Source organism: Natator depressus, chromosome 4, assembly GCF_965152275.1.
Source record: "Natator depressus isolate rNatDep1 chromosome 4, rNatDep2.hap1, whole genome shotgun sequence".
Taxonomy (NCBI): domain Eukaryota; kingdom Metazoa; phylum Chordata; order Testudines; family Cheloniidae; genus Natator; species Natator depressus.
Window position 1 is genome coordinate 138,761,968 of NC_134237.1, and position 70,906 is coordinate 138,832,873.

Below are 70,906 nucleotides of genomic sequence, written 5' to 3' on the forward strand. Positions count from 1 at the left end.
ATTGGGAGCTCGTGTTCAGCTGATTATTCCTGTCTGAATGCTGCTGGGGTTGTGTGGTAGCATTAATTATGTGTTAGGGCTCCTAGAGCCTGGATTGGGGTCTTTTTAATTAGTATTTCAATTGAAACAAATACAATACATAAAATAAAATGGGGATAATACTTATCTACCTCTGGGGTAAGGGGGTTGTGAGCTTTAATTAATGTATTACGTGAGAGATCATTGCAAGGCATATTGAGATGCTATCCTAGGATGAAAGGCACCACATAAGGCAAAATACAATTATAGCAATAACAATAATTAATCACATAATGTAGCGAGCCTAGGCCAGCTCTTATCAGGAGCCCTGTGAAATCAAACCCGGGTGCTTTATGAAATGGTCAGGAGCAACCCAAAACAATGCCCCCAACAAATCAATGCACGTTTCAAACATCCCAGGGATTAGTATAAAGAGTGAGTCAAATTTCATACTCCAATGGATTTATCTGATGAGGAAGGCCTGGTGCTTTATTAGAAAATACTTTGCCAGATGGTAAATCCCTGGCCTCCAGTTTCCCTTCTGACCTAATGTGAGCTATTCGCATTGCCTTTAGACCGTGTTAGGGAAGGGTTTGGTGTAAGACGCTTTGCTCCAGCATGAAAGGGAAAGGAGAGAGTGAAGACAAATGGAGAAATAAAGATGGCTGCAGCTTGTCCCTGCAGCCGCAGTCACAGGCTTTGCTTTCCAGGTGCGATCTAGCAGTTGAGGCTCAAAAATAGCCGTGAGGAGACAAAGGTTCTGTTCCCGTCTCTGCCGGTGACCTTCGGGCAGAGCTTGAGCCTCTGTTTCTCTTTGTCTGTCCGAGGCCATGTCGACATGCAGTAGTTAGGGTCTAGGACTGGAAGGGCCATTAAGTGCAGTCTCTGCTGTCACAGCCTTCCCCGTCATAGCATCCTGTTCATAAACTTAGCACGCTCTGTCTTCAAACGAGCTCAGTTGTTTTCCCGCCCCCCTGGACCTATTTGCGAGGCTGGTCCAGAACCTCCCTTCTCTGAAGGCTAGAAACCTTCTTCTCATTTCCAGACTCAGTTTATTCCTGGCTGGTTTCTCCCCATAGGCGGCAGGTATAACAGGCCAGGGGAGACTAAGCCTCCCCTGGTGCAGACCCGCCGCTGGATGCCTGGGCCGTGGCCCTGCCTGTTCTTCACCTCTTCCCCTTCCCCGAGGCCCCCACTGCCTGCCACTGTCTGTTGAGTCCCTCCTCTCCTTCCTTCCACCCCGCCGCTCCTGAGGTCCCTGCTGCTCGCTGCATCCCCCCTCCTCACTCGCCCCCCAAGGGCGGAGGGGATGGAGGAGAGGAGGGACGCAGAGAGCGGGAGCAGCGGAGGCCTCGCGGGGGGAGCAGGGTGAAGGAGAGGAGGGACATGGGAAGTGGCGGGGGGGTGAGCGGGGAGGGGGCTGAATGGGGAAGGGGAAGGGATGGGGCCTGGGGCAGAGCGGGGGTGGAGTGTGGGCGGGGCCGCAGGCAGAAGAGGTGGGACAGGGAGCTAGCCTCCCCCCGGGTAAGCTTCACCCACCATCCATGCTTCTCCCCATTTGGTGCTGGGCCACCATTGCCCTGCAGCTTCGCTAGCTCTTCTCCCTCCCTGAGGTATTTACGAGACCAGGCAGAGCCCCTCTCATGCTGCAAACGAGCCAGGCTCTGCCTAGCCCCCTCTCGTACGCTCGGGTCTGCACGTCAAGCTGGCTGCAGAGGCTCGACTGCTCTAGGCCCAGCCTCCGGCCAGGCTGGTAGGAAGCAGGGCACACCCCCCGCACTGGCTGTGAGTGCGGTACTTTGATTTCATCCAGCGAGCATCAAGTGTACACTCCTCGGGTATCATCACCGCCTAACCATGGAGTCACAGCCATTCCCCTGGGGTGCTCCGATCTGTCTCACTGCCCGGTGAGCCTGCCTTTGTGATCGATGGTCCCTCACAACAATATCCAGGTTACTCCCAGTCCCAAAGGCCCAGTCATTTAACCCAGGTCAATTGCAACTTAGACCTCACACCAAAGACGATGCTTGTAGTCAGTCCTACAATAGAATATATACAGATTTATTAAAAAGGAAAGGAGAGAGTTATTTACATGGTTAAAGCAGGTAAACAGAGACACCAGAAATGAGTTCCAGTCTTACATTTCAAAAAGTCATAGACACTTCAATGATAAGCAAGATCTTTATGCCCTGTAGGGCTAACCCAGGCTAAGCACTGGGGATCTTTTGCTTATGCTTAGTAATTCTTGCCCCTCAGAATCCAAGCAGCACAGAGACACAGTTCCTTCTTGCTGGGGGGAGGGGGGTGTTAATCCCTTCCCTGCTTCTGCTTCATTGATTTACACAGGCTGAGGACTGAGTCCCGTCACTGATCTTTTCCCAAGTCTCAGAGTAACAGCCGTGTTAGTCTGTATTCGCAAAAAGAAAAGGAGGACTTGTGGCACCTTAGAGACTAACCAATTTGAGCATAAGCTTTTGTGAGCTACAACTCACGAAAGCTTATGCTCAAATAAATTGGTTAGTCTCTAAGGTGCCACAAGTACTCCTTTTCTTTTTCCCAAGTCTGTTTTCCTTTTCCTTGTGGTCCTGGTTTATCCTTGGGCCACCTGGTTTGAGCCAGGGGATGCTGGTTCCCGAGGACACTGGGCTTCGTGGAGCCATGGGGAGGAGGACAGAAGACCCGACCCAAGACGCAGAGCCCGTTCTTCCTCTGCAGAGCAGGATGGCGAGTTGCCAACAGCTCTGGGGACAACATGGCATTAGGCAGCACTTTGCATGACAATAGAGCAGGCGATGGAGGGGGGAAAACAGGGTCCCGGAGGGCAGTGATAGGAGTGTCTGTGTGGCAGCACCCGACTGGCACGTGACAGAGCTGTGGAATTATGCTTCGTGTCTCCATGGTGCCGCGTGACACTTCCCGACAGAGATTGCTGCCACCTCGCCCAGACACGTGGGCCCGGAGTTCTATGCTTTCATGACACTAAGTGGTATGTCTGGGAACTGAGTGAATGCAGCACGGTAAACAGTATTCTCATGCCATCGTGTCTGCGCGCGCCGGAGTTGCCGTGGAGATGCCATGTGGCTTTGGTCTGGCTCTGGCCCACCCCCTCCAAAGAAGGATGGGTCAGCTGGCGGGGCAGGTAGCCAGGTGACACACACACCTACACCAGTTCCGGGGTTTATGCAGCCACACCGCGCTTGTAGGGTAGTCCGCAATTCCTCCCATGGACCAGGACATAGGGAGACCCCTTGTGGTGACACGAAGCAGAACAGGCTGCAAGCTAGGGAGCCAGAGAGAGCGGCAGGGTATGTCTGCATCCAAGCGCCTCAAGAAAGAATTCCTCTTGGATTCGTTATGGCCCAGTCCTGTCCCTTCTCTGCCAGGTTCTGCTCTCAGCAACGCCAGCATACACCCAGAGTCACGGCTCTGCTTTCAAGGGGCAGCCTTGGCCACAGTGCAAGGAGCCAGCCAAAGCCTGGCTAGCACGAGTGGCAGAATAACACCCACACCCCCTAATACAGAGCCCCAGAAGGAGTCTCCATCCCTCTGCATGAGGACTGCAGGAAAGCCCTTGGCATTTAGCTTCTGCTCAGTGACACTGCACATGCTATGTCTCTCCCAAAGTCACCAGGCCTGCCCTGCCATCAGTGGGGCCTGGGATGGGGGGGAATCCATCCTGCCACAGCCCCTGAGGGGCTCAGAGACCAAGTAGATACCGCCTCTACTGTGGTGACTTGGGGAACCAGCAACAGCTGGGAGAAGAGTCTAGAGGCCAGGCAGAAGGGCATGGCTAGATATCTGAGGGAGGAAGAAAGGTGGGAAAGGGCTCAGGGGATCTCCAGGGACAAAGCCCGGGAAGGAGATGTGCTGGGAAAGGAGCTGGGAAGCGGATGAAGGTAGGAAGTGGCCCAGGGAAGTGGCAGCCAGTCTGAGCACGCAGATCTTATCTGCATGATCATCCCTAGCTGGAGGGCCTGGGTCCCCCTCTTGTCACCAGGGAAAGGGATGTAAGAGCACATGATGCACGGAGGCCAAAGACTATTGTGTCCAGGGTGGGGTCAAAGACCTGGCATAAGGCCATTAGACTTTGTTTGTTGGAGCCTTGACTACCTGGGAAAGAATGGGGACTGTAAGTCACCTGGCCAGGAGGCTGAGTTGTGAGAAGGGGCAAATCACTGCTGGCTTGAGGGGGCTGTCAGCAGTGGGTGCCAGAGTCAAAGGAACTATGGCACCATGCTTAGCCATGGTGTATGGTATTCCAAGGAGCGAACTTCTTGAAGTCACATGAATAAGCATAGCAAGCCCCAGTGCAGAATTTCAGGAGGTTTGAAACTGAAACCTTTAGCACCACAGTAGACACAGCACCCACCTGCACTATAAGAGTAACCCCATGTGACAGGGTCAGGCTGGATGGCTACAGGAGAGTGATAGAAGACAGATATATTAGCCCCAGGTTAAGCAGGTCCCTTTTCCCTGGGTAAGATAACAGGGACTATTCCAGAACACTCAGGAACTTTCTAGAACTAATTAAGGCAGGCAGGCTAATTAGGATACCTGTAGCCAATTGGGAAGCTGCTAGAAATTAATTAAGGCTAATCAGGACACCTGGTTTAAAAAGGCTCTCATTCCAGTTAGTGAGGTGTGCTTTGCAAAACTGACTCTGTATGACAGCAGTGACCTTTTCTGTGATCTGTCTTGTTTTCAGGTCACCAAGAAGGGTTTTGCTCCTGGTGGACCCTTCCCCTGCAGTGAGGGGGCAACTCAAGGCCAACAGCGTGGGGCTGACACAGGGCACTCTGGGAAGCAAAGCGTGGCTGGTCATGGTGAACCCATGGCAGGCAGGGGCCTTGACTGTGAAAAGTGAACGAGCGGCGTTATGCTCTTTCAACTGTGACTTTTCCCCCCTGGTTACCACGAGCTAGACCATTAAATCCACACTTGGCCCTTTTAATAAGTGACTTGATTTGTCAGGGGAGCCAAGGTCCAGTTGGAAGCTGCTGGGTGCTCAGCACCTTGGAATGATCATGCCATTTAGCAAAGTAACTAAGTAAGGTTCTCAGTGCCTAAGGTTGTGAAGACGCCAGCTGTAGTTGTCTCCCTTCTCTGATCTTCCTGGTGCTCTGCAGTGATGTGGCATGCCATGCTCACATTCTCCAGCTGGGGACCTTCACCTTTGTGAAGGAGTCTCTGCCCATGGCATGCCAGGAATACGATCACTACCATGGAAGATCCTCTCACATGAGCCTAGGGGTGGCCTGGATGCCTCCTTTAACACAGCAGACAGCGGTAAGTGACTGTTTTTCACAGATATGGATGGAAATTCTTCCCCTTAGCAAAAACCGTGATCACTTTAACCCTTGCACCTCAGATGGGTTTGCATGTCTAATCCCATTTATGGGTCGAGATGCTGAACCAATGTGAACCAAGGCCAGGTCATTATTCTTGCGCGAATCCCAGCCATGTGGAATTGTCTGGGAATTTCTGGGACAGAGAAATGTGGATGGCTGTTAGTCTTCGAGAAAAGAGCCTCTTTGTGTGAATTAGTGTCTGGAATATCAAAGGGATAAGTGCATTAGAAATAAAATCGATTATAAAGACAGAAGGGAGCACTATGATCATGTAGTACTTCTGCATAACACAGAGAGATTAACATACTTTTCTTTTAGAACATTCCTCCCAGTAGGATAAGTCATGATACATTATTTCAGGACAGTAAATAAGCAGGAGAAAATATCAACCATCTAGATCAGGACAAGATGTAAGGCCCATGCAAGCAAAACAAACCCAGGGAGAAATGTCAATCTGGTTTTGAAAAGATCCCAACGGCCTTACATAAAATACAGCCCCTTTCTCCCACACAGCGCGGTGCACGTTCAAACCCGCCTGGGGTGAGTTCCTGCCGGCTCCGAGTGGATGATGCAGCCTCCCAGCGCCACCTATTGTTCATGCCAATGAAGGATAGATCCAAGTAACCCTGGGGGTCTGAGGGCACTTGGAAGACTTGAGCTTTAACCAGAAAGTTGGTCTAAACCTTAATGACCGCAGCCCTGGTGGTCCACTCCGATAGATCAGACAGATGGGTGTCTATGGGGATAGATAGATTCATAAAGAATCTCATTTTATGCTGTAAACTATGCAAGATTATGCTGTTTTGGGGGAGCAGTGTGGCTGGCTCAGGAGACTGGCCATGGGGGAATGCAGCCCCCCCCGGAGATCACTGGGTCCATGCTGGCCATGGCTGGTAGTGAACCAGAACTGGTCCCATTTGATGGCTCGTTAGTGACCTGCATGACATGAAATGAGGGAATCTCAGCTGCAGTGAACAGGGATCTATTGCAGCAGCCGCTCACATAATTAGCATCATCAGGAATGTCTGTGTGGGGAGTGAATGGAAATGGTTCAGGGGAGGGGTGACTCTTACCACTAGGCAATGCAGCCCGGTGGCCCAAGGTCCTTATGGCATCCAGTTCCTCCAGATGCAAACACCCCTTGACTTCCACGGCAGTTCAGCATAAGTCAGGAATGTGTAACTGCCAAGTGAGGAGCTCAGGATTTGGCCATAAGTCTGTTGCAGCCAGAGGAAGTTACTATCTGATGGCTCTTCAGTGGTCTGGTGCAAGATGAGTTTGACAGGTCTCTGCGACCAGGAATGCAGGCTGCAGCCAGTAGTAACCAGCACCACTCGACAGAGCCGCCAAGGGCTGGAGAGGGCATAGATAATGAGCAGGCCTCTCCGTACGCTGGCATTCTGGTGGGGGGGAAGCTTATCCTGCAGCTGCCCCTGCTCTGAGGACTCCAGGCCTTTCCTGAGCATTATCCTTGGGAGCCTGATGAGCTGTAATTGCAAGACTGGAAGCCTGGGACTATAACCAATGAGATTAACAGCAGAGAGGAGGCAGTTCTTAAAGCCCCCCGCTGAGATCAGGCTCCATGGGCTAGGTGCTGTATATACCCCTAATGAGAGACAGTCCCCACACCCAGGAGCTCACAGTTGAGACAGACAAAATATGAGAAGGGAACAGAAGTACAGATGGGGGAAGTGACTTGCTCAAGGTCACACGGCAGCTCAGTGGCAGAGCCAGGAATGAAGCCCAGGTCTCCTGACTTCGGCCCACTGGGGCCCGCTGCCTTCCATAGCGAGCTGGCGAGCGGCGAGCTCTGTGTTTCTGGAAGTGGTCACATGATGAATCGCGGCTGTGGGAGCTGGCTGAGGAGCCAGAATCCCGCAGAGATGGCAGGTGCGTCTACACTGCAGTGCGGGTGGGATGTGCAGCTCCCGCCCACTAGCTGTACTCTACAGCCCTTGCTAAAATTAGAAGGGAGGCTCCAGCACGGGCTGCACCAGCGAGTACACACCGAGCGGGGTCCGGGGGTGTTTTGCAGCCTGCACTGAAACCTGGCTGCTATTTTTAGCCAGAGTACAGGCAGCAGGAGTATGTCTACACCCCCAGCTTCAGTGTGGACACAGCTGGCAAGGTGACGAAAGCCTCAGGGGCAGGGCTGTGGATAGCCCCGGCTGGGGGAGAGGTGGGGAAGGGACGAGGAGAGGAGATGCTGTCTGTGGTGCTGGTGGATGGAGCAAGGATAGGGAGATTGGAGGATCAAAGTCTTAGAGAAGGGAGCCAAGAGGGGGGCTGGCTTTCTTAGGGGAGAGGTACCTCTCCTGTGCCTGTCTCCTTGCTAGCTAAGCCCCCCCCAAGCAGGCAAATGAATTGGGCCCGGTCTCTGCTGCAGGGTTAGGTCGACGCAAGGCAGCCCGCGTCAACCTAGCCAAGGAAGGGTCTATACTTAAATTTCGCTCCCACCGACACGCCAGCTACACCGACTTAATAATCCCACACCCCAGCTGGGCAGGGCCAAGGTCGCTGTAGTTGGGTCGACGCAGGGTCAGCGTGGACCCTGCGTTGCTCCTGTCGCCTGTTGCTGGCTTTCAGGAGCCTTCCCACAACGCCCCGCACTGACAGTACAATCGATGCCGGGGGGAATGCGCACCGCCGACCCACGGAGCAAGGTGGAGGCATGCACAAGCGAGGTAACCACGGTGGCGGCTCTACGCCGACACACATTTGTTGGATTTAAGTTTGTAGAGTGGACGTGGCATTGAGTGAATGAACTATTAGTGCTGCTTGTTCGCCTTAAGGAATCTTCTTCACCACTTGCCTGCCCCGCCTCGCCGATCTGCCCCTGCCCTCTCTGCAGATTCTGGCTGACCCCCCTCTGATGCAGATGGGAGCAGCCTGCCCTGCTGTGGAGTTGAATCTCCCTGCAGGAGGCAGGTCTTTCTTTGGCTCTATCGTCAGTCTGGTCAATCACAAGCCAGCAGTGTCACATGGAGAGGGGGGAGTGGAGCACCGGGCAGCTGGAACCAGAGCAGACACTGCAGTTCTGATGCCAGGCCCTGTGGTGAACTGGATCGTCGCAGGGCTCCACGGACAGCCTTTGCAGGGAAAGGAATCAGACCGGAGGGTTGGTTGCACAATTAGAGGGATGCTGATGGGTGGGGAGTGAGTGGTTAAGGCAGTAGACCTGGATCACAGAGGTGTGGATTCATGTCCTAGGTCCTCCGCAGACGCTGTGTGTAGGAGCAGGTAAATCACACTCTGTGCCTCAGTTCCCCACCCTCTGCCGTGTGCTTTCTCTCCCGTCTGTTTAAAGTGTAATCTCGTTGGGGGGCAGGCTGGCCTTCACTATGTCTGTGCGACACCCAGCACCAGGAGGCCCTGACTTGACCTTTTTTGGGGGGGGCCTCTAATTGCAAATGATCAAGTAGGAAGAGAAGGGTGGGAGAAGGAGGTGAGGTGAGGGCCAGAGGCAGAGGACCTCCGCTGAAGTCAACCCCAAGGAGGGACTGAGAAACAAGATGCTTCCCCTGCCCCCCACGCTACGGGCTGCGCGTGCTCCCAGCCTCACGGGGCCTAGTGGACTGAGCTGTAGGAGCCTAAGAGGAATCCTCCGCTAGGCAACTACCCCTGCTCAGGAGCGGAGCCTCTTCTGTGGGCCCGGCGGCTGCGTGTCATCTTTTCCTTAAACAACAGGCAGCAGCCAGAGCATTTCCCCAACTTCACCGCCAGGTGTCACCCTTGCCAATTCGCGGACAGACCCTCAGCTACAAAATGGGCCTTTTAGGGTTCTCCCTTAGGGGGCAAAAAGACCAGGAGGACTTGAGGCACCTTAGAGACTCACAAATTTATTGGAGCATCAGCTTTCGTTGCTAGTCTCTAAGGTGCCACAAGTCCTCCTGGTCTTTTTGCAGCTACAGACTGACTGTAGGTGGTGTCAAGGTTCCTCCCCCACTCTGAACTATAGGGTACAGATGTGGGGACCTGCATGAAAAACCTCCTAAGCTTATCTTTACCAGCTTAGGTCAAAACTTCCCCAAGGTACAAAATATTCCACCCTTTTGTCCTTGGATTGGCCGCTACCACCACCAAACAAATACTGGTTACTGGGGAAGAGCTGTTTGGAAACGTCTTTCCCCCCAAAATACTTCCCAAAACCTTGCACCCCACTTCCTGGACAAGGTTTGGTAAAAAGCCTCACCAATTTGCCTAGGTGACTACAGACCCAGACCCTTGGATCTTAAGAGCAATGAACAATCCTCCCAACACTTGCACCCCCCCCCCTTTTCAGGGAAATGTTGGATAAAAAGCCTCACCAATTTGCATAGGTGACCACAGACCCAAACCCCTGGATCTGAGAACGATGAAAAAGCATTCAGTTTTCTTACAAAAAGACTTTTAATAGAAATAGAAGTAAATAGAAATAAAAAAAAAATCCCCCCTGTAAAGTCAGGATGGTAGATACCTTACAGGGTAATTAGATTCAAAACATAGAGAACCCCTCTAGGCAAAAACCTTAAGTTACAAAAAAGATACACAGACAGAAATAGTTATTCTATTCAGCACAATTCTTTTCTCAGCCATTTAAAGAAATCATAATCTAACACGTACCTAGCTAGATTACTTACTAAAAGTTCTAAGGCTTCATTCCTGGTCTATCCCCGGCAAAGACAAAATATAGACAGACACACATACCCTTTGTTTCTCTCCCTCCTCCCAGCTTTTGAAAGTATCTTGTCTCCTTATTGGTCATTTTGGTCAGGTGCCAGCGAGGTTACCTTTAGCTTCTTAACCCTTTACAGGTGAGAGGAGATTTCCTCTGGCCAGGAGGGATTTTAAAGGGGTTTACCCTTCCCTTTATATTTATGACAGGTGGCTACTCTGACACCTTAGGGGGCGTATCCCCAGGGCAGGTGCCAAGCTCCTCAGAGACCGGCGAAGATCACAGATGGCCCACGAGGCGTCTCCACTGGGGGTCTCGTGCAGCTGCCTCCTAGGAATGGCGGCCATTTGAAAGACACTGCAGGACAAACATAGGAACGGCCAGACTGGGTCAGACCCAAGGTCCATCTAGCCCAGTCTCTTCTCTTCCGACAGTGGCCGACGCCAGGTGCTTCCGAGGAAATGAACAGAACAGGCGATCATTGAGTGGTCCATCCCTGTCGTCCAGACCCAGCTTCGTCATCTCTTTTCCAGCCTGAACAGTCCCAATCTCTTTAATCTCTCCTCATACGGAATCAGAGAATCATAGAAGATTAGGGTCGGAAGGGACCTCAGGAGGTCATCTAGTCCAACCCCCTGCTCAAAGCAGGACCCATCCCCAACTAAATCATCCCAGCCAGGGCCTTAAAAACCTCTAAGGAAGAAGATTCCACCACCTCCCTAGGTAACCCATTCCAGGGCTTCACCACCCTCCTAGTGAAATAGTGTTTCCTAATATCCAACCTAAACCTCCCCCACTGCAGCTTGAGACCATTGCTCCTTGTTCTGTCATCTGCCACCACTGAAAACAGCCAAGCTCCATCCTCTTTGGAACCCCCTTTCAGGTAGTTGAAGGCTGCTATCAAATCCCCCCTCACTCTTCTCTTCCGCAGACTAAATCACCCCAGTTCCCTCAGCCTCTCCTCATAAGTCATGTGCTCCCGCCCCCCTAGCCATTTTTGTTGCCCTCCGCTGGACTCTCTCCAGTTTGTCCACATCCCTTCTGTAGTGGGGGAACCAAAACTGGATGCATTTCTCCAGTTGTGACCTCACCAGTGCTGAACAGAGGGAAATAATCACTTCCCTCGATATGCTGGCAATGCTCCTACTAATGCAGCCCAATATGCCATTAGCCTTCTTGGCAACAAGGGCACACTGCTGACTCATATCCAGTTTCTCATCCACTGTAATCCCCAGGTCCTTTGCTGCAGAACTGCCACTTAGCCAGTCTGTCCCCAGCCTGTAGCAGTGCATGGAATTCTTCCGTCCTAAGTGCAGGACACTGCACTTGTCCTTGTTGAACCTCATCAGATTTCTCATCAAATCCTCCAATTTGTCTAGATCACTCTGGACCCTATCCCTACCCTCCAGCGTATCTACCTGGAACAGATGGAAGCTGTTCCATCCCCCTCTTCGTTTTTGTTGCCCTTCTTTCCACCTTTTGCAATTCTAATATATCATTTTTGAGATGGGGTGACCACATCTGCACACAGTATTCAAGGTTGGGTGTACCGTGGATTCATATAGAGGCAATTTGATATTTTCTGTCCTATTATCTATCCCTTTCCTAATGGTTTCTAACAGCCTGTTCACTTTTTGACTGCCGTTGCACATTGAGTGGATGTTTCCAGAGAACTATCACAGTGACTCTAAGGTCTCTTTCTTGAGTGGTAACAGCTAATTTAGACCCCATCATTTATATGTATAACTGGGATTATGTTTTCCAATGTGCATTACTTTGCGTTTATCAACACTGCATTTCATCTGCCATTTTTTTGCCAGTTCTGTGAGATCGATTTGTAACGCCTCACAGTCTGCTTTGCACTGAGTAACTTTGTATCATCTGCAAATTTTGCCTCCTCACTGGTTACTGTTTTTTCCAGATCATGGAAATGTCCTGGATTTTTGGCATTCTATCCCATGTCACAGCAGTCCTGGCCTTGCTATGGGTGAAGTTGGAGAATGACCTCAGACGTCCCTGTTCTGTACCTGCAGGGTAGCCCTAGCTCTCCTTGGGATAGGATGGATTTCCACCCTGCCAGCTCTCTACAGTTATAATTAGGGAGGGACCTGAATAGGCATCCTCAGATCCAAATACACAACGACTTCAGGGAAGGTTTGGATCCAGACCCAAACTTTGTGGCTGGCCCATGTGTCTATAATGGGCCGAAACAGAAGTCCAGATCCAGACATCCCCCAAAGTGCGGGAAGTGTTGGGATAAATATCCGGACATGATCAAAGGATTGGAAAATCTGTTTTTTGTGATAGACTCCAGGAGCTCAATCTGTTTATCTTACCAAAGAGAAGGTTATGGGGTGACTGGACCCCAGTCTGTAAATATCTACATGGGGAACAAATATTTGATAGTAGAGGCCTCTTCACCCTAGCGGGCAAAGGTCTGACAACATTTGATGGCTGGAAGTTGGAGCTAGACAAATTCAGAGTAGCTATGAGGGGTACATTTTTAACACTGAGGGGAATTAATCATTGGATGAATTTAACAAGGGTCGGGGTGGATTCTCCATCACTGGCAAGTTTAAAATCAAGACTGGATGTTTTTTCTAAAAGATCTGCTGCCGTTCAAACAGGAATGAATTCAGGAATTAATTATAGAGGATGTCAGACTAGACGACCACAATGGTCCCTTTTGGCTTTATAAGAACATCAGAACGGCCAGACTGGGTCAGACCAAAGGTCCATCCAGCCCAGTATCCTGTGTCCCCACAGTGGCCAGTGCCAGGGAATGAACAGAACAGGGAATCATCAAGTGATCCATCCCCTGTCACCTGTTCCCAGCTTTATAATCTATGAATTCCCATCTTGGGCACGTACCTAGGGCATTACACAGGTATGGACTATCTCCCATACCAGTCATTAGATAAATCAGATACATGAGGGTCGAGTCTGTACTGCTGGGCACACCTCACCTGAGAGCCAAGATCCATCCGTAGCACCCCCACCCCCAGTGGTTAGATACTGAGGGCTCCCCCAGCTTTCCCCCCAGTAAGGTTGAATAGGCTTTGAGAATGACTAGGTTTAAGAGCCTGATCCTGCATCTGTGATGTCAAGGGGAAGCTTCCCCACTGCCTTCCCCTCACACGGGGTCGGGTCCAGAGGGGTTGTACTTTTGAACATTTGTGACACCGACACTTTGCTCCTTCGTTTATTTTGTGATTGATTAGATGCTTGGCAGCACACCGGGGAGGTTATTGCAAAAGTGGGGGTTTGATGGAGTCACAGGGCGCAGATGAGGGCGCTCCGGGTGGCGTGGGTTTTGTGGAGGGGGAGAGGGGTGAGGATGCTAAATGGAGTTACAATGAAAACACCACCTGGGATTTTTCACAGTCCAGGCTCAGTTCTGGGTATTGACAGAGGTCCTGCATTTGACACATGCGATGTACAAGGTATGGCGAGCACCAAAAATATGCCACTGGGTGAGAACAACTTCGCTGCCCAGGTCCAGCTGGGCAGGGGGAGTCTCAGTGCGGCTCCCGTGCAGGCTGCTCCGGGCGCTGCCGGGCGGCGTGGTTAGCCGTTGGTCGAGGAGGTGTCGTCAACCTGGAAAAGTTACACAATCCCGCCCAGTTGGAATTTGCTGGGAAAAACCCCAGTGCCCCAAATCAGCCTGTGGGACAAGCCCCCAAGTGCACGACCCCCGGCCAAGCACCAAACACGGGTCTCTGTTAACTTCGGTGCCAGAAACGGACCAGGGGCCACAGAGAGTGGCACCGTCTTGCTGAGCTACAATCCTGCCCCTTTGCCTATCTTTGACCCTCCTGCAGGGGTCGCTCCGCCCTTCTATTCCGAGCACTCCCTCTGCCCAGCGTCCAGCCCTGGGCCCGCCCGCCCTCTGCTCTGCCAGCCCAGGGAATGGGAGTGTGAATTCCCACCCTCGCCCAGCACTCTCCCTAGCCAGCGGGGTTAAATTATCAACATCCAGCCAGCATCCGTCTGCAGAGCTCCATGGACGTCGGCAGGCCGGATCCCCAGCGGGTGCCGATCGGCAGAGATCCACTGACATCAGTGGGCCAGTCAATGGCCACAGCAGCCCTGAAGCCGATGGAGCTAAGTCAATCCGTACCAACTGAAGATCTCGTCCTTAAGTAACTCCTGCACCCCCAGCATGGACTGCATCTTCCCCTATGCTCCAGGCACAAAGAATTCGACTCCTAGGTGCAGGGTGCACGTAGCATGGGGAAATGGGGAGACAGGCCCACAGAGAAGGTTCTCCATACCTCTTCGGGGCTGGAGGGTGAGACAGAGGGTTGAAGGGGGAGGGACAGAGATGGGGGAGGCTGTGGGGAGCATGCAGTTTTCATGCCCAGGCCTTTTTGATAGGTCAGCAGAGGCAGGGCAGGGCGGGCTGGAAAAAATGCAACCCAGATCCTGTTCGATCCCAACACGGGCCCAGGATTTCAGCTCCTGACGTACCCCAGGGCATTAACCCCTCGTCCTTCTCCAACCCCATCAGTCCCACTCTCCTGCACTCACGTCCCAGTATCTACCCCAAGGCCTGCTCTGTAGGCAACAGCAAAGCAGCCGGACCCTCTCAGTTCAGCTGGCCCCACTGTCTTTTATGCCTTTGAGCAGCTGGGGGCCTGACCTTCAGCTCTGGTGACCCCGGGCCAAACCCCAAGCATGGGAACAACCTAGCCACACTGAGGAATCACACCTGTGATTGTTCCCTTGTGCCGGTCAGTTCCATGGAGCTTTCATCTTTTAGCGGCTTCAGTAGCTTCTTTATCCTAGGCAGGGGAGGAGGCGACATATGTGTTATGGTGAGGGTGGTTAGCACTTAAGAGAAGATATTTTAGGAGCAAAAAAAGCCCAACTCGGCAGGCCCGCTGTGCCATCTGTCTGCCTACATCGCAAACCTTCACTTGGGTCATCAGCAGGATCTGAACCCAGGGCTGAAGAGCAGATCTCTGCTGCTTGAGTTAAAGGAACAATCCTGTTAGCAGTAGTAGGCTGTTTTCCTGTAGGGGACCAGCCACTAGTGAGGGGTCTGACACACACTTTGCCAGTGAGTTATTCTCATGTGCCCATCATTGTCGTGTCTGACCACCAATGCCCCCCTCCATCAGATGCGGCTCCTGAATGCACACACTCGATACAAGAGGGGCTGCTATTCTCCAGGGCCATTCAGTCATTGGCCTCTCCACTTAGACAGCCAGTGAGGGGCCAGTTGTGACGCCAACACCTGGAACTGGCCTGAGACCTGGCAAGGCCTTGTGTACAAGGTGCTCAAAAACTCTCAAATGGCACCATCAGGGCCCAAACCAGGGACCTCCAGAGCTAACCATGGCAGTCTCTACAGCGGCTGCTACAGAGACCGGCTCTGCAGGTTGGACTGTAACAGCCTGACATCCTCTGTGGATCACGTAGAGTGGGGGACCCAACACACTGAGCGGTGGGTCATACAACTCATGTTCACCACCAGCAGGAAAAGGATTCACAGTCTGTAACCCGGCCAGCAGCCTCCCAGGTGTCCCCTCAGTGGCCTACAGGCAGCCTGCCTCAATTTCCCTCTTGGACTGTTCAAATAAACGTCACTTCAGGCTTTTTCCGGTCAAAACTTACCCCTCCTTGTGGGCTGGCTTTAGTAATATCAAATTAACAATAAATAAAAGTCACCCACCCCAAAACAAGCCATCCCTTCCCAGCCCCTGTGAGCCAGTCCAGTTGGACCCCCCCAAGCTGCTTCTACAAACTACAGTAGCAAGAGCCAAGTTACCTGGGCCATAACAGGACGACTGCAACGGCCAGAACAATAACCCCCAGCACTGCGATTAACATCCCGGCCAGGATCTTGTACAAGCGGAGGTCAGCGAGAGCTGAGGAGGAGAGAGGAGAGGAGGGTTATTCCAGCCAGTGTAAAAATCACAAACAGCTGCCTGCACAGTGATTTTCCAGACACTGCTGTGACTCAAGTCACTCCAACAGGGGCAAAACATGGGTACGGGGAAGGGGGCAGTGAGTTTTGGAAAGGTGAAGTTGCCCCCCCGATGTACTGGATTTAACCTCTCCCTCGCCAGCCCCCTTCCTGGAGGGCCAGTGACTTGTGTTTGTCAGGTCTGACACTACACTCAGCGCTCAAAGCCAGGAGGCTGTGTTCTTCTACCGCAACATCTGAGTCTTCATGTCAGCCATATGTTGTTTCAGTCATCGCGTTGTGGCTATTGTCTGTGCTCCATCGCCTCCCGACGGACAGGGTCCGAGCTGCGTGTGTGTCCCACTGCCCCCTGCTGGGTTGGATCAGACCTCTAAGAGATCTCGCAGTCATTGTGGGGAGTTCTCCGAAAACATCTGCTCACAATGCAGCGGCCGTCAAAAAAGCAAACAGAATGTTGGGAATCATTAGGAAAGAGATAGAGAATAAGACAGCAAAAATCCTACTGCCTCTCTATACATCCATGGTACGCCCACACCTTGACTACTGCATGCAGATGTGGTCGCCCCATCTCAAAAAAGATACACTGGAAAAGGAAAAGGTACTGAGAAGGGCACCAAAAATTATTAGGGATATGGAACAGCTTCCGTATGAGGAGAGATTAATAGACTGAGACTTTTCAGCTTGGAAAAGAGACAACTAAGGGGGGAGATGCTAGAGGTCTATAAAATCATGACTGGTTTGGAGAAAGTGAATAAGGAAGTGTTATTTACTCCTTCTCATAACACAAGAACTAGGGGTCACCCAATGAAATTAATAGACAGCAGGTTTAAAACAAACAAAAGGGAGTATTTCTTCACATAACCGATAGAACTCGTTGCCAGAGAATGTTGTGAAGGCCAAGACTATAACAGGGCCCAAAAAAGAACTAGATAAATTAACGGAGGACAGGTCCATCAATGGCTATTCGCCAAGATGGTCAGAGATGCAACTCCATGCTCTGGCTGCCCCTCAGCCTCTGACTGCCAGATGCTGGGACTGGACAACAAGGAATGGATCACTCGCTACTTGCCCTGTTCTGTTCATTCCGTCTGGGGCACCTGGCACTGGCCACTGTGGGAAGGCAGGAGACTGGGCTAGATGGACCTTTGGTCTGACCCAGTCTGGCCGTTCTTGTGTGTGTGTGTGTGTGTGTGTGTGTGGTGTGTGTGTTTGCACGTGTGCCTCACTGCCCCTGCTGGATGGATTCAGATCTGCTCCTCTGAGGATCTGTGCCCCCTGCTGGGTACAACGGGACTGGATGGAGGACACGCTGTAGGGAACAATCCTATGTTGTCTGTGGGGATGGAGTTGACGGGGCGTGGCAGCCCCATCCATGGCTGACAGCCCGCTAGCAGCCTGACTTACTCTGTGCACTGAAGTAGGAGGTGGCTGTCACGTTGCCCAGTGCATTGCTGGCCATGCACGTGTATTCTGCCGAATCCGCTGATGTGACATCCCAGATCTCCACTCTCAAGGTGTTGTAGGATGGAAACACACTGACCCTCTGGCTGGCTGCTGAGCGGGGGCCTCGGGTGGAAGCCACTAGTTTATCCTCTCTGTACAGGGCTAATTCAGCCTGTGGGTTGCTTTCAGCTGTGCATCGGATGAGGCCCACCCTTGCATTGCGGTTCTCCAGGAAGGCGTTCATCGATGGGTTCCTTGGAGCATCTGCATGGAGGAGACAATGTTATTGTTAAATCAGGTGACGGGGCTTCCTCAACTGAGGTGACTGGTTAAGAGCAGCCAGTGGTGGTCTACAGTTATCGACTAGAACAGATCACAAAATAGTCTTTCCATCCCATGAGAAATTCCAAGATTTCAAAAGTTCATTTTGTCCTGATTTGAAATCTTGCAATTTTTTGCAAAAAGGAATATTTCATCACCACTTTATGGAAAAGTTTCTTTCGGATACGATCAGAATGTTTCATTTCGACTTTGTGGTGCTGACTATTATATTATCAAAATGAAGCATTTCAGCCTTATTGGAACAAAACATTTGGATTTTATCACAATGAAATGTTTGAATGATTCCCCCTTGAATAATTCAATGAAATCCATACGTTCCGGTGAAATGTTTCAGTGTTCTCAAATCAGCATTTTCCAATGGAAAAAGGTCCCCTTGTAAATTGTTCGACTCAGTCTATTATTGACCTTCAAAGTGTATCTGAAAACAGTGCTACACAAATGCCAAGAAATCACGTTAGCCAGGCTTTTAGCATCCAAAGGGTGAGGGGTGAAAGGACAAGGGAGAGAGGAGACGGGGAGACTGCAGAAGAAGGAAGAGGTTGTTTCAATCATTGTTTGGTTTGGTTCATTTAAAGGGAGGGGACGTTGGCATCTTGATTTTGGATGCTCCCATAGTTCAGAGCTGTTTGGATCTGGGGCTCTGCTTGGGGCCTGTGTCTTAATTTTACTCTCATGGAGCGCTGGGCACATCTATGGCTCTATGGAAATAACAGATAATAACAACAATGAGATCCCGAGTTGCCTTTATTTAGTGTGAACAAATCAAACCCCAAATCCCCCTGACACTCACAGAGCACATCCAAGCTGACCAGGGCAGAGGTGGCTCTTCCTGTCCTCCCCTCTGCCCAACAGTGATATGACCCAGTGTCGGCGCTGGATACCCTATCAAGGTGGAGCGACCTAATGGGACCGTCCTGCAGCCACTTGCTGTTCTTATACCAGGTGTAGTTGGTCTCCCCCCTGAGCCAATCAGCAACCAGGCAGGTCACGTTGACGGCGACTCCTTCGTGGATTTCCTGAGATGGTTCAATCATGATTCTGACAGCTGATGGGGAGAAGAGATCAGGAAAATCAGCCAAATGTATTCTAGTGGAGCCAGGAGAGCGCCACGTTTCATGAGACTTAGCTGCTCATCAGCAGAGCCGCTTACAATTTTTTTATCCGAACTCTTTTTCAGATTTTTTTTTGACAGAATGGAAATTTTTGCAATAAAATTTCCATGTTTGCTGATTTTTGGGGGGATGTGTGTGTGTGTGTTAAAAATAAGGACTTTTTTTGGTTTTCAACAACTTTTGAGGTTTTGGTTTTTCAGCGAAAACCAGAAAAATTCTGCAAAAAGTGTCCACAAAACAAAAATGTTAATTTTTGTCAACATTTTCAACAGACAGTATCATCCATTTTCCAGCCAGTGCTAGTGATCTCGGATTCCAGTTCCAATCTAGCCCAAGGTTAGACCCTTTGGATAGCTGTTTGGTGTGTCTTAGTCCAGATGCCTCCTCCACAAAACCCACCACCGTAATTGGTACTGATCGGACCCCTTGCTGGCCCCCTTTGAATGGGCCAAAGAAATGAACTATCTCCTCATTGCTAGAGGTGGTCCCCCAGATGAGAGCTGGGGCACACTGGCATGGAGAAGCACGTGTGTTGGGTATATTACACTACCATTGCTTGGGCAGATAACGATAGCATCGGGGGAATGTGATTTTCAAAGCAGTCCAGGGGATTTGACACATATCTCCCAGTGACAATATTGTATGCAGTGTTGTTGTAGCCAGGTCACTCCCAGAATATTAGAGAGACAAGGTGGGTGATATAATGTCTTCTATTGAACCAACTTCTGTGAAGATATTACCTCACCCATCTTGTGTCAGTGACATTACTGGCAGCTACGTGCTAAGTCCTCTAGGCCAGGGGTTCTCAATCTTTTTCTTTCTGAGCCCCGCCCCTCAACAAGCTATAAAACTCCACCACCCACCTGTGCCACAGTAACTGGGTTTCTACATATAAAAGCCAGGGCCGGCATGAGGGGGTAGCAAGCAGGGCAATTGCCCGGGGCCCCACGCCACGGGAGCCCCCACGAAGCTACATTGCTCAGGGCTGGGGCTTCGGCTTTCTGCCCTGGGCCCGAGCTAGTCTAACATTGGCCATGCTTGGAGGACCCCCTGAAACCTGCTCGCGGCCCCCCAGGGGGCCCCGGACCCCTGGTTGAGAACCACGGCCTTAGACCACTTGGCAAATCTCAGTCTTAGCCTCTAGCATTGTCAGCCTAGCACCAGCTGCTAGCACTGAGCTCTACACCCAAATCTGCTGTAATGCTCAGATCGAGATTTAAATCGGAGTTTGCCCAGAGGTTCCACGGAGGTGCACAAGATCCAGATTCTGCTTTGGCCCCACCCTATGGGATCTGCATCCAAATCCCCGCATAGCCTGTGGGTGCTCCTGGGAGAGAGCATGGCATGGAAGGGTTAAAAATACACCTGCACTCACTCTCCACACCGAAGTGCACGGATGCTGCAGCACTGCCGTAGGTGTTGTTAGCCAAGCAGATGTACTGGCCTGCGTCCTCCAGCTCAACGTCCTTCATCTCTACCTTCAGGAAGTTGTGGGACACATGAACGCTCAACCGCCGGTTGGGTGAGCCCCGAGAACCCCGGGTGGAAGCCACGGGTGTGAGCTCAGCTCCTCTGTACAAGGCTATATCTGACGGTGGGTGGCTGTCGACAGTGCATTGGATGATGGCCTGGCGCCCATCCTGGGCATCTAGGAAGGAGCTCAGTGAGGGCTTCCTTGGGGCGTCTGAAGGGACAAGAACACATTGTACTTGAGTTAAAAAACAAAGACAGTCACTTTCTTCTGGAAGGGGGTTGCACAGTTTAGCCAGATGGCTCTGGGGACGGACAAGGGGTAAGGAATAGCTCTAGAAAGGAAATGGTTTTCCTGCCCTTTGAGCATTTTTGAGATTTAAAAAATTCTCCCTGTCCCAAATCAGGATGAAAAATCGAAATCTCAACAACTTTTGCAAACCAAATATCTGAAATTTGTCTTTGAACGTCGCAATCAGAACATTTTGTTTCAATAACTTTGGAGAAATTTTGTTTCAATGTTGACCTGTTCATATTTTTTTCCATGTTTTGTATCTTCAGATAACTTAAATTTCTCAATGGGAAATCAGTTTGAACCAAAAAACATTTAGAAAATGTCGAAATGGGATGCTCCGACAACTTAGAATCTCTTTTTCAAAAATGTTTGAAACGGGAACTTCATTGAAACTGACCCTTTCCTACGAGGCGTTGAGGCTGTGAGGAATCAGTGCTTTCCAATGGGAAAAAACGTTTTGTTACAAAATTCCCCATCAGTTCTAGCGTGACGCTTATAACCCTGGGCCCCTGGTCAACTCTCTGACTCGCTCAGTACTGACCAGACGTCATCGGCACTTGATGACTATCCACCCATCTGTGTGAAGTGGCCAAGAGCACCTGGCGCCGACTGCCTCCCGTTGGCAGTCACAGCAGAGAGGCCGAAGGTGGAATGGGCCTCAGTGAATGAGCTTCTCCTCTCTTTCTCCTGGAGTTTGCCCTCCGGCCCAGAGCCGACACACAGGCAGACAGCAATGCGGGGAGAGCCCGTGGGGCTGTTCCCACTGTTAACAGAGAGCTAGGGCAGATGCAGTGCACTGCATTCTGATCTCAGTTACACTGGTGTAAACACAGAGGAGCTCTGCCGGAGTCAATCTCTTTCTATCTTAGGTATTTTGAAGGCACTTCTCATTAGTCCCTGAATCACTGTGGGGTAGCATTGCTCTGGAGAAACTGTGTTCCTCTGGATTTACGCTGCCACCACTGAAAGCGGGTTTTGGCCCGGTACGTTTCTATAACTGACCTCATCTGGGCCAACAGCAGGATTTGAACCGAGGGTTTACAGAGCTGAAAGCGCCAGTGAAAGGACTAAGCCCGTTCATTAGCGGGCAGCAATGGCAGACTCATTAACCTCTGATGTGGAGCAGCCACTAGAGGGGGACAAAGACCTTCCCTCTCTAGTGTGGGTAATGTTTCCACTTAAGATATTTAAAGCTAAATAACGTTTCAAGAATTTGACCCATTTGGGTTGTGTCCAGCAGGGAACTGTCACCCTTTCCCCAGAGAAACAATGATCCCTTGTCCCTGGAGCTCGTCATGGCAGGCACCCAGCAAGACTTGGTTTTGAGATTGGAGTCACCTGCACTGGGAATTCGGCTGCATGCCTCCATCTGAGAGCACATAACGTTATCTAAACTGCAGGCAACTTACATAGCACGCGCAAGGCGGTGGGCAGAGATGTCCTTCTTCCCCTGTCATTGTGAGCCGTGCAGGAGTACGAGCCAGCATCAGTGTCCGCCACACCACGGATCATGAGGGAACTGACAGGGCCCTCCGCCAGCCATTTGGTGTTCTTGTACCAGGTGTAAATGGTGCTCGGCTGGGCACTGGTATCCTCACAGGTCAGTGTGATGCGGTCCCCCTCACGTACATCGGGACCTGGTTGGATCACAACCCTCGCAGCTGTGGAAGAAACCAGAGCAAAGCTGGAATGGATACAGCTGGAGCAGCCCTTTGAAACCAATAACTAACAATCGGAGTCAGCTTGGTAGATTGTTACAGATCCCTGATCTTCTGCCCAATTCTACCCCAGGCCTGGCATAGGTTAGAGCAGCATGGGGGCTGCTCTAACCTACACACCCAGCTATGATCCACATTCACCAGCCAGGGATAGCTGGAGCGCAGCATTTCTCAGCCATATCCGCTTCCCTGTCTCTACCCACCCCCTATGCTGGGGTCAGATGGCTCTGTTGCTTCTTTGCTTAGTTGCCCACTGGCCAGGAGAATCCCCAGCAGAATAGACAGGAAGATTCCACTCTCTGGTGCAGGGGGAGAGCAGTGGGGGAGAGAATCTGCCCCAAATTCCCTTCTAAGTGACACTGGAGTGCAATGGGAGTCATGTACTCCATACTCACTCTCTATGGTGAAGTATACGGAGGTGCTGGCCTCGCCGATCGCATTGTTTGCCGAGCACACATACGTCCCTTCATCCTCCAAGGTGACGCTCCTGATCTCCAGTTTCAAGGAGTTAGGTGAGGACGAGACGCGTAACCTCTGTCCGGATGCCCCGTCACCTCGGGAGGAACCAGAAGCAACCAGCTCACCAGCTCTGCGCAGGGCCAGTTCTGACTGCGGGTTACTGTCAACAGCACAGACGATGATGGCTAGCTTCCCATCTTGAGTCTCCAGGAAGGACTTCACCCAGAGATTCCTGGGAGGATCTACAAGGAAGGAGGATTTAATTTGAACTCAGAACTTTAATGTGACCTCAGTAACTCACAAGTTATTGGGTACCTGGGTGAAATTCCCTGCCCTGTGCTATACAGGTGGTCAGACTGGATAATTGAATGGCCTCTTCTGGGGTGGAACTCTGTGAATCTGTGAACTAGAGCCAGGAAGGTTTCATGAAGGATCCATTATTAGAGCTGGGCAAACAATTTGTCACAGCTCATTTATTCAGTGAACTTTGCCTCTTTTTTCTTGAGTTACGTTGTTATTCAAAATGACTTGGCAGGGGATTTCTGTGACTGACTCTTGGCCTGTAGCTCGTTCACAGGCTGTTTGTGATGAGTGTTCAATACAAAAATTCGAGCTGTGTTGATTGGACACATTGGTGTCACATGGTGTGTCACTGTTCCCTGATTGGATGAGTGTGACTCTAAGAATCATGTTTTAGGGTGCGGGGGGGGTGAGATTGCAAACTCGCTTTTCGTCAGTATTTTCTGGAATCAGCTGCGGATTCTCCACTTTTGCCAACTTCTCTGCCGGGAACTCTTTTACACTAATACTCATGGAAAATAAACACAAACAGGGCTTGAATGTAGGCAGTGTGAACTCAGTTCAAAATTCATACCCATTGTCATGTGCCATTTTTAGCAATGTTCACTCCACTTTCTTGGCTCAGCACTTGATACTCAGGATAAGAGGAGTGAGGAGGACCCCTGGATTAGTTGGCTGAGTTTTGGGGGAACCCTAAGGTTGGGTGTTAAGTAGTGCTGGTCAACAGACTCAAGGAGATCAATTTGTTTTACTCAACAAAGAGAAGCTTAAGAGGTGATTTGATCACAGTCCATACGTGCCTACATGGGGAACAAATATTTAATAATGGGCTCTTCAATCTAGCAGACAAAGGTCTAACATGATCCAAAGGCTGGAAGTTGAAGCTAGACAAATGTAGACTTGAAATAAGGCATACACTTTTAACGGTGAGAGTAATTAACCCTTGGAACAACTTAATAAGGGGCATGGTGGATTCTCCATCACTAGCAATTTTTAAATCAAGGTTGGCTGGTTTTCTAAAAGCTCGGCTCTAGGGATTATTGTGGGGCAGGCCTCTGGCCTGTGTTAGACAGGAGATCACACTGGATGATCACAGTGGCCCCTTCTGGCCTTGGAATCTACGAACCTCTGAAAAATATTTTTAACTGAAACTTTTTTTAATGAACAGAAAAACCAGAAACCAAAAATGTTTCTGTAAAATGGTTTTTTGGCTTTTGTTTTAAAAAAATGGTTTCCAATAAAAATAAATCCATTTTTGGTTTTCAAAAATCAGAAACTGTTTAATGAAACCAGGTTTTGAAAATGGACCATTTTTCCATTTCCGTTTTTTGTAAATTTTTCTTGGGGAATTTTGAAAAATGTGAAAAAATTTCAAAACTTTCTGCGAAAAATGCTTGGTATTTTTCACCCACCCCTAGTTTCAGGCGAGGCTGTGGCTGGTGGTAACAAGGAGGGCCGTGGGTTCTGGCTTTAGATGAGATTTGGCAAATTCTGAACTTACCTGGTTTCCAGCTGAAACTTGCTCAGGCCAAACCACTGTCCATCCCACTTCCACACCTAGACGTGACCCTGTGCAGCTGCCTTACCTCCCCACAATGTGCTCTGCCCACCCATCTCCCTGCTGCCCATGCCCTCCACAGCTACCCACCTGACGTCCTCTATCAGCTGACTCCTAAACTGGTGGCCAGGCTGGGAACCGGCTGGGAGCACATGCCCAGGAACATGGACAGATTTCCACTCTAGGGAGTCAGGATGGGACAAGGAAACCTTCCCCGACCCCCAGACTAGCCTCCACCCCTTACTTGACACAATTCCCAGACCCCTTGAACTCCCAGTTCCCAAGGGATAGCTCAATATTTTAAGGCTCAATCCAAACACGTCTCTGGCTAATGTTTGGATGCCTTTTCTCCCATGTGTGGTTTGAATGGGCATGAACTATGGAGCATTGTTTGCTTTCTAAAGCCCAGGGGTGTGGGGGGACTACACTATGCTCCTACAAGGAGTTCCTCTAAGGACAGATCAGACCATAGGTCCACCAACTCTGGGGTCTTGTCTCCAGCAGTAGACAAAGCAGGATGCTTCGGAAGAAGTGCAGCCCTCCCCTCCCCACTAATGTATGGAGGGGTCACTTATCTAGCTCCCCTTTCTGGTGCCAGTGGGCTGGGGGCTCTGGGCTGGGCTGGTGGATACAGAGGCATTTTTCTCTGAACCTTGCAAAGTTCAACCATGCAAAGAACTTACAGAGGACATTCAAAGTGCCTTGGGAAGAGCTTCTAACCCTCTCCTGGGTCTTCACCGTGCAGTGGTAGGATGCAGCATCAGCAGTGGTGACCTTGGGAAACACGAGTGACCTGCCAGGGCCCTCTCTGAACCATATGTTGTTTTTATACCAGGTATAGTGCGGCATCCCCGGGGCATCACTGTCAACTGCACAGGTCAAGTTAACAGCATTCCCCTCGTAGACATCCGGCGAAGGAGAGATCCAGACCCTTGCAGCTGGGAGGAAAGAGTGATGTGAGAAAATGTTTATATACTATGGGGATGGATAGATAGATAGATAGATAGATAGATAGATAGATAGATAGATAGATAGATAGATAAAGGGCTATGTATGGAGATGGACAGATGGATACAACGGGTATGTAGAGGGATGGATGGATGGATACAGCGATAAGTATGGGGATGCAAGGATTAGAGAGAGAGAGAGAAAGAGAGAGAGAGGGGGATAAATATGGGGAAAGATGGCTAGGCAGATACAGGGAGGTATTTAGGTGGATTGATGGATATAGGGGTATGTATGGGGATGCATGGATAGATAGGTAGATACAGGGGGTATTTAGGTGGATGAATGGATATAGGGGTATGTATGGGGATGCATGGATAGATAGGTAGATACAGGGGGTATTTAGGTGGATGAATGGATATAGGGGTATGTATGGGGATGCATGGATAGATAGGTAGATACAAGGAGGTATTTAGGTGGATTGATGGATATAGGGGTATGGATGGGGATGCATGGATAGATAGGTAGATACAGGGGGTATTTAGGTGGATGGTTGGATACAGGGATATGGATGGATGGATCTCTAGCTATAAGAGGTATGCAGGTGGCTGGCTGGCCGGATACAGCAGTATGTAGGGGGATAGATAGATGGATCCAGCTCCCATGGCATAGAGGGCAATGTTGCACTCACTCTCCGCCGTGAAGTTCAGTGAGGTGGTTGCGTTGCCGTATGCGTTACTAGCAGAACACACATACTCTCCTTCATCCTCCATTACCACAGCCTGGATCTCCACCTTCAAGCTGTTGTGTGATGAGGAGATGCTGACTCGCTGTCTGGCTGCAGGGTGGGAGCCAGTGGTGGAAGCCACAAGTTCACCTCCTCTGAACAGAGATAACTCTGACTGTGGGTCACTATCAACAGTGCACTGGAGAATGCCCAGCTGCCCATCCAGTGTCTCCAGGAAGGAGGTCAACTGGGGCTCCCGGGGCGGATCTGTTGAGGTGAGACACTCTCATTAAGGCACAGTGGACATGCTCTTCATTTGCCATCATCTTGAGCCTTTAATGCCATGATTCCTTTTTTGATCAGCAAAGCATTGTTTCTGGAGCTGTCAGCCTATTTCACCAGCACAACATTCTCTGTCAGTTGCTTGAAACCTCTATACTGGATCCCTTCTCCCCTCACAACCCTTCATCTCTTAAGTCCTTTTATCTTGTAAGATCTCCATTGCAGACACTGCCACACTATAAATAATAGAAGGAGAAGAAGGAAAGGCAGATCCACCCAGAAGAATCTGATCAGATCGCCCCATTTCCATTTGAAAATCTAAATTCAAGATTCCACCGCAAATACTTTAAAATTTGTATTTGTGGTTCACTTCTGTTCCTAGAGTTGGTTGGGAATTTTCAATGCAATTTTTGGGGGTCAAAAAATGTTGATTAATTGAAAACGGAACTGCTTGTGAAACAGAGTCGGTTTTGACAAATTTCCAGCCTTGAATAATGTTTGAAAAAAAAGATTTTAAATGCAAAAGATTTTAAATGAAAAATCCTAGTTTTCGAGTTCGAAACAACTTTGTTTTGAAATGTCAGCCAGTTAGACTTTTAAAAAAGGTTAACAATGAAAGAAAAGTTCAAAATCAAAGCAAAATGGTTTTGAAATGATCAAAATGAAATATGTTCATTGACCTGGACCTGAAGTTTGGTTTTGTTGTTTTGTTTTTTCAGTTTGCAGAAAATTTTTGAAATTTTGGTGTTTGGTCCAGATTCAGGATGGGAAAAATTTTCTAACTCCTGAAAATTTTCGCAGGATGGGAAAAACTTTTCCCTCTTGGCTCTGCCTCCTACAGTGTAAATGCCATGGTACAGGTGGGCAGCCCTACATATGCTTATTGCTGAGCATTACTGATTAATGGTCATTTATATTTCTTCCTGTGTGTTGACAAGGGCTGCCAGGAGGGTCCAACAAGATTCCTTATTTAAATAAAGTCCCAAAAGTGCAAGTGATGACACTTTAATAGAAGGGCGACGCACAGGGGCGCTGGGAAGAGGCTGGTCTTGATTCCAGCCGCCTGGTTACAAATGTCACCTCTGGCCTGGCATGGTGGGGAGCCATGTCCACCAGCCGCTTCCTTGTGCTATTCACTGCACAGCCGTTAGTGGATTCATTCTCACAACATGCCTCTGAGGCAAGGGGTCTGTAATATCCTCATTTTATGGTTGTGTGACTAAAGCACAGAGAAACTAAGGCCCAGACAGACCTTCAAAAGCCTAACTCCCACTGAAATGGGTCGTGCCCTGACTCTTCCACCTTTAGCTCCCAAGGATGTGTTGACTGTACCATCTCCTGCTCTGCTCAATAAGCCTTTGATACAACATTGGCAAGGGGCAGGGTGAAACCTGTGCCCCTTCCACGGTTCCTGTTCCCTCTTTGCTCAGGCAAATTCCTGCTGAGGTCAGCATGAATTTTACTGAGCAATACGGGCTCCCGCATCTGGCTTGTCGTGATCTGTGCCGGAGCCTCTCTCTCTAGAGTCATCGGGAGCAATCGGCTGCCCTGGAGCAGGGCCCTGGTTCACGGAGTCTAGACCAGCCGCAGCCAGTGGCAGTCTCACAGCTGGGCAGAAACTGCCGTTTTCAGTTCAGGGGGAGTTTCATGATTTGGAAACGTCTTTGGTTCCAGAATGGAACAAAATCATAGAATTCTGAAATTTCCCGTTAGCCAAAATTATGAAGAAAAAATAAATAAAATTTCAGGTTCAAGCAAAACGTTCCGTTTTGACAAAATTGAAACGTTTCGTCCCGATTTTGCCTTTTTGTTTTCATTTTATGTGATATTTTATAATAAAAACGGAAAAAATCAGAAACCAAAAGTCACGTCGAAATGGAAAAGCGAAACGGTCTGGTCCGAGAAGGCTGCACTGGCACATTGAAATGCCCTTTTCACCTTTTCGTTTCAAAACAAATTTTTACCAAAGACGACAGGTTTCTGCGAAACATTTTGCTTTCGATGAATCCACATTTTTTGACGGGAAAATCTCCCGCTGGAAAATTTCCAACCAGCTCAGGGAATAGCCATCCTCTAGCAATGGCTCTGGAGAAAAGCAATGCACCCAGCCCGGGATGTAGTTAAGCAGTGATGCAATGCAACGGTCTGCTCCACTGACATCAACGGGAGGCTGTTCACAGACCTCCATAAGAACTGGATCAGCCTCCACCTAGATAAACAATATCACTTACAAGAGACGTGTACGCTGACGGCTGGGGAGATGCTGCTGCTGGGTCCCTCGGGGCTGTGAGCCTTGCAGTGGTAAGAGCCAGCATCGCCACTGGTTATGTGCGGGAAGTGGAGGGAGCTCTCCGAGCTCTCATGAAGCCGGTGACTGTTTTTGTACCAGGTGTAGATGGCGTCCTCTGGAGCATTTCCTGTCACATCACATGTCAGGGAGACACCATCCCCTTCCTGCACGTCCGTGGAGGGCGTGATTAGAACTCTGGCCGCTAGAGCACGGAGACAAGCCACAGCAAAGAGAGATGATAACAGCCTGGATCTCAAAGAGCAAGTTGAGTCCTACCTCTGTCCCCACCCTAGATGGGCCTGACATGCCAAGTCTGGATCTGAATCCAAAATACGGGGGCTGCTATTCGGGCAGTTCTGAATCAGCCTTTTATATCCAACATGGGAAATCCAGATCTGGAAATGGATCTAAAGCTGGGCTCCCAAAAAATCCAGGAGGACAGAGGTTGCATTCAGCGTGTCGGCTCATTACAGAGACAGGCTCAAAATGCAGATTCTGGATCCAGATCCAAACTTCCCTAAAACTTAGGCTTTGGATCTAGGGTTCCGATTTTGGCCTAACCCTAATTTCCATCACCATCCGTCAAGGCCTTTTCCTCTCCTCTTTCAAGAATCCCCACCTGCCTCAGCTTACACCACTCGAGTGCACTTCACCGCTCGCCCAATGCTGGTTCAGATCTTGGCAGCGGCATTCCATTCTCACTCACTACAGAGAGTTTGCCTGAGGAAGGACTGAGCAAGGACATCAAGATCTAGGCCGTGGTTTGTAAGCTTCTTGGGGCAAGGATCTTTATCTGGCTGCCTGGGCGGGACTGTGCACGCCTCTCAGTGCTACCTCAATAACAGAGCCCCAAATGCTCCTGTTGGTGCTTTACAATCAGGATCACCCACCATTACTACGCTGCCACCTCTGCAGCAGAACATGGCAACTGTTTACGCAGCAGTGCTACATAACAGGTTAGGACAGGAAGTGAAGGCTACAGTGTCCAATAAACACAGCAGAGAGGACTTAGGCCAAATATTCATTAAAGTATCCCTGAATGCAGAGAGGGCTCTTCCTCTCCTAGGGTGATGGGCAAGTCCCACCTGAATGCTAACAGGAGTTATTCATCTAGGTCCTTAGCTAGGGGCAGCTCCGCTGCTTAACAGTTCTCAGATGCTCAGCTACGTTCTTCCTCACCCCCTTCATTACAGGTCATTTCCCTGCATACCTTCTGCCCTTCCTAGCTACAGACAGAAGACCCAGGGCCAACCCCTCCCCCATCTCGTGGTATTTCTAGCCGGGTGCGTACTAGGACTCTCCATTCTCACAGTGTTTCCAGCCTGGTTTTGTAGCCTGGGAAAGCTGGTCCAAGATTAGGAGAAGTAGCCAAACTTGAAGGCGTTTCTCCAGACAGACCCTATGAAACCTGTGGCCGGTCACCTGTCTCTAGTGCAGGGACCCCTAGGAGGTCCTTGTCCCTATGGAACTTCATGGTGAGAGCGGGGATCGAACTCTGATCCTAATGCTCCTGAGGCCCTAGAATCAAAGTAGCATCTCACCACTCCCTAGCAGCATAGGATCTAGGACACACAGATGAGCCGTTCTGGGTGCACCCAGCAGAGGGCAGTGCTGCGCACACCCTCTAGCCGTTTCCTCCATACTCACTTTGCACACGGAAGTACAGGCAGCCGGAAGATGTGCCATACGCATTGCTGGCAGTGAAGCAATAGTTCCCTTCGTCCTCCAGCGTGATGTCCCGGATCTCTACCCTCAGGGAGTTTGGGGAGGCAGTGACGCCGATCTGCTGAGCGGCTGCAGTCCTGGAGCTGGTGGAGGCCACGAGTTTGTCTCCTTTATACAGGAACAGCTGGGCCGGGGGGTTGCTGTCCACCGTGCACCAGATGATGGCCAGTTTGCCCATCTCCGCCTCCAGGAACGAGGTCATTCGGGGATTCCTGGGGGCATCTGAAGAGTTGGGAGGAAAGATCATCCTCGAGTTATAAATGTCTTGAGGATTGTTTAAAGACCCCTCCTGTCCCACTTGGACCATCCCATGGTCACCTAGATCCTCACCATTGTCATCACTCTGCTGCATACCACAGCCACTAGAAACCTTACAGGGACACAGCGATGGAACTCAAACTCCTCGACTGATTGAGCGAGCAGAGAATCACCATTAGCTGTAAGCAGTACAGGGGCTATGACACACAGAAGAAAAGCTCCGATTCCACCCCATAGAGAGAATCTCACACACAAAGGCACATGATCCCATACATGCTAAAATACACACACACACACATGCTCACTTGCCTGCTAAAATACACACACATGCTCATGCGTGTTCTAACACACACACATGGTCTCACCCACACCCACACTAGCCGGTTAATTACAGACAGGCTATTTATGATCAGTTCTGCTCAGGTTTTAGCTTCTTGTGGTAACCCTTGAAAAGAATACAGCCTGGCCCCAAATCTACTCTTGCTGGCCATTCCAGCTGGCAGGATCTGCAGCCGAGGGGGCAGTCTCTCATTAGCGGTGACCATATGGAGGGCAGAGCGGAAGCTGGTACCAATGACTGGAAGCAGGAGAATGAATTTCTGAGGTTTTGAGACTGACATGAAGAAACCGACAGTGAGTTTTAAAAAGCCAGGCGAGCAGTTTGGATCCTGAAGCACCCAGCCTGGCTGTGCGAGGAGGGGAAGGGAAGCGACGGCCCTGAGCATGTTAGACGACAGCACAGGGTCTGCACGCAGACTGGTCGCCGGGGTTCACTAAGTCACCTGATTTGATCGCCGCATTTCACAGGTACCTTCTCTCTGGAACAGACGCACGCGTCACCCATTTGTACTCAGGGAGGCGCATGGTCCCCCCCGTCTCCAGTGGTTGGATCACAGGGAGGTCAGTGGGCTGGCTCCAGCCTTGAGCTAACAGGCCTGGGTATTTTAGCACAGGCAGAGGGAGCTCATGCTTCTAGAGACAGAGGTCCCTGTCTGGGGCATAACTGGGTCTTCAGCTTCCATGTGATTTGGCCACTCCTGGGGCCAGAACACCAGCCTGAGTAAGCCTGGGTTACATGTGCACATACGTGTTGACACACACGCATGCTCTTGCATGTACGCAAGAGCCCAGACACACAAAAACAATGCACCCGGGGGCCCGTACACCCACACGTACCCACGCATGCACACACCCCCACAATCCCACACATGCACAGTGCATGGACCCACGCACCCAGATGAACACACACACATCCACCGGCACGTATCCAAGTGCACCCTCTCATGTACGCACACCTGCAACGCGCACCTGCAAGCCTAGTCAGGTGCGTTGGTTGGGACAGGACTGACTGCGCCCCTGGGGCCGGTGCGCCCGTACTCCTGTGGGAACCTGCCACTGCCCTGAAGATTCAAAGTGCCTGGAACTTACACAGCACATTCAGCGAGACCAAGGCGGAGCTTCTGCTTGTTCCGTTGTTCGTTGCCTTGCAGTAATAGACCCCGGCGTCTGCGCTGGCCACCTGCTGGAACACCAGGGAATTCGCCAGGCCCCCGGACAGCCACTGGCCATTTCTGTTCCAGCTGTAGTTAGTCATGGCCAATAAGTTGCTGCTCACTTGGCAGGTTAGGTTGACCCCCTGGCCTTCCTGCACCTCTGAGGCCGGTGTGGCAATGACCCTTGCCGCTGAGCGGGGAAGAGAGACAAACAGGATTCAGAGACGAGCGACGGGGGACGAGCAAAGCAACGAAAGATGTGTCTCTTTGGGTACATTATGGGGCACGACATAACTACCTGCTAGGGCTGGAGGACCAAGGAGGCAGGTGGTTGTTAAGGGCAGCCCGTGGGGGTATAAGAAGGAGCAAGGGGATGGGCTTAGCCCAAGGGGGAGTTAGTCTGTATCCTAGAATACATTTCCTGACAGTGCAATCTGTCAGGCTGTGGAATAATCCCCCAAGAGACGGGCTGGAGCCCCATTGCATGGGACATTTAAAATTAGACTGAACAGAGCTCTAGAAAATGTTCTGGAGGGAGCAGTCCTGCCCCTGGGGACTATGAGCGTAGAAGAGGTCTTTTCCATCACTTTAGATTCTGTGATTCGATTAGGCTGGGGAACAGGCTCTCAAGAGAAGTGGTGGTAGCCATACCAGACAATTAAAACTGGAGTAGGCAAAGTCCTGGAGAATGCACAGGATGTGTGTGTGAGGTTTTCAGTGTGTGGGGGGGTGAGGGAAGGGGGGAATACACTGGGGCAGCATACACTGGATGACCTTGTACATCTGAGTTGTATGATGCTTTGAGAGGGGGACTTTGACACAGAGCCAGATTCTGATCTCAGTTACACCAGTGTAAATGCATAATAATTCTATCATTTTCAGCGGAGTGACTCTGAATTTACTTTGGTGTTCCTGAGAGCAGAATCTGGCCCACAGACGGGAATCATTGCCTCTTGGAGTATCGCCAGCTTTGTGGGACTTTGGAAACATTTTTCAAATTTCACAATTGTCTTTTTTTTAGCAGAGAATGAATCAATCCTCTCAAATGTCACAGATGCCCTAGTTTGGCAGCCATTTTCCTACAGCTATCCCCGAGTTATATCAAATGGCCAGTGCTTGGCAAAATGTGCATGGCCTTGTGATATGTCGTATTTATCCAGTATTGTGTCTCCATGCACAGAAGCTTGGTTTTATGTAGCAAACTCGGTCAAAAGGCCCAAATTATACATTTCAGGCAGTTTCCTTCCTTCATGATGGATTAGATGACCTCTTGAGGTCTTGTCCAGCCCTAGGTTTCTATGAATCTATGATATTTAATATTCAGTGGTTCCATAGGATACTGCGGAATCTCCCCTTTTCCTTGTTCCCTTTACAGATCCCATCCCACTAACTCCAATGTCATCCTAGGAAGCAATGGGGCATCCCCTACAGGAATTAATAGGGTGGGATCAGCAGTGAATCACCCATAGATTCTAAGCCCGGAAGGACCACTGTGATCTAGTCTGACCTCCTGCCTAGCCTTGGGAAATTGTTCCAGTGGTGAATGACGCTCAGAGTGACCAAACAATGTGATACTTATGCAATTCCTCACAACAGCCATTTCGCTAAGAATTCAATCCAGTGCCATGACAGGAGTTCGTGGGACGGGACCCCTCCCTCCAGTGAATCCCCATTGCGATCAATGGAATTGCTGGGGGGATTTTTTAATAACAGCAGAAGGATTCGTGTGAATCATCCCTTACTGCCAACAGAGGGACCTGGTCCCCCTCCCTGCCTGCCTGGGTCTCTCTCCCACCACACGTGATTGGAAAGGCCAGTTCCCTTTGACAAGAGGAGCCCAGCTGGGGCACTCACTCTCCGCACTGAAGACCATGGAGGTGCTTGCATTGCCGTAGGCGTTCCTGGCCGAGCACACGTAGGTCCCTTCGTCTTCCAGCACCACCTCGCGGATCTCCACCTTCAGGCTGTTGTACGATGGAGTCACACGGAGCCTCTGGCCGGCCAACGAGCGGGAGCCACCGGTGGAAGCTACCAATTCATCTCCTCTGTACAGGGCTAATTCGGACGGCGGGTCGCTGTCCGTGGTGCACAGGATGATACCCAGATGCCCGTTCTGCGTCTCCAGCAGGGAGCTCATCTCGGGCCGTCTCGGTGGGACTGCAGGGTTAAAATGTTGTTGGCCGATATGTTATCTGACATATGATCGTTTACTAGATTAGGAGAAACCTTTCAACCCCCCCTCCTCCCCAGCGCTCTAACGGGTCCTTCTGATGGCACCAGCAGCCAGGCTGTTGCTTCACTCTCCTTCTTTGCTCAGAACAGGCCTGGGCCAATAAAGGCGGGACAGGAATCCGGCCAGAATTGGAATCTGGAGCAACTGAAGGTCCCTGAGCCTCCAGCCTCACTTTGATATGATGGACCGTATGTTCTGGGGCAGAACTTTGGGCGTTTGAATGATTACAGTGGGCCAGACCCTCAGCTGGTGTCAATCTGCACAGCTCTATTTCCTTCAGTGGAGCTACTCCGATTGACACCCATTCAGGAGCTGGCCCAAGGATCTTGCATTTGTATGGCGCCTTGGATCCTGATAGAGTCCAGAAATTTAAAGTCATACACAAGCTATGGGTAGGGAGCCCTTCATCCACCTCTGAAATGCACGTGCAGCTCTGGGGTGGAACGTAGCAGCTGTTTTATAATGCACAGCAATGCAACACTCAAGTTAAGGGCAGGAAGCGAAAACAACGGCTTCCTCCTAAAACGACAGGGAGAAGAGATTGACAGGACGAAGAGCAGTTACCGCAGGCAGAGTTTGGGTCTGGCACCGGAGTTAATACTCTTACGAAGAATGCCTGTTGGGGACTGCTTTTACTGACCATGAATGGTCAGGATACCAGTTCTACTCTATAGCTCACCTGCAAGGTGACAACTCCACCAGCGCCATGCCAGTTTAGCACCCTGCTGTGCAATCTGGATTGTGGGAACTCAGCTAGAAGGTTACTGGGGCGAGGAGGCTAGCTATGTAGCAGCGGTTGCAGGACCAGCACGGCGCTGCCAGATTGATCCGATTAACCAACTTGCATCTTACTTTAATAAAGGCTCTCAGGGCCAGATTCTGCTCTCAGAGAGGCTCGTGTAAATCTGGAGTCAATCTGGTGTAAAACTGGAGTAACTCCATTGATTCAGGGATCACTTTCGTTTCACAATGGGGCAGCTGAGGGCAGAACTTGGCCTTTAGTATGTGAATTGTAGCCTCCACAAGATGTCCCCCAGCTGATCTAAGGACTAGCCAGTTCCCTAATCACAAAGAATTCCCCCTTTTGCCTTATTCCAGGGGCTGTGGAAGGGCGGTCATACTTACACAGCACCCGCAGGGTGACAGCCGGAGAGGTGCTAATACCTCTCTCATTCTGGGCCTTACACTGGAAAGCGCCCGCGTCCCCGCTGCTCGTGGCTGGGAGGACCAGGGTGTTCTCAGAGCTCTCCCTCAGCCACCTGGCGTTCTTATACCAGGTGTAGCTGGTCCCCTCCTCTGCGCTTCGGGTGGTGACGCACGTCAGGGTGACTGCGTCTCCTTCGCGCACCTCCGGGGCGGGACCGATCAACACTTTCGCCGCTGAAAGAGGGAGGGAAGGAAACACAGTAAAGCAGGGGAGTGAAATCTTCATCACCCCAGGTTTGCCCTCTGGGCCTCACATAAACTGTGTGAGCCTGAGCAGCCCCCGTCAAGTCCCGGCTGGACACTGGCCCACGTTGCCAATCCGCTAAGGGCTGTGTGGGCCAGTGTGATGTACAGGGAAATGTAACGAAGCCAGGGACACTGAAATCAAGCCTCTAGTCAGCTGCTGAGTGTAGATTCAACGCCCTGCTCTTGTTTGGGTTTGCCTCTACAGCAGTATTATGGGCTTGGGAAAGGGGATAGGTTGCGGTTCTTTACTGTTTGCTGCTCTTTTTTATTGAGACCGGTTTGGGGGAGGGAGGGAGGGGAAGAATACAGGCCATTTATAAGACTGGCAGGGTGGCTTTCAGCCTCTCCTACCACATTGGGATATCTGCCCCAAAGGTGGAAGGGCGGTTGAAAAAATTCTGTTGAAACTGTTTTTCAACAGAAAAATTGCTTTTTTTTTTTTTTTTTTTTTGGCAAAACAAAATGTTCCACAAAAGAAGTCTTGTTTCTGTGTGGAAAAAATGACTTTTTGTCAGCAAACCCTAACACCCAAAACCAGAAAAGCCCAAAGCTGAAACACTGTGGTTTGGGAATACTGCTGCAGTGCTTCATGGGAGTTGTAGTTCGGGTACATACTGCCCCCATTCTTCTCTGTGGGCTGTGTTCTCTAGTCAAACTACATTTGCCATGATGCACTGCACCAGGGAGTCCCTTGATGCACCTGTGGCGGCTTAACAAGAAGGAAGCCACGGTGCATAATGGGAATTGTGGTTTGGCCAGGGATTCTGGACTATAGAGGAGAAAGGGAACATGAGGACCCGAAACTACAATTCCATGAAGTACTATCACTGCATTTCCAAACTGAAAGATTTTTGGTTTCCAGTTGAAATTTTTCAGTCAAAAATTTTGGGTTTTCAATTTTTTTGCTAAGAAGTCTAAACATTTTGGTGAAAACTCAAAATTTACAACAGGAAAAAAGACCCCCGAAAAACATTTTCTGATTAGCTCTATTAGGAATGCTCCTCCAATCAAAGGAACAGTTTCCTTCCAGAGAAAGCTTAAAAGAAAAGAGTCCTCTTAAAGAGACACCAGGCCCCTATGAAACTCCTCAGCTCAGCAATACAAGAACTCCGGCACCGGAACAACACGCTCTCTTCATCTGTGCCTCGCTAGAATCCGAGCGTCGGCATCATTAATCAGCTGTAGCTTCTTCAAGGCACAATCCGGAAGACTGGAGAAAAGTGAGTCGGAATCATCAGTCTCTGAGCTGTCTATAGTTACAGCTGGTCAAAAAATTTTAATCAAAAGATTTTTCCCACTTCAAAAATGGGATTTGTCAAAAAGGATTTGTTGTTATTGTTGTTGCTGTGGGAAAATGTCATGTTCAATGGAATTTTTCAGGCAGAAATTTCTAACTGGAACTAAATTTTTCAATTTGTTCTCATTGAAATTTTTGTTTCATTTTGGTTTTCAAAAATCTAAAAGTTACTTAAATTTTGAAACTAAAGATTATTGGTTTTTCTCCTTTCTCATCATTCCCTCATCATTTCTCATCATTCCCCTCTCACCAAATCTAACCGGATGAGAAACTGGAGAGGTTGTTTCTCCCCACCCCTCCACTTTACTCTTCTTTTTTCCCTTTTGCCGCTCTTTAACTGGTCTGAAATGGGAAAAGATCTGAAAAGTCACTGAGTGGAAAAAGGAAAAACAAGGAAAAGAAAAGGTATGGAGGGGGAACCCGTTGGACATTATCCACATGATTTCACTGGCTAGCCAAAAGGGGACCAAAAAAGGAAGAGAGATGAAATGTTTTGAAAAAATATTTAATGAAAGTTTCTAAAAAAATTTAAAAAATGGTTCCAATTTTGGCAACAACTCAAACTTGAAAATGTTCAGTGAAATTGTTCTGTTTTGTCAGCCAGCTCCGCCTATATCAGAACGTTAAATAGCGTCTCGATAGCTTCCTTATTGAGTGTAGGTCTGTGATTGGGTGTAACAGGATCCTGAGCCCATCCGAGGCCCCTGGATGATTTCAGGAGGGATGTCAGGTGTAACTGGTTATCCAGCCCAGCTGGGAGGAGACAGATGCTCATAAAGGAAGGAGCAGAGGGCAGAAGAAGGAAGGAGACCCGGGTGAGAGATAGCTGAGCGTTTCCTTGGGCTAAAGGATGAGAGAAGCCTGGGAGCCAGAATCAGAGGGCCCAGAGCCAGGAGGAAACCTGGAGGCCGGGGGCAGTGAAGCTGGGGCCAGAGGCACATTGTCCCTAGAGGCAGTTGGGTGTTTCCTCCCTCTGGGAAGGGCCAGGGGAAGGCAGACTGAAGAAAGCCGCAGGAACAGAATTAATCCCAGTGGCAGGGAGAGGCAGTCCTGAGGGGTCAGTGTTCCAGCAGAGAAAGAAGGCCATGGGAGGACCAAGGGGGACGCCTGGGGACCAGCAGAGAGGCTGTGGTTAGTGCAGGCTGCAGGGAAGGAGAGTGGACCAGGGTTCCACTCCCAGCCCTGAGGAAGGGGCGTACATGCTTCATGTCAGGACTGTTGAGTCCAGGATGGGGCTGAAGACAGAGCCTCAAGGACAAGCTGAGCAATAGCACCCGAGGGGGCCGAGGAATCTTGTGTTGGGACGATTTGGAACATTTCGTTGTACGTTTGTTACCCCAGCAGGGGAGAGACGTTCAAGCAAGCTGGCCAGAGGACGGAGTCACGAGAAGAGGCAGACCACCGCTGTTGGCCGGGGGGAGGGAGGCACGGATAGGTGAGGAGAGCCAGACAGGAGGGGGTGCCCCAGCAGTCAGCCGACCTTTCTGTAAGGCCTTAATCTAAGGATGGTGCAAGCATGGCACAATGAACAGATGTGAAATGCTCCTCAAAGGGAGAGGGGAGAGAGACCACATTGCCCAGGGTTTCCACTGTGAAGGTGGCAGAAGAATGGGGTATTATTAAACATGATGCTTGGAGAAGACGACGTGCCCAGAAATCTGTTATGGGCCTGGGACGGATCTAGGGGAGTCCCGATTGGTGGCAGCCCCTTACCCCGCGTGGTAATCCCCAATCGTTTACTCACTTTGGGCATGGAACAGCTTCGCAGCAGTTGCGTTCCCGTACGTGTTGCTTGCCGTGCACCGGTATCGGCCGTCGTCCTCCGGCAGCACGTTCCGGATCTCCAGTTTCAAGGAGTTGTGGGAAGCTGTGACGCTGAGCCGCTGGTTGGGGGCCGCGTGGGAGCTGGTGGTGGCGAGGAGGGCCTCGTTGTGGTAAAGGGCCAGGGCAGACAGGGGGTGGCTATCCACGGTGCAGTGAATGATAGCCAGTTTTCCTTCCTGCGTCTCCTGGAACAAGCTGATTGCGAGGCCCCTAGGGGGATCTGTGTGGTGGAAGGGAGACAATGACAGCATTGGTGTTATGATGAGCCAGGTATTGACGAACCCAGGGGAAAGTGGCCGTTGGGGGGCGGTGGCGGGGGGGATAACAACTGGTTTTATGATTAGAGCAAGAGGTTAAAAGGTGACGGCCAGATTAATGTAAGGGGACTCTTGCCCCCTTACTAACATTCAGTGGGGTTTTGGTTGGCTAGCTCCCAGTACTAAAAAGGGGGAAGGGTCGATGGGGAATCAGGACCCTGAGGCTGACAGCTCCCAGGAACAATGGGGAGAGGCCAATGCTCCAGGTCAGCCTGAATGACAGGGCGGGCAGGCTAATCAGGGAGTCAGGAGGCCAGGGAGGTCCCGTCCTTGGTGTGAGCTGGAATTGCCTGGGTCAGACCGAGTGGGGCCGAGCTAAGGAGAAAGCAGGGGCCCAAGCTGAGGTGGGGAGCAGAGCTGGGCCAGATCCAGAAAGAGCAGCCCCTGTCCGGGAGCAGAGCTGCAGCCCCAAAGCCAGAGGCACAGCCCAGAGAGAGCAGACTTGCCCTGGGAGCAGAGCTGCAGCAACCAGAGCCAGAGGGGCCAGAGAAGCAGCCCAGGAAGCAGGTCCGTGCTGGGAGCAGGGTCACAGAAGCAGCCTGCAGAGCAGACCTGTCCTGGGAGCGGAGCTGCAGCAACCGGAGCCAGAGGGGCCAGAGAAGCAGCCCAGGGAGCGGGAGGCAGAGCAGTGCAGAGACAGAGTGGTGGAGCTGGGGCTGGAGCAGTCCGGAGCTGGGTGCGGTGAGCAGCTGGGGAGAGCGAGGGGACCCTGGCAGCGGGCCCAGCCCAGGGAGACGCCTCAGCCAAGAGGCTCTGCAGGCCAGGCTTGGACTGTAACCCCGACAGGGCGGGGGCGACACTGGGAAGAAGGGTCCTACCACTTAGAGCCTGAGAGCGTGTGGCCACCACCAGAGCGAGTGTCCAACCCACAGCATCCTTGCAGCACCGCCAGGGCCTGAGAAGGGGCCTGGGACTTACAAGGAGCAGACTGTGAACTGCCCGGACATTCCAGGGACACCGTTTGTGATGTTCCCTGCCACAGAGCGGGGTGATGTGTTTCCTTTCACCTTTCCCATTTTCCCTTATTCTTTTTAAAATTAATTGTTGATTAAATAACTTGCATTTGCTTTAAATTGTATGTAATGGTCAGTGGGCCAGAGAAGTGCCCAGTGCAGAGAGAGTACCCCGGAGTGGGGACACCCTAGCCCCTGTCCTAGGTGACCACAGCAGGGTTGGGGTCGAGTCCCCCAGGAATCCTGGGCCCAGGCTTGTTGGGGTTACGAGGACTCTGCCAGACAGGAGAGTGGAAGGGGAGTCCTCCAGGGCAGGGAGGCCACTGGGTAAAGGAAGTGGGAGCGAGGACTCAGATCCTTTCGCTAGCCCACTTCACCGGGGTAGTGCAGAAGCCAGGAAAGTTCCCCACAATAGCGGGACTATTCCCCCGCTTACATTAAAATCACCTAGTTTTAGAAAACAGGTGTGCTTGCTGGGTTTGAATAGCACCTGGGAGATTTTTGAAATATCATAATGTTGGGGTTCCTTTTAGTCTTTCTGGTTTTTGAGTGGCTAGAGCACGCTCAGGTCACGGTTTCAAGCTTTTCTCCCCAGCGAGCAGTGCTGGGAACTTGGCCCTCTTTAAAAAAAAGAAAAAAAATGAAAGCTGATGTTTTTTTACTCAATCACTTGACTCCAGTAGTCGGGGCTTTAAGTACGCTGCCAAGTCTCAGGGGCTGCTCAGAGACAGCCCTTTCCTGGGTTTCCCAATGCACCGTAACCCGGGTCTGGGGTTTCGTTATTACACTAACAACTGGAATGACACTCCCAACTCATTTCACGTAGGCCAGCAAACAGCTGATGGGTGGGAACGGCTTCTGGACACTGCAGGGACCAGACCAGCACCCTAAAGGTGAACAGGTCTGTGGCCCAGATCCTCAGCGGCAATTAGGCACCTAACTCCAAGTGAAATCAATGAGAGTTAGGTGTAGGGTGACCATATTTCTTAAAGTAAAAATGGGACGGCCTGGGGCTCGCCCGAGCTGCCTCCCTGTGCACAGGGCTCGCCCGAGCTGCCCTCCCCGTGCGCCCCCGGCTGGGGCTGACCCCCGGAGCTCTGCTCTGCCAGGGGGTGGGGCTGACCTGCCGAGCCCCGTGTCACCTGGGGGGGCCAGCTCTGAAGGCAGCGCTGACCGCCAGCAGGAAGTTTCTGGGCTCTCCTGCCAGCGGGCAGCGCTGCCTTCAGCTCGCCCCCAGGGCAGCAGCCGCTGCTCTCCGCTCTGCCTTGCAGCTGGGACAAATGCCCACCATATGCCACATATGTGGCCCATGATGTGTTACGTGGGCCGCATCCAATACTACCTGTGTGGCCCTGAGGATGTCACACGGGCCGCAGCTCTGTGCGGACAGGGCCGCAGGGTGAGACCCACTGGTGTAGACAAACCCCCACTGGCCAGGAAATGGCGAATGAGCTGCTGGGGGCTCAACTGGCCCTGCCCCCCTGTAATAGGTATCCGGCTTGGAGGGAGAGGTTAAAAGGGGAGACCCCAGCGCAGTTCAGGACTGGCTGGGAGGGAGAGCAGACTCCGTGAAGGAGTGGCCTGGCTGGGCCCAGCCACTGGCTAGAGATGCTGCCTGCAGAGTGACTCCGGGACATCGGTTTGGATTTCCTAGCACTGATGCAGCGGTTCTTGCTGAGTAAGGCTGCTGCGGATAATCTCTGTCTGTTGCACCTGACCGGGGAGACAGCTGTGGTTGCTGTGAGCCCAAGAGCAACCTGGTCACATTTACCCAAGTACCAGCAATCCTGCAAGCCTCACTGCATCAAACATCCCAAGATCTCCTGGCAGACAATTGTGGGGAAGCTGATATTTACCAGCTATTTCCTGGAGCGGGGATGGTTTCCCCAGTTTTTACTGATAAAAATGTCAAGGCAAAACTCCCAAAATATTTATTTTCCCCAAAACTGTGATTTTCCTCTCCCCCACCTCGGCTGTATTACTCAGAGGTTGTCAGAGTGGGGATGGGGCCGCTCTGCCATGTCCCTGAAAGTCTCCTCGGTGCACCTCTCTGTCTCCCTTCGCTCCTCCAGTTCAGCCACTCGGGTCTTCAGAGCCGGTCCTCGGTCTGTGAAGGCCAGGAGCTGTTTGCACTGAATGCACACCTATGCCACCTGCCCACAAGACAGGTAATCAAGCATGCTGCATTCAGTGCAATAAACTGGATATCCTCCCCTGCCCCCACTCTGCTGCTGGACTTCTGCCAGCATTCTTTTTACTCCTGCAGGATTTTGTGGTTTGCTTTTGGGAGGGTGGGGGTTAAGTTTAGAGGATGTTTGTTAGGTGTATCTGCCTCTTGCACCCCCTCTCCAAATTACCTCGCAAAACTCCTCTATTCACTAGCTCCTCTGGTTGCTTAGAAGCTGGCTTTTTAAACCCCTCTTCTCCCCGAGCAGCCCTGTGCCCCACGGCAGGCTCAGCGCACAACCCCCCAAACCACACTGGAATCTTCAAGCAACAAACAAACTAGCAGCCAAACTCACCCCAAGGATCACATCCTCTCTCCTTCACACTGGAGACGTCCCTGGCAAAACTCTCCTGTTTGCTGCTCCTGTGGGCTAGCTCCTCCCATCTATTGATCATTTATTAACCCTTTATAAACCACAGATCAAGGTGCCCTGCAGTATTAGATGTGAGCTGAAAGAGTGTGTTTTGTGATACACTTACAGAACACGCTCAGGCTGATGGCCTGGGACATTTCACTCCCTTTGTCATTCTGCACCTTGCACAAATAATAGCCAGTGTCGCTGGTGGTGACTTCATGAAACACCAGGGAGTGGGCCGTGCCTTCCTTGATCCAGACATTGTTCTTGTACCAGGTATAGCTGAGATCCTGGTTCTCCTCGCCGGGAACCTCGCATGTCAAAGTGACCATCTCGCCTTCCAGTATCTCTGCAGAAGGGCTCACCGAGACCACTGCAGCTGAAGGAGATGACAGCAGATTGAGTCATAGAGGTTAAGATTAGAAGGGACCACCAGATCATCCAGTCTGACCTTCTGTATAGCACTGGCCACCCAGCCACCCCCTAGCAAGCCCATCCACCAGAATTAGACCAAAATGTTACAGCCCTTGGGATACTCGCTTACTTTGTGCCACAAGGGGAAGGAGGTGCACCAGTGCTCCAGACCCCTGCAGTGGCAGGAAACTGAGTATATGAGATACACACACCCACATGATCCTAGCAAATAACCTGCACCCAGGAGGGGGTGGAGCCAGATTTCAAGGGCTACTGATCCTCCAGCTTCAAGACATGAATGGGACACCCTCTGGGTTCAAGAAGACTCTCCCCTTCTCTCCAGGATGCAAGAGTGAAGGGGGAGGAAGGCTGGGTTTGTAGTTAAAGCACTGCACTGGGCTTGAGAGATTTTTGGACTCAATTTCTACCACACTGGCAGACTTGCTGTGTCGGGGCAAGTCATTGAGTCACCCTGTGCCTCAGTTTCCCCATCTGTAAAACAGAGCTAGCAATACTTCCTTATCCCAAAGGGTAGATTCATTCGTGCTTGTGAGGCACTCGGATGTGAGGGTGATCAATCGAGCTGAGTAGGAAACCGTTTTCCCATCTTATAAAAAAAATCGGAGACATTGAAAAATATTCCTGTCCAGAACTGGGATGAAAAGTCAATGAGAAAAAAAAAATTGGTTTCGGTCAATGGCATGTTTCAGTTTGATTTTTGACCTGTTTTTCTTTAACTATTTTTTAGTCGAAATTTACTAACATTTCTAAACAAAAAGTCATTTTGACTTGAAAAATGGAAACATTCCAGTGCAAAAAATGTCAAAACCGGCCAGCTTGACCATTTCAAAACAGTTTTCTGATCATATTTTGAGTCGGGAGAGTCCTTGAAACCAACCTTGCTTTGCAAACTTTTGGGTTTTGATGAATAAGCATTTTTTTTAAAACCCATTCCTCAAAAAATTCCCAGACAGCTGTAATGAAAACTACTGAGGTAGACAGTCAGTTGCATTAGGGTGGAGGGAACGTTCTTGTTTTGCTGAAGCATCCACCATTGGCCGTCCTGGCCTAGACGGAGCATTGGTTTTAGTTCTCTTTGCTGCACACGGTCCCCCTGAAGCCATGGTGCTCCCGTGGCATTAGCTGGTGATTCATCTGAGGCCCCCATCCTCCATACTTACAAAAAACATAGAGAACAACTGCTTCCGCCACCCCAGTCCCGACTGAATTTTCCGCTTCACAGTGGTACGGGCCATAATCTTCGCGAGCAACGCTCTGGAGAGTCAGGATCTGTTCGCTCACCAAGGCGGTCCTGCCCTTGTACCACTTGTAGGCGGTGACCTCGGGGAAGGTGCTGTTCACACTGCACGTCAGAGACACGGTGTCGCCCACCCGGATGTTCTTTGCGGAGGGGTTGATGACCACTTTTGTGCCTTTCGGGGAATCTGCAGGGGAGTCGGAGGAAGAAAGGACACGCAATGAGTGAAGCTGGAATGGGGGCGGCATCCAGTGGGCACCACCACAGCCAGGAATCGCTGGCTGAGACTGAAGCCAGTGGTCATGACTTAGGGAAGTCGGGTTAGCGCAGAGGCATTTGTCACTGTCTCCAGTCTGATCCGTGCTGCTCATGACTCTCCTCACCCTCTGAGAGCTCTTCTATCTGTGGTCTCTTGGAAATGATGTTGGCTCAAGAAGTCCTGCATCTTGGCAGGGGGTTAGACTAGATGCCCTTGTGGTCCCTTCTCACCCTAGGGTTCTAAGAGTCTATATATCTGACAAATCCCCACAGGGCAAAAGACCCCCACTGGCAGTGTCAGAGACCAAAGCCTGAGTGGGCAAAAGGACCTGAACCAGCTTCTTAACCCTAGAGATGGTTCTCTGCAAGCTAGGAAGCCAGATCCAGGACTTAGGGCTGCTTCCTAACCATGTTCCCTGGGCAGCATAGCTGGGGGCCTCTCTGCTTTTGGGAAAGGAGGCAGCTCCGTGGGTGTTAGCTGGAAAGGTCTTGGCCCCTGGTCAAGCCAATGACATGGGCAGGAGGTGGCTGCAGGCATTAGCCTGTGAGCAGAAGAACAGGGCATCCTGGGTAGAGTTCTCAGGCTGAAATGTGTGGGCAGGTAAGTGGCGCTGGGCTCCATGGAGCACTGGAGTCCTTTGACAGCCGAGGGGAGTCTGGTTACCAGCTATCTCAGCATCACAGCGCCCATCGGGGCTGGGAGGAGAGTCCTGTTTGCCATGGGGATGTTGGGTGGAGAGGAGGGGCTGGGCAGAGTGCGCAGGGGGCATACTGAGAGGAAAGTGGGGAGCTTTATTGAGCTGGTGCTGGGTAGAGAAGGAAGAAGTGATATTAGATCCAGCAGCTGGCCTCAATGAGAAACGTTTCCGGAGCTGACAGTAGCACCACCAAGTGGAAAGAGGGAGTCAGAGGGGAGGGTCTGGGCAGCAGTGAGATAAGTGGGTCCAGGAGAACGGGAGGAACTAGGAACCTGTTGACCAGATGCAGCTTCCAGGAGACCTCTGGAGTAACTGCACCGACACCCCTGGATTGACACCAGCCCCTGGGACCTCTGGCCACTTTTACCAGCGTGGCCAGGTGCTGTCTTAGGCGCCTTGCTTTAGGCCCCTGAGTCTGCCAATGTCGGCACAGCTGTTACGGAAGCTCCAGGGTGAGGGCCGCAGACTGTTTCTGAGGGGCAGCGTGTTCTGTGTTTGTACAGCCCCTCCCTTCCCAGACAGCTTTACAAATGATATTCACCGGGCTCCCCAGCCTGCCTTCCACTCCCGCGCTCTGCCAGCGACAGCAGGTAGTCAGACCTCTGCATCCTCTCACTTGCATCCGCAAGTAATTGCACCCACCATCAAATCAGCCAGAGGAGGTTTTTCCCCAAGTGTGGCTCTATAAAACACAAGACCCAATTCACTGCCCCACAGGAATGCAGCTGCCTCTGGGGTGGAACAGGGCAGCTGCTGAAGCAGCACCCAGCAATGCCACAGAGCAGGTTAGGACTGCAAGGCGAGAAGAAGTCTTTGTTCAGTGGAAATCACAGAAGAGAATTTAGGGAAGCCAGACGTCCGTTGGGATCTGGCCATGAATTTCTGGCCGGGTGTCAGATCACATGGCAGAACTGGAAGCATTGTGGGCTGGAAAGACGTGGCTTGGGCAATGCAGAAATAGAGGCCGTAGCTGCTGGTCCTCGCTCCATTCAGCAAGGCCAGTGTTTGAAAAGCAGCATACTCACGTTTCACCCACAGAGCCATTTCCCCGGTTGCCTGCTTAGCGCCAACAGACACTTCACAGAACAGGTTTTTGGAGTGGTCCTGCCATGACAAGGAGGTAACGAGGGTCTGCCGGCTGAGCACGCCAGCGGTGTCCAGTTGCACTGCCCCAGCCACGGTCGAGACCAGTGCATTGTAGCCCCTCCACTGCAGAGCGATGCTGTCGTATGGGCAGACGTATGGGCTGGAGCAGGTGAAGTTCACTCTCACACCCTCCGTTAGATCTTCCGGGGCAGCAATGGCCGGGCTGTTGGGGGCATCTAGGGATGGAAAGAACAGGGGTATTCTGGGGAATCTGCGATGGGATAATAGCAATTTCAGTTTATTCCTCCATCACAGTGCTGTACCCTTGGACATTCATGGCAGCAGTGGGGATAGAACTCAGCTGCTCCACAAGCACTTGAGCTACAGGAGACTCGCCCATGGCTGGCAGCAGTACAGGGCCCATGACACACAGTGGAGTAGTTGTGATTTTACACGCTCTGGCTAGCTCATCTCCATACTCACCGGTAACAGTCAGCATCACCCCACGCAGGTCTGACCACCGGTCACCCTGGTTGATCTCGAACCTGAAGTTGTACTTGCCGGTGTCCTCAGTCCTCACGTCCCTCAGCAGCAGGGTGCAGTTGTGCATGGCCAGGTCGCCCAGCATCTCGGTACGGCCCTGAAACCTGCCGTCGACCTCACTGGGAGTGGTCGAGTGGTAGATCATGGTGCTCTGGCTTTGGTAATCCTTGTACCAGATGGCCACAATGCCGCCCACGGGGGTCACTGTGCTGGGGTAGCTGAAGGTGCAGGGTATGAGGATGCAGGAGTCCTTTACACTGTGCAGGCTTTGGGGGTAGGTGACACCCCACGAGCCAAAGGCTGTATTAGACAGAGGGGAACAGACAGAGGGAGCAAGGCTAAGCAGAAACCTCAGTCAGGACAGAGCTAATCTGCTGACTCCATCAGCAACATGCTTCTCTCCTCTCCGCCAGCCAGCGGGGCCTGGCTCCTGGGCAGAGATCTCGTCCATTCTGGCCTTGCTGCTGATCTGTGTGTGTGTGTGTGTGTGTGTGTGTGTGTGGGCAGGGAGCGGGGGAAGGGGCTTGATCGTCCTCACTTAGGCCCAGATTTTCAGAAGTGCCGACCACATGCAGCGGGGAGGGATAGCCATTTAGGGATCTGGGGCAAAAATTGGGGATTGGTCCTTGTAGCGGGGTGGACACCTGCTCGGGCCCAGAGGGGTTTAAAATAGCCCTGGGAGAGGGCTGGGGCAGGGGAAGAGGTGAGCTGATTGGCAGAGCAGCTGCAGCTGTGGGCCACGCTCCCAAAGAGACCCAGCGGGCCTTATGGAAGCCAGGAACAGAAGAGATATTTTCTCTCTAGCTCTGAGAGGGAGGGACTGACCTGAATAGAGGATGTAGTTTGGAGCAGGGCTGGGGAAAGGCCAAGGGAGCTCTGGCCTAGGAAAGCCCCAGGGTGCGAGCCTGGGAAGGCCTATTAGGTTTGGGGGTTGCAGGGGCAGCCACGGGGAGGCAGCAGGTCCAAATCCACCCTTGCCTGTGATGAATGGCTCATACTGCAGTCTGCCCCATGACCTGGGGGCTAGCTGGTGACTGGCAGGAGCCTACGACTGAGGCGAGGTGGGGATAGTGGGAGGGGGAGACCCAGAGCTGTCGGGTACTGCCAGGGGGCAGCACCCAGTGAAAGGGGCACTGGGGTCCTGAGAGGGACATGGAAGCCAGCAGCAAGGCAAGACACTGGCCTGAAGAGGGCGCTCCTGAGGCTGGAATGCTAATTACCTGAGAGGACCAGCAGGAGGTGCCACCCGTGAGTCTGCGCCTGGCTACAGTCCTGCTTTGAGCAGGGGGTTGGACTAGATGACCTCCTGAGGTCCCTTCTAACCCTGATATTCTATTATTCATTTCCCATTAAGTCAATGAACCCAACTGATCTCTGGGATAACTCCATTCAAGTTGGTGGAGTCATCCCAAAGCTGAATTTGTCCTATTATGAGCAGCTGGTGCATGTCACCTCTGTAAATTGGGCCATCAAGCTGGGCATCCAAAATCAGGGGCCATGCTGGAAATTTGGGCTGCTGTCTCTTACTGCCTCAGTTTGCCTGCATGTAAAATGGGGATAATGATGCACTGCCTGTGTTCAGTGTCCGAGGCATAACTGAAATACAAATAAACAATGCCACCTGCTGCCAAGGGATTGGTTAAATGGCTTTTGTAACGTGCCTTAGGACCAGTAAATGCCCAGTGTCTGATCCTACTCCCACTCCTACTGGTGTAAAACACGAGCGTGCACTGCCCTGGGAAAATATACAGGGGTCGGTTAGAGATAGAATCCTCCAGGCTCTGGGTAAGAACATAACCTGGGTCAGACCAAGGGTCCATCTAGCCCAGTCTCCTGTCTTCCAACAGTGGCCAATGCCAGGTATTCAGAGGGAATGAACAGAACAGGGAATCAAGTGATCCATCCCCTTTCGCCCATTCCCAGCCTCTGGCAACCTGATGCCCGGAGCATGGGGTTGAATCCCTGCCCATCTTGGCTAATAGCCATTGATGGACCCATCCTCCATGAGCTTATCTGATTCTTTTCTGACCCCTGCTTCACAACATCCCCTGGCAAGGAGTTCCACAGGTTGTCTGTGCGTTGTGTGAAGAAATACTTCCTTTTGTGTGTTTTAAATCTACTGCCTAGTAATTTCATTGGGTGACCCCTGGTTCTTGTGTTATGTGAAGGAGAAAATAACACTTTTTTTTCTTCACAGCAGTCATGATTGTAGAGACCTCAGTCCTCTGAATCTCTCCTCATACGGAAGCTGTTCCATCCCCCTCATCACTTTTGTTCCCCTTCTCTGAACCTTTTCCAATTCTAATATAGCTTGTTAGATGGATGATCAGAACTGCGTGCAGTGTTCAAGGTGTGGGCGTACCATGGATTTCTACACTGGCATTGTGATATTTTCTGTCTTATTCTCTATCCCTTTTCTAATGGTACAAACCCTTTGCCATGCTGGAGGCAGTGGAAGGAGTGCTGCATGCAGGCAGAAGCTAACAGAACACCATTGATGATGATGATTATTCGGGTTAAACATGGCACTGTACCTTGCTGGGCATGACTGGCCAGGAAGATAAGCTGAAATAAGAAGGGCATGACCACTCCTGCTGGATAACGTTATGGAAGATCCTAGTGGAACAGAAAAGAGGATCATGCAATAAGCTCTCACAGGATGGTTAGACTTTATAATAAGTGTTTGGAAAAGGAAGCTGTGCTGGCAAAAGGAGTTGAGTCAAGGCCCTGCAGACTAAATGCCTCTGTTTACTCCTCCTGCCTCAAATCTGTGGTTAGTGGTAGAGCAGGCTTCCTCCATATTGACCTTCCAATGGGCTGCAACCCAAGCCAGGGTGGAAGAGGAGTCCAGTCTCCATGGTCCAGCGAGTCCTTGGCCCCTTTGCTCAGACTGGTGCTCATCTGCCCGCTAGGCTGGGACCCCACTCATCTCACCTAGATTATGCTGAGCGTCCATCAGATGAAAACAGCTTTTGATTGCTGTGGGATAAATTTCGCTCTCAACTGAACCAGTGTCATGGTGGAATAAACCCACGGTTATTGGTGTTACTTGGTGACTCCTTGGTGTTACTCCGGATTCACACTGGTGCAGCTACCGGAATCTGCACCCTATTCTGTACAATGACGTGGCTGCTGCTGCAAAATCATGTACCTGGCATCCCCATGGTCCAGGGACGGGCATGGGACATTGGGATGAGCATAGCCTCGCTCCATAGCATTGTTAAACCAGACTCCTTCACAGAGGGTGTTGGTTGGAGACCCCATCTATCACTTACCTGCTGGTTGGAGATGATCCACTCTTGTTTGGATAACCCACGAGTTCTGGGCGGCCAATGAGAGACCTTAGACAAAACCACCATTCTGCTTGGCTTGTTTGGAAGTTCTGATCTCTCTGGGTTGAGGACTCCAGCTGTGGGACCATGTCCTGCCCCCATAGACTCAGACACTGGGAATTTTTAGATCTTTTTATTTTTTTGGAAGGGGAGGGGATAAGAAGGCTGCTGGCAGCTCTTCCCAGTCCCAAAAAAGTCAGACATCCCTTCAAATTCTTCACAATGTTGTAACCTACAGCTGATTGTGGGGAAAGGAAGGAAGCCCATAGCTGAGATAAAAACTCCCAGATTAACAGGAAAATTTGCAAGCCAACTTGGCAAGACTGGGCCCCAAATATCGTCTGCAAAGCGCATGGGCACTGGGCATGCCTGTGTACAAGTGTAAATGCATTCCTGGCTCTTCCAGCTGTCATCTCTCTGCATCCTCTGCTTGGGAGCAAGGGCACTTGGGTTCAGACACCATGCCAGGTGAGCCCAGCTCACACCAACCCAATGGCTTGATGGGGTAATGCAGAGAGTTTGTCACATGGCATTTGGTAGCAGAGGGTCATGGGATGTCCCCGAGCTGGGCGCAAGCCACAGCATTCACATTGGGCCCCCTATTTGGAGGCGTTCAGATCTGGAGTTTTCGTGCAGGTTGCAATGGCAGATGGGATCCAAGATCTGGATCCAAATTTCCCTGTAGCTCAGCTCCAGGATTTTGGTTTGGCCACATGTAGATATCCGCTCCAGGCTGATTAAATGAGCATCCACCCCCAAACTGCCCTGAAAGTGCAGGGGTGTGGCCTTGGGCCCTTTGTGGAGATAAGGGGTTTAGTCAACCTGACATAACCCCTCTGTGAGTGAAGAGAAGCCTGAGAGTTTGGAAGGATGCATAGTTTGGACAGACGATACGCATGGTCTCTCCCACCTCTGAAAGACTTGAATAGCAGCCTCCTTGTGGGTGAGAAGAGACCCAGCCCCCGGTGTCAATCCAGTGTCAATCTAGAGTATCCTGTTGGAGTCAGTGGAGTTATTCCACCATCACACTGGTGACGCCTGAGCAAAATTTTCCCCACGGTTTTCTGGCCGGTTTTGATCTGATGGACGTTCAGCATAAGCTCGGTGAAACCATAGCATAGGCAGAAGGTGAGGGGCTCATCCACTGGCCCTCTCCTGTTATACACGCTGTGGGGAGGGGATTCCCAGCTTGTAAGCCCTTCTAGGCAGGAACCATGCCCTGGGGCAAATGTCTGTGGCAGGAGCCCAGTGTATGAAAAGGTAGTATCGGGGAGGCTGTATATCCGTGACTCTCAGACTGAGGCTCTTTAACGTTTCTCCTGCGGCTCTTTGCAGTATGTGATATCAAAACAGTGTGATTTTTAATTAGTAACCAATCAAAGTTATTAACCAATCAGGATGCTTTTACTATGTTATTAACCAATGAAGTTATTAATGTGCACTCAGTTATCAATGTATTTGCTGTGAGAATAATAGATACAGAATAATACACTAAATATTTCCCCATCATACTGTTTAAATATGAATAGCACTCTGGTAAACGAATCAGTGAATTCAGACTACCTTGGCCCCTTTGGGTAATGTTGATCATCACTGGTGTATATAGGTTTCAGAGTAGCAGCCGTGTTAGTCTGTATTCGCAAAAAGAAAAGGAGGACTTGTGGCACCTTAGAGACTCACAAATTTATTTGAGCATAAGCTTTTGTGAGCTACAGCTCACTTCCTAGGTGTATATAGTTAGTCTGTCAAAAGAGCACCACCTAGTGCATGCAAGAAGAATAGCACCTGTTGTATTACTCCTAAACTTGTAGGCCTAACTATAGAAATGTAGGGGTTGAAGGGCCCTCGAGAGCACAGCTGCCAACTTTCACGCGGTAAATAAGCACCCGACTTTCACAATATGCCAGAAATCAAGCTACTCCCATTTCAAAACAAGCCAATCCCTAAGAACCCCACACTCTGTGACTAGATTCCCCCCCGGTGTGCAGTCTGGGACTGTGGTGGGCCCGCTGTGCACCCCGAACTCTCTCTCCACCCTTGCCCCTGCTTGCCGGGAGCCGAACCAAAAAAATTATTCACACTGCAAATGGCCCTCTGTGGGCACCTTTTAGCAGCTGCCATCTAATACCCTCCAAGCTGGGACCCTAGCGAAGACAGACCCCGAGATGGTCCGTGGAGGCCTGAAGCTGCTGGAGCAGGCTTTTCTCTGTTGCGCAGGCTAGCTGCTCGCAGGGAACAAGAACGCATGCTGTCACCCCGTGCTTGAAAAATGCAGCTGCTCAAAAACGCTACCAATTTTCATTTTTTTTTTTTTCTGGAAAATTTTCATGGTTTTAATTTTATTATTTATTTATTTATTACTTTGGCAGGCCAGAAATGTCTCAAAATATGAAATGTTGATGAACACTTTTTGCAACAAATTTCACAATTGTTTTGCAACCGTGTCTGCATTTCCCAGCTCTCTCTAGTGTGCCAACTTGCAGTTCTTGGGTCCGGAGGGGCCCATTCCCATTATCACCTTGTTCTCCTGGGGCTCCCATCTAGAAAATGGTCCGCCCTGTCCTGGATCTGTAGCAATCTCAATGGAAGATGCCCTCCAGCATGCTGAGGTCCCAGGGCTGTACATGTTTGTCCCAACTTGGCTCCAAAGATACCCAGCAAATTACAGAACTAAAACAGGTTGGTGGTGTGCCAGAGAGCCTAAAATAACTGCTAAACTCTGGGGACTGCAAGCCTGCAGGGCTGAGAAGGAATTGAATGTCACTGTGTCTCTCTGCAATGTCCCGTCTGTTTCCTGCGGTCACTTTTCCACAATGCTTCCTCACTAAGTTTCATTTCTCCTGCGCTCCTGCCCTGGTTTCACAGTTTCGTTTTCGCTGGTTCGCTCTATGAAGTGATGGATCCTGGGTCAGGTTTCTGAGACACACCCCAGGCCTGCATGTAGTGAGAGGAGCCATTTGTGACATTCAGATCTGGATGTGGGTTTGAACATCCCCAAGGTTTTTGGGGTGCTTCAACCTGCGGTTCTGGTTCTGACCCATCTCTAGTGTCACTGGCTGTTGTGGTCCAGGGCATTAATCTGAGATGCAGGAGACCTGGGCACTACTCCCAGTTCTGCCAACAACATTCTGTGTGACCCTGGGTAATTCCCTTGACCGCTGCTTCCTGTCCTGTCTTTAGTTTTATTTGATGTTAATACCTAGCGCTTCTATAGCACTTTTCATCCAAAGCTCTACAGGTGCTTTACAAAGGAGGTCAGTGTCAATATTCCCATTTTACAGATGGGGAAACTGAGGCACAGACTTGCCTGAGGTCACCCAGCAGACCAGCAATAGAACCCTGGTCTCCTGAGTCCCAAGCCGGTGCTCTGTCCACTAGACTGCACAGCCTTAGATTATGAGCTCTTTGGGGCAGGGACTGTCTCTCACTTTGTGTCTGTGCGGCGCCCAGCACAATGATCTTGGTTAGGGTCTCTCGGAGCTGCTGTGACATAATAGAGGTTGGCCCAATGCAAACCCACAGGTCCGAGCCCTATTTGTTACTGCTGAGACCCATCTCCCTGCAATCAAACCCTTCCCTGAGACTGGGGCTCTCCTGCCCTAAGGAAATGCTGTTGTTCAGGTCTTGAGCCCTTCAGACCTGTCCTCTTCTCTCCAGCCCCCAGGGACTCAGCAGCTCCTCAGACTCGATGGTTTTTCTCCCCGACAGATCACGGGAGTCAGTAATTGCCCAGCAATCACAGGCTATGAACATCAGCTGAGCCACCAGCAACGTCATTCAGCTAACTGCTGGATGTCAGGGGCCATGGCAGGCTAATTCGGTCAGAGCCAGTTCATGAGAGACCTGTGAGGAGTCCCCAGTTGAGTGGAGCTCTTCTCTCTGGCCAGCTCAGAGCGGGGCTAGCAGTTGCTATGGTGCTGGAAATGCAGTGGTTGGAGGGGATGTGAAACCTCGGTTTCCCCGATCTCTCGTGGCCATTACAGGGCACGTTCACCAGCAAAGTCCTGGTGATCTGACCACGTTCTAGCGTGGGATCATTGCTACAGGGCTGGGCACACAAGAAGGCGGCAGGCTGGTTGGAAACATTCTGTCAAAATTGCGTTGTGATGGAAAATTGGGGTTTTCAACTAAACTGACCTGGAAGGGGGATGTCTGCTTTCCAGGGAAAACTAAAAAAAGCTGAGGAGTACTTGTGGCACCTTAGAGACTAACCAATTTATTTGAGCATGAGCTTTCGTGAGCAAGCTGGGCTCCTGAAAAGCATCCATGTGGAAATGCTGTCGCAGTGCACCCTGGGGGTCGTAGTTCAGGTGTCTCGCTTCCCCATTCACCTCTCTGGGACGGGTTCCCCAGCTGGACTACGTCTGCCATGATGCATCTCTGTGGCCCTGGGGGAGGTGAGTACTTCTGAGCCCCTCCCAGGCAGCCCCTTCCTTCGGGAGAGGGGGCGCTGCCAATTCTCAGCCCCACGCCTGAGCCAGTCGTGCGTGGAGCAGCCAATCTCCAAGCTGTTCTGTGGTTTAGGAGGCAATGAGTAGCCAGTGGTCTCCTGGATCCCACTGAGGACGTGATCCAAAGCACAGTGAAGTCATTGGAAAGACCCCCTGCCCTAATGCCCTCAATGGGCTCTAGATATTTAGGTCAGAAGGGACCATTATGATCGTCTAGTCTGACCTCCTGCACAACGCAGGCCACAGAATTTCACCCACCCACTCCTGCGAAAAACCTCTCACCTATGTCTGTGCTATTGAAGTCCTCAAATTGTGGTTTAAAGACTTCAAGGAGCAGAGAATCCTCCAGCAAGTGACCCGTGCCCCATGCTACAGAGGAAGGCGAAAAACCTCCAGGGCCTCTTCCAATCTGCCCTGGAGGAAAATTCCTTCCCGACCACAAATATGGCGATCAGCTGAACCTTGAGCATAGGGGCAAGATTCACCAGCCAAATACCCAGGAAAGAATTTTCTGTAGTAACTCAGATCCCACCCCATCTAACATCCCATCACAGGCTCTAGACTAGACCCTGAGCTGGGACCCTCTGGCAACAGCTCCCCTTTTCCCTGCCCCTGACCAAGTGATGGGCTCCCCAGGGGAGAACAGCAGGGAGGTGCAAACCATATCTACAGTAGCCCAAAGACTGGCTTCCTAAAGATAGCAGATAGTCAGGCCATTTGGAAATTGTCCAGTGCCCACCCCTGCAGCAGGGAGTCCCACAGATTAGTCACACCTTGCATGTGGAAGTTGGATGACAGATGCCCTCTCAGCTGACACACCTGGCATTGAACCCGGAACCTCTAGAGCTAAAAAGCATGAGCTAAAGGCTAAGACAGTGCAGTTATTCATCGCCTCTAGCTCTTGGCACGGGGGGCATCTGTAACACGCGCTCCCCAGTGGATTACAGTAAATCAGTTTCATTGCCTTTTAAATTCACCAAGCTCCCTCTCGTCCAGTCATCCTGTGTGGTCTCACAGCCCAGCTGGTGAAGCAGCGCCCTTGACAATGCAGCAACGAGACAACCTGGCTTGATTGGAAGCGGGCGGAAGAATGAGCCAGATTTTCGGCAGGATCCTATATTGAGTTAGACAGGGGAGGACCCATCACCTTCCTTCCCCATCTGGGGACGCTTCCTCTCCGTGATCCTGGCAAAGGTGCCCAGTGGGCCCGTCATAGGATGCCCCAGGGGTGGGCAAACTACAGTCCGTGGGCTGGATCCAGCCTGTCAGGGCTTTGAATCTGGCCCATGGGATTGCCAGCCCTGTGGCACAGCGGGGCTAAGGCAGGCTCCCTGCCTGCCCTGGCCCCACGCTGCTGTCGGAAGTGGCTGGCACCAAGTTCCTGCAGCCCCTGGGGGAGTGGGGTGGGGCAGAGGGCTCCGTGCACTGCCCTCATCTGCAGGCACCGCCCCAGCAGCTCCCATTGGCTGGGACCAGGGAACCGTGGCCAATGGGAGCTTCGGGGGAGGTAGCCGCAGGCGAGGACAGCGTGCGGAGCCCTCTGCCCCACCTCCATCCTGCTCGAGGTAAGCGGCACTGGGCCAGAGCCTGCACCCCAAACCCCACCTGCACCCCGCACCCCAACCCCCTTCCCTGAGCCCTCCTGCACCCCAACCCCCTGCCCTAGCCTTAGCCCTACATTCATGGCCCTGCATGCAATTTCCCCACCCAGATGTGGCCCTCAGGCCAAAAAGTTTGCCCACCCCTGACGTAGACCTATCTGACTGCAGAGGTAGTCAGGGTATCAGGGTGCCAGGAGATGCGCATGCTCTAGGGAAGGGGGCACCAAGATGCTGATTCTCTTGCCCCATGCTCTACTCCTGTGCCTGAGGTCATTTGCTCTACAAGCTCCCCAAAAGGTGAGCAGCTCCCTGCCCCGTACAAAGCCAACAGGTAACCGGACTCTTCCCATTCGCCTGGCTACGTCCAACGCCATCCTCACGGAGCCGCACCCTGGTGGGGTTGTGGGCTCCGCACCAACTTTCTCGGGTGCCACCAGTGTGCTGTAGTCCTGCAGGTGTCTGCGTGGGGTAGGCTCGCTCACCCTTCCCAGATGTCAGCCTCAGCCTTCCCCACTCCTCGCATCCTTTCCAGAGGCCTGTGTCATCTAACCACAATCTCGTGTCAGGTGGGTGGTGGAAACCACCATCTTGTTTGAGTTCTGCACCAGCAGATCCAAACTTGAGCCTGCACCACACCCGGGAGCGAATGCCATCCCCTCAGCTCAGGTCTGGATGGGATCTGTATTGTACTGGAATCTATGTATCTACCCCGGCAGCTAGGTACCCCTCGGCATCCGACCTGTGCAAGATGGCCATGTCGCATTTTAAACCCCCTTTATCCAGGAGTCCAGCCCCAAAACCCAGGTATGTCCCCTGCCTTTGCCACTCAGGATGCTCCATCCCCCCAGCCAGGGGTCTCAGGCACGGCCTGGAGAAGCAGGAAATGTTACCTTCTCATGGAATGGTCCCCAGGAAAGAGATGCTCCCTTTTGAAATCCCCAGCCAGAGGACCAGAGCCCTGGACCTAGGAGACGGCGTCTGCCCACACTGACTCCAGGAGAGCTATTTAATCCCAGGGCTGGAGAAGAATCCAGGAGAGCGTCACTTCCCCTTGCTGGGCTTGTAACAACTCTGGTTTGGGGAAGTGACTGATGCCGTCAGCTCTTTCGCCCTTTGATTATTTAGCACTATTTTAATGCAGGAATCAGGGTGGTCCTGGGGGAAGTACCAGCGTGACGGCCCTGGCAAGCACCCAACAGGGCTTGCATGGCTCCAGGCTGGCACCCCTGTGCCCAGAGGAGATCGAGCATAAGCAGTTCCAGCTTCCAGACTGGAGGGGTAGTGTGTGAACTGGCCACGTGGCACATGCCATTCTTGGTCTTCCTAACGAACCCCATCACTATCTGAGCACCACACAATTCAGCAGATTTATCCTCACAACCCCCTGGGAGGTAGGGTAGTGCTATTCCTCCCATTGTACAGATGGGAAACTGAGGCACAGAGGGAGTAAGTGATTTGCCAAAGGTCACACAGGAAACCTTCCCTAGCCACTGGACCATCCCTCATCTCTGTCAGTGGCCCCTAGACACGGTTGTGGCTGTATTACACAAATATACATCTCCTTAGATTCCATCATACGCACTTAGATGCAGTTTATACCCCCTTCCGCATCACTTCGGGAGTGCAGTCCCATCTCTCAGCACGGCTACAGCACCATGAAAATACTAAGCACTAACTCAGGGCTAAGGGAAGAGTGCTCAATATCCACCCAGTCACTGCGATTCAAGGAGACTTTTTGGCAGGGCAAACTAGACATGGGGGTTAGGCTAGATGACTCTTGCGGTCCCTTCTAACCCTATGGGATGATTCCGTGTGTTGGGCTCTGTCAGAGATGAGCATGACGCGCCCAGGATAGGGTCAGATGCTTTGGTGGTTGTGGGGGGCTGATCCCCTGGGTCTATGGTCTTTCTGGGGGGGTGGCACTCCATAGTACAGTGCTGTCCTACTCCCAGGGTCAGGGGCAGTTGTTTCTCCTTGCTCTTTGATGCACCTGTATTCCTCCTCCGTTGTTCACCAAGGGCACCCACTTCAGGCTTCCAGTTCCTAGCCGGCACCTCTCTTGGATGGAGTCCCGTGTCTCCCTCCCTCCTGACCGCGGATTTTAAAATAGCACATCTCCCTGCCTTACGCTGTGCTAGCCCCAGCAAGCCAGACTGCCAGCTGCGCTTTGCTTTCTCTTTGAGGGTTATGATCAGTGTATCACCCACAACTGTAAGTTACAACTCAACAGCTTCTAAGCAAGCACATTCATTCTTAAGGTAAAAGCATCGCAGAGAAAGCCTACTGAAACCGTAAAAGAACCTACACGCATGCCAGAAAGCTCCCCCAAGGCCACCTCCAAACCCAGCCTCCAGTTATAGTAGGCATTAGTCCTTCCAAACCGACACCTGGGTTTTCCCCATTCATCCGACTTAGATCCGGAACCAGGGTAGAGACTGGGCGGATCAGCTGTTTCTTCATACAGCTCCAGCCTTCGGTCTTGGCCTTCGGTAACAGGTGATAGGCAGACAATGATCATCTCCTCAGAGCGTAGCTTCTGTAGGCTGGGGTTTCGCATACCTGGGGTAGGGGAATTGGCATTAACTTCTCCCTCGGGATTCCCTTGGAAATCCAGATACTCCTTATTGTCCTCAAAATCCATACTTTGCATAATAGTCTTTTGAACTCTCCGGTCATATCTTTCCCCACCTCTCCCCCTTAGAGAGGTCACACACAACCCCAGCCCACAATAACGCATAAACATCAATCAATATAATCGTTCCAGGCTATCGCAGGAAATTGCCATATCTGTCATAGATGCCTTTTGTGATCCCTGATAATCTGAGGGAATCTCTGGCACACCCCTGGATCTGGGATACTGGATAGAAAGCGTCGTCCTGCTTCAATCTCTCCTCTGTCATGTGGCTCTTCAGTCACGCTTCTCTGGGTTCAGATGGGGCCTAGCGCCTTCCAGTGTCCATCTTCAGTTTGTGGCCATTGATTCAACCCTTGGCAAGAGTCTGCTTTAGTTTTACTTGGGTCACCTCGGGGAAGTCTCTGCTGGTGGGGGTGTTCTGGGCAGGGGGCTGCTGCCTCCGGCTGAGTGCTGCATTGGACTTGTTCTTCCTCAGGGGGCTGTATCTTTGGTGGTCTAGGCGCTACCGCTGACACAGGAGAGAGTGCCTTTTTCAATCCAAAGTTTTAAACTAGGTTTAGTGGCCTTTAAAAAGTTGCTGATGCCTTTTTAATGCCCTCCTCCCCCCAAAAAACTTTGCACTGTGACACACAATCGTATGGCAATTAGAGATGGAAAAAGCCCAGTTCCCTAGTGCATCCCCTTCCCTTAAGTGCACAGACACTATGGTGAGGGGTACCTTAGCAGTGAAGATAAGGTTAGAAATAATGGTAGAGTATCAGAGGGGTAGCCATGTTAGCCAGTATAGTGTGCTCTCTAGCGCTTTACCCCAAGCACAGGCCCTTCCTGGACTTGTATCTTTAACGACCAGCGTCGGTCACTCCAGCATTAAATTAGAGAAGGGACCAGACCAAAATCCTAGATCCAAACACCCAAATCTTTGGATCCAGATCCATACTTTGCCCTGGCTCCTTATCTCTATAATAAGATGAACCTACACCCTGGATGCAAACACCTCCGAGCTTCAGGAAAACCCAGGATCTGGATTCTGATCTGTACTCTATGGCTCAACTTCATTTCTAAACCCAGTGCAAATGGGATGGGTGTCCAGGAAGTCCCCCTTTTCAAGCCCCAAACCATAGCGAGTAACTTACAACATCCAGGGCAGCTCCACCACTTGGCATCGGATGTGAATCAAACCTGAGTCAGCTGACTTCACGGGCCAGGAGCGCTGAGCTAGCATTAAAAGGAGAAGCTGCTGGCTCCAGAGTTTGATGTGAAAATCTAGGGTTAGGATATTCATTTATTAAACGATACTAAATAAAGCTGTGTCCCAGGATTGCAACAGCCAGGAGCGATGTTGTCCTTGACTTTAGGATGGCAGTGTGGTCGAGTGGGCGGTGCCCTGGCTTGGCATTCAGAACACCCAAGTTCCATTCCTCGTTCTGTCAGGAATTAGCTCCTGGTGGAGTCGGTGTGTCTTGCATAAATCTCTTCATTTGTCTCTGCCTGTCGTTCCCCACCCACTTTGCATCTGTTTAGACTGTGATCTCTTTGGGGCAGGGACGGTTCCTTACGCTGTGTTTGCACAACATCCAACGCAAGAGGGGGAGGGCAATCTTAGTTGGGATCTCCCGTTCTGAGCCGCAGTCTCGCATGATTGGCTTGCAAGATTTCAGGGCGGCTGGATCTGAACTTGATCCCTGTTCGTAATCTTCATTCTCCAGTGGCTCTCAATCCCGAACCACAACCTACAGCCAGGCTGCAGCCAAATGCCAATCTCTACCTGAGGACTTGCAGAACGCTTGCCGGGGAGTCTAGCAGCCCTGAGGGTGTCTCTACACCACATTGTAAACCCCCCAGAGCATCCACACACAAATCTTTCTGAATCAGGTCTGCAAGCCTTCAGGACCTGGATCCTAGGATCCATCCGGAGGGCAGGGTCCGAGCCCAAGACCTGGTGGGACCAAGTACCATCAAGACCTGGGTCCAAGCCCCGTCATTTTGCAGTGTGAATGCAGCTCAAGTCTGCTCATGTCCAGAAATTCCTCCAATGTCCCACAGTCCTCTGGGCCTGTGTAACTGAGCCCTTCTACCCCCAAACTTGCCATTTGATTCCCAGGAACCAGTCCAGAAGCAAGCGTACTTGGTTCAAATACAGTTGCTGTGCATTTAACTCTTCCTTCCCACGCTGACCCCCTCACCTGAAAATCCACTGATCAGTTCCCTGTGTCCATTTTAGCCACTGACAGACAGATGCCCTACCCAAATGCACTGCTACCTGGCCGTAGGAACACAGCCAAATTCTAGTAAATCTGAGCATGAGACAAGCAAGACATCTGACTCCAGTAAGAGTGCAAGAAATGATTGTGTGTACAAAGAAATCTTTCAGGAGCTTTAGGCGTTGGGAATCCACCCGGCCGCCCATCAGTGCAGAGAATGAGTCACGCAGCTTGAAATCGACTATGGCACAGCCAGAGAGAGTAACTGCACCTCTGGGAACTCCCCTTCTACCTGCCTCTTCTATGAGCAATTTGACCAGGTTCTGGGGGCTTCAGCAAGCACGGAGCCCACCGCGGTGCATGAGAATCGGCTCAGCAGGGACAGCACCTTTATAACAGGAACCGCCAAAGGAAAGCCATCAGCCACCGGATGAAACTGGGGACGTGACCCTAGGGAAGTGACATGTTGTTATCCTTATTGTATGAGTAAAGGGGAGCAGAACTGCCCTTAGCCTGTCCTGATTGAGGGGGCCGCCCTCAACTGAAATGAATTCGCTGAGTAGGGGGCTTGGATGCCAGACCCCTGTGACGGGTAAGAGGGGGTGGAGACAGGTGTCCCTACCAGGAGGTGTGGGCTCTACCTAAGATTCCCGGGCACCGTTTAACCTTCCCCTCCCCACTGCTCAAAGGTAGAGCTAATTAAAGCTCTGTGTTTTGCTAAGTGCTCACTAGAGCTGAAATCACCTGTTGTGGGACAGCCTTTCCTCCCAGCCTGCTTCAGCAAAGAAGTTCCCCCACTCAGAGCTGACAATCGCTGAGAGCTGTGGGGGGGACCCCCAAGAGACGGACCCACCGAGGTCACAGTAGTGACCGTGTGCAGCGCAGCGGCTGGGAGGACGCCCAGCGGCGCGGAGCAGCGGCTGGTCAGCAGGGCGGTGACGGCAGAGCAAGTGCTTGGATGGCGGAACAAGCAAGGGGCCTCCCTCTCTCCCGCCCCCGGGTGGGAGGGGAACTCCCCCAGCGGCACCTCTGAACCCGGGGTCCTCGCTGACCCAGGACACCCACTGCGACTGGGGGGTGGGGAGGGAGCGGAGGGGGGCAGAAAAGGAACCGTGGTTGTAGAACTCAAGAGCAGGAGGCGGAAGGCTCTGCCCCACACACTCTGGGGTGGGCGGCCCGCTCACAGCTTTATAAATCCTGCGTGCGGCATTTTCCCTAATTAATGTCGGCTGACTTCCTTCCTTTCATTAAAAGTTTCTTTTCTACACTCAGACTCTGTGCTTGCGAGAGGGGAAGTATTGCCTCTCAGGGGTGGTGTGTACATTTCCCAGGTTACTGGGTGGGGGCTTGAGCTGGTTCTGTGTTGTACTGTTGAAAAGTACAAGATATTGAACCCGGCCGCCGGATCCACGTGGCAGAAGGGTGTGAACAAGTCACCCCTTAACCTTCTTTTTTGTTGAGCAAAATGGACTGAGCTCTTTGAGTCTATCACTAGAAGGGATGGTTTCTAATACTCTCTCCAATTTATCAATGTCCTTCTTGAATTGTGGGCACCAGAACTGCATGCAGGATTCCAGCAGTGGTCACCCCAGTGCCAGCTAGAGAGGGAAAGTACCTCTCTGCTCCTACTGGGGATTCCCGTTTCTCTATCCAGGGTGGCCATAGTGTCAGCTCATGTTCGGCTCATTATCTGCCATGACCTCCAACGCTTTTTCAGTCCCTGCTCCGCGGGATAGAGCCCCCCATCCTGTAAGTGAGGCCGTCAGTCTTTGTTCCCAGATGTAGACATTTACATTTAGTTATATTAAAATGTGTGTTGTTTACTTGTGCCAATTTACCAAGCGATCCAGATCACTCTAAATCAGTGACCACTTCTCTTATTTATTTCCCACTTCCCCAGTTTTTGTGTCATCTGCAAACTCTGTCAGTGATGATTTTATGTATTTTTCCAAGTCCTTGATAAAAATGTTAAATAGCAAAGGGCCAAGAACTGATCCCTGAGGGACTCCACTGGAAACACACCTGAGAAATGACGATTCCCCATTTACAGTTACATTTTGAGACCAGCTTTTCATCCATTTCATGTGGGCCATGTTAACTTTATATTGGTCTAGTTTTTTAATCAAAATGTCATGCGGTAACAAGTCAAACCCCTTACAGAACTCTAAGTATGTGATGTGAACACCGTTTTAGCGGGTGCTTAGCACCCACCAGCAGCCAGTTTCCCCTGCTCCCCACCAGCGCCTCCAGCCCACTGTGATCAGCTGTTCTGTGCCCTGCAGTAGGCACTGGGAGGGAGGAGGAGGAGTGGAGACGGGGTGCACTTGGGGGAGGGGTTGGGGTGGGGCCTGGGGGGGAGCAGGGGCTTGAGGGAAGGGGTGGAGTGGGGCGTGGCCTGAGGCTGAGCGGGGGTGAGCACCCCCGCGGAAAGGAGGAAGCTGGTGCATGTGGTGAACACTATTACCTTTATCAACCAAACGTAATCACATCTAAAAAAATATCAAGTTAGTCTGACAGGAGCTATTTGCCATAAACCCATGTTGATCTGCATTAATTCTCTTACCCTCATTTAATTCTTTATTGATCAACTCCTGTAGCAGTCACTCCATTATCCTGCCCAGGATCGACATCAGGCCATCAGGTCTATAATTACCTGAGTCATCTCTATATCACTGGTCTGGACTTTATTCCGCTTGCACATTAGAAGTGGGATCAAGTCATGATCACTTGTACCTAAGCTACTGTTCATTTTTAGTTCTGTGATCAGCTCCTCTTTACCTGTCAAGATGAGGTCTGATAAAGATTTCCCCTGAGTTGGCCGCAACACCTCTTCCTGCCCCTTAACATTTGGAATTTAATATTCAGGCAAAAGATGGGAAAGTACAGGGAGGCACCGAAGACAAAGCTGGCACAAGCTGGCTAATTACGTTGAAAGTAACGTAAACAGTGCTTTGTAAATACCAGGTGGCTAGTTTAAGGGGGCCTTTGGGAAGCACACCTGGGTCAGGTGAAGGAAAGACGCGGGGAGACTTCTCTGCCTGGGAAGGGTTGGCGACGTCGCGGATTGTGGTTATTTGATTCTCTTAAACGTTCTTAATATCGAACTGCAAGTATGGTCAGTTAGTTGGCTGTGCCGTTTAATCACCAAGAGGATGCTCGTGCTCATGGCAACGAGACTGGAGGCTCCAGCTGCCCCCGGCCTGCGCTGCCATGTCCTGCAGCCCACGCACCTGTCAGGGGCCTCAGACTCCTAGCACCTCGACGAGCGCAGCCTGAGAGAAGCTGTCTGGTTGACTGCGCCGCCTGATGGGCTGAAGGAGTCAGCGGGTCGATATTAAGCTCAGTAGCAGCCGGGTTCAGTGGCTGCTCAATGCTCTCTCGCCTGCAGCTGGGCCTGTGCCTGTCCTTGCCTGCACCAGCTCTAGCCTTGCTCGTGCTCCATCCAGCATCAGCCTGCACCTGCTCCGCCCCCAGCTCCTTCCTGACCTCTGTCCCCCCACTCTGACCCTGCGCTGAGCCTTCTGACTGCAAGTCCGCTTAACCCTTCGACTTAGGCCTGACTCTTGCTCCAACCACTGGGCCAGGCCACCCGCGACTCCGTTGCTGACAGCACCCATTGGGCAATACGGGGTTGGGTGGTCTGTGTCACAAGGAAAGAACAGAAGTGGGAATTGCTAGCAGGCTCGCCTGGGTGGCCTCCAGGGTGCAGCAGCACCCGGTTCCTCTTCCTAGACCCCTCTGGGCGTGTTCTAGAGGGGACTTTTCCATCAGCAAAGAGGAAGTTCTGGGGAAAGGGAAACTAGTGAACGTACATGACAGGGCAGAGCCTGCCGGACGTGGAGGACCACACCCGCTTCACCATAGTGGAGCGACTGGCAGCTGTGAAGGCGGTGTGAATTCCATCAAGGGGCTAAATCCCAGGACCAAAGCTCCCATTAGTCTTCGGCTGCTGGGCCGCAACCCAGGGGTTGGGTTTCCTGGTGCAGATCCTGCAAGCACAGCTCTGCATGGGGAGTAGGACTGGTGCCTCGAATGCCATGCTTGGATCTAGAAGCCCTGAGTGCTGGTCCTTCCTCTACCACTGACTTGCTAAGTAGCCCTGGGTAACTCACTTTGCTTCCTCATGCGCCTGTTTCTCCATCTGTAAAATGAGGATAGCAGCATTGCTAACCCAAGTGCTCAAAATCATTAGTCAGTTCCCCACCCCACAAATCAGAAGACTGGCTTAAAATCACGAGGTTTAAAAAATGAGAGTTTGGGGGTCTGTTTATTTACCTTCAGGTTTCTGAGCCTTCAGGTGCACTTGGAGCATGTTTTCAACCTTTGCTTCACAACTGGCAGGGCTAGGAAATTACTTTTCCTTTTACGGGGGAATCTCAGCTTTCATTGGACTATCCTGATTCCAGGACCTGAGGCTTTAAGGAAAAAAAATCCCAGCAAAATACTGCGAGACTCATGATAAATTCATGCAAGTAGGCAACGCAGGCATTGCCAGACTGGATCACACCCACGGTCCATCTATTCCAGTAGCCCATCTCGGACAGTGCCCCACACACAATGCGGCAGAGGAAGATGTAACAGGGTAATTAGTTACACTGGGGTAAAGCACCTTCAGTGCTTGGAAAATACCAGACACTGAGATGAAACCAACCAACAAACCGTGATGCCATTTCTAGCCCAGTCATTAAACATGTGTTACCTCGTGATGTTGCCCAGGAATATTTGTGCCGGATTTTTTTATGCGCTGCAGACTCTCTGTTGTCCAGTGGGCTTTGGATTCTGGGTCTGAGCAACATCTGGTGGCAGGTCTTTAGAGATGTGCCAAGGAAAGGTGGGCAGGCTGTGGTCGTGGTGCAGTGGCTGGAGCTGGTAGCCCCGAGTTACAACCCCCAGTTCTAGCACTGGCTTGGCTAAGGTCCCACAGGGAGTCCTGGAGCCTCAGGGACCCGAGGAGAAAGAGACGGGCTCCAGTGATGCCACGGGGGGAGGGCTGGGTTGAATTAGCTCCTGGTGGAGTCGGTGTGTCTGTGTTTCGTTGAAGATGGCCAGCAGCACGCTACCTACGCTGGAGCCTGGGAAGCTGGGGTTTGGGGAAGCCAGAGAGAAAGTGGCTCAGATGCCATGATAAGCAAGGGGCCAGTACAGTGAACAGACCGGAGGCGCCGTGACAGTTCATGCAGGAGGATTCATGAAGCCCTTTAGGAGAAGATGCCATGGCTAGTGGAGACTCCCAGTCTGTTGCTGCAATAAGAGCAGTGGGGAGATGCGGCAAGGTGGCTGGGCAAGGGCTGCTTTCTGCTCCTTCCTGGGGGGGCTTTGGAATGGTTTGCATTCCGCGGCGATAAGGGGCCTGGGCTCTGCAGAGGGGAGCGTCTCAGGAATTCAGGGGAGGGATCTGTGCTGGAGAAGAGCAAGAATCAGCCAGAGCTTCCATCCTGCATGGCAGAAATGCACCTGGTCCCCTCCTTCCTTGGGAATTCTCTTCTGAAGAGAGAATAACCCTTAGCTTAGAAATCTGGCTCCTCTCGGGCAGGACACAAAGCCTCAGGCCCTGATCACTTACAGCAAAGGAGAATAATAACAATGACACTGTTTGGAGGCCACTCGGATGCCTTCACCTGAGATGCTGTGTCCCCTTCCAGCCACCCTGTCTCAAAGAGCCGGCAGAGAAATAAAGGCAGTTTCGCGACCAGGGCTGAAAATGATTAGAGACCATTATTATTTACTGGGTGCAAACCCAGGACAAAAAGACAGTTTCCGCCCCTAAGAGCTCACAGTCTAATCGGGAGAGACTGGGCCCAGTTTGCTCTGGCTGGTCGGGAATTTTTTGACAGAAAGTCTTTTCATTGGAAAAAGACGATTCGTCAAAACTGGGACTTTGTGTGGAAACCCAGCGGGTTGGATGAAACTTTTGTTTCTCAGGTCCAGAATGGAGTCTCTGGTCAAAGCCAGTGAGGGAGAACAGGTTACCGAAGAATGGCCAATAGCCTGGTGGCTAGGGCATGTTTAGGGACTGTGGGAACCCAGGTTCAAATCCCTGCTTGGTCTGATTCTCTTTCCCTTGCCCAATTAATAGGTAATTATTCATACAAGGTGCAACAGCTCCAGCAAGTGAAAATGACTAATAGATCAGTGTAGGGATGGGGGAATCCCCAGAATTTTTGCTTCCTGGACAGCCCTGCTGTTTACCTCTGGCCTTGTCTACACTGAAAAGATTTGGTGTTTTTGCTATCCTGCTCTAGTTAAAGCAGCCACCCACGCTCCCCACACAGATACAGTTCTACTGGCAGTGGAGAGAGCTACCTCCCATAAAGCGAAGCGAGAGAGGCTATACTGGTATGAGGAGCTGTGCCAGGGTGTACAGACCCCGCACCAGACAGGAAGGGGCTAAGGAGTTGCTGTGGTCTGGAGTCATCCTGCCCTACCACAGCTGCAAGGCATGTTGGGACTGGAGGAAGGGTTCAAAAGGGGGAAGCCCAGCTCAGTAGGAGGTGGCTCGGGGAGGACTGACCCTTGGTTCTCCAGCTCCAGGGGAGAAGCCCAACAGAGCCTGAGCCCGTGGCTATGGACTGTCCGAACCCGCTGAGAGAAAGGCAGGCCAGGCTATCAATGATTACCAAGCCGCTTTCTGGTGGGGGCCAGAGGAGTGGGGCTGGCCTGTGGCTTGCCGAAGGAAGAGAGGCTGATGGCTTGTTTGGGGCTGGTTGTTCTCTCCCTTGTCCTCTTGTTTCCTTGGAATCCCAGAAGGGTGGAACCCCAGAGACGCTGGTGACAGTGCAAAGGGACGTTGGTGAAGTTTCATTTACTGCTGTGAACTGCCTTTACTGGTTGATTTGTTGACGTGCCCCCTACTGATTCAACGTGGCTGTGACACTTGCATTGCTCTCATGTTTTTCTGAATTAAGTAAAGGTGTGTGAATGCTAATCGAAGAGGACATGGGCTGTATATTGGTTCTAAGTGGTACTTTTGATTTAGACCCATTGCACAGATCAGCTCAGGTTTATTCCTCCCAGTGCGCAGGACCCAGCCAGGTGGAGGCACCGCCAAGGTTAATTTCCTTTATAAAAGTAAAAGGACTGCGGCAGAAGGGTGGCTAGAGGAGTCCCACCTATCCAACATCACCACTTGGATACTCTGGATCTCCTTCCCTGCCGACAACATCAGGCGCCAGGGCACACAGGTGAGCGTTGCCTGCTCCCCAGTAACCCAGGAAGGAGGGGAAAGCGGGGCAGGGGGGTACATTTAGGGAATAAATCAGTATAAATTCTGTATTGTTGATCTGAATAATAAGAGATGGGGCTGCAGCTGCACACTAAGGTCCTTTGGTGCCTTTCTCTTTTCTTTTCTTTTTCTTTTTTTTTTTTTTTTTGCAAATAGGAAAAAATATATTAAATGTTGAAATTAGAAAGCATCGTATTGCTGTAGACAACGGGGATGTTTATATCCTTTGGGCTCAGAAATAGCGTGTAAATAGACCTGACCTGACTTTCTCAGGCAGATACAGAAGAAACTCATGTTTCTAGAGAAAAAGCTCAGAAAATCAACATCCAAATAATGTAGTTAACAGAGCACAATATTATGGACCAACAGTAAGTTCAGGTATATATCCAAACTTTGAGTGGCAACAACACCAGACTCTTTAACAGTGCTTTGTCATCATATATAGAGTAAGTGCCATAACTGCAGTCAAAACTAGCCATCCTACATAACATAAGAACGGCCAGACTGGGTCAGATCAAAGGTCCATCCAGCCCAGTCTCCTGTCTTCCGACAGCGGCCAATGCCTGGTGCCCGAGAGGGAATGAACAGAACAGGGCATCACCGTGTGATCCATCCCCTGTCGTCCAGTCCCAGCTTCTGGCAAAGAGAAGCTATGAACCAGTATAATATAACTGAAACAGTTACAAGTGTATTCTTGGAAATGCTGGCCTAGCTCAAGTTTTTCCTCCCTTTCTTCTTCTTTCATTGCTCATTCGGAGAGAAAATAGTTCACAGACTAGTTTCTTTCCAATTTTTCCCCAAATTTCCAATTTTTTGGGGCAGACAGACAGATCTACATAAAAGGTTGTTACAAGGAGGAGGGTGAAAAATTGTTCTACTTAACCTCTGAGGATAAGACCAGCAGCAAGGGGTTTAAATTGCATTAAGGACAGTTTATGTTGGACATTAGGAAAAACTTCCTAACTGTCAGGGTGGTGAAGCACTGGAATAAATTGCCCAGGGAGGCTGTGGAATCTCCATCATTGGAGATTTTTAAGAACAGGTTGGACAAATACCTGTCAGGGATGGTCTAGATCAGGGGTGGGGAAACTTTTTGGCCCGAGGACCACATCGGGGTTGCGCAACTGTATGGAGGGCTGGATAGGGAAGGCTGTGCCTCCCCAGACATCCTGGACCCCGCCCTCTATCCACCCCCTCCCACTTCCCGTCCCCCCTCAGAACCCCCGACCCATCCAACCCCTCCTGCTCTTTGATCCCTGACCGCCCCCGCCCCAACCGCTCCCTGGGACCCCACTCCCTATCCAACTCCCCCTGCTCCCCATCCCCTGACTGCCCCCCTGAACCTCCGCCCTATCCAACCACCCACTGCTTCCTGTCCCCTGACTGCCCCTCATCCAATCCCCCAGCTCCCCGCCCCCTCACCATGCCGGAGCCAGCCACGCCGCCACACTGCCCGACGGGAGCAGCGGGCCAGAGCGCTGCCCGCACAGCGGAGTGGCTGCGGGGGAGAGGGAACAGTGGGGGAGGGGCTGGGGGCTAGCCTCCCCAGCTGGGAGCTCAGGGGCCAGGCAGGACAGTCCCACGGTCTGGATCTGGCCCGCGGGCCATAGTTTGCCCACCTCTGGTCTAGATAATCCTTAGTCCTGCCATGAGGAGACTGGACTGGACTAGATCAGTGGTTCTCCACAAGAGGTACGCGTACCCCTGGGGGCAGGCAGAGCTCTTCCAGTGGGTACATCAGCTCATCTAGATATTTGCCTAGTTTTACAACAGGCCACATAAACAGCACTAGTGAAGTCAGTACAAACTAAAATTTTATACAATGACTTGTTTATCCTGCTCTATATAGGATACACTGACCTGTAAGTACAAGATTTATATTCCAAGTGATGTATTTTATAATTATATGGTAAAAATGAGAAAGTCAGCAATGTTTCAGTCACGGTGGGCTGGGACGCTTTGGTATTTTTATGTCTTGTTTTGAAGTGAGGTGAAACTTGGGGCTACACAAGACAAATCAGCTTCCTGAAAGGGGTACAGTCATCTGGAAAGGTTGAGAGCCGCTGGACTAGATGACCTCTCAAGGTCCTTTCCATTCCTACGGTTCTATGTTTTTTCCCCTAAAGTGCTCTGCTATTTAAAGCCGTGTCACTGCACATCTGCTTTATCCAGGGATTCCC

At 51.3% G+C, this 70,906-nt stretch overlaps 1 protein-coding gene across 1 annotated transcript; it reads right to left on the reverse strand.

Annotated features, from left to right (window-relative positions):
- Positions 1–13,218: 13,218 nt before the first annotated feature.
- On the reverse strand, positions 13,219–49,902 carry SIGLEC1 (sialic acid binding Ig like lectin 1). Its single transcript, XM_074950195.1, has 21 exons — positions 49,819–49,902; positions 47,225–47,584; positions 46,681–46,977; positions 44,623–44,886; positions 43,152–43,406; positions 39,096–39,395; positions 35,728–35,982; positions 34,224–34,526; positions 32,305–32,559; positions 30,541–30,840; positions 28,835–29,095; positions 26,286–26,588; positions 25,333–25,587; positions 22,728–23,033; positions 22,024–22,275; positions 20,225–20,533; positions 18,528–18,782; positions 17,357–17,659; positions 15,794–15,893; positions 14,732–14,804; positions 13,219–13,617 (listed from the first exon to the last, which is right to left on the reverse strand). The coding sequence occupies exons 1-21, from the start codon at positions 49,865–49,867 to the stop codon at positions 13,588–13,590; spliced, it is 5,085 nt and encodes a 1,694-aa protein (XP_074806296.1). The 5' UTR covers positions 49,868–49,902; the 3' UTR covers positions 13,219–13,587.
- Positions 49,903–70,906: the final 21,004 nt, after the last annotated feature.

Excerpts from the sequence above, each read along its gene's own strand:
- SIGLEC1 (XM_074950195.1), bottom strand. The coding sequence starts at position 49,867 with ATGCCCTTCTTATTTCAGCTTATCTTCCTGGCCAGTCATGCCCAGCAA. Across the intron at positions 34,527-35,727 it reads TGTCACCCTGCGGGTGCTGT|TCCCACCGAGACGGCCCGAG; the intron begins GTAAGTATGACC and ends TTAACCCTGCAG. Across the intron at positions 17,660-18,527 it reads GGTCAGCTTGGATGTGCTCT|ATGCTCCAAGGAACCCATCG; the intron begins GTGAGTGTCAGG and ends TCCTCCATGCAG.